The 72,089-nt window shown below is 41.1% G+C and overlaps 3 protein-coding genes across 4 annotated transcripts; 2 read left to right on the forward strand and 1 right to left on the reverse strand.

Moving 5' to 3' along the window:
- The first annotated feature begins 2,751 nt into the window (after nucleotides 1-2,751).
- Nucleotides 2,752-17,143, forward strand: LOC110537969 (26S proteasome non-ATPase regulatory subunit 11). Its single transcript, XM_021624458.2, has 12 exons — nucleotides 2,752-2,906; nucleotides 8,644-8,745; nucleotides 9,865-10,061; nucleotides 10,400-10,457; nucleotides 10,698-10,892; nucleotides 11,314-11,458; nucleotides 11,664-11,787; nucleotides 12,023-12,148; nucleotides 12,873-12,908; nucleotides 13,071-13,122; nucleotides 13,401-13,543; nucleotides 15,589-17,143. Exons 1-11 carry the CDS (start codon nucleotides 2,816-2,818, stop codon nucleotides 13,541-13,543), a joined length of 1,269 nt encoding a protein of 422 aa, XP_021480133.1. The 5' UTR covers nucleotides 2,752-2,815; the 3' UTR covers nucleotides 15,589-17,143.
- A 7,890-nt stretch (nucleotides 17,144-25,033) lies between these two features.
- LOC110537970 (homeobox protein Dlx3b) lies at nucleotides 25,034-33,155 on the forward strand. Of its 2 annotated transcripts, none has more exons than XM_036938037.1 (3): nucleotides 25,034-25,684; nucleotides 30,183-30,367; nucleotides 31,895-33,155. In XM_036938037.1, exons 1-3 carry the CDS (start codon nucleotides 25,507-25,509, stop codon nucleotides 32,213-32,215), a joined length of 684 nt encoding a protein of 227 aa, XP_036793932.1. In that variant the 5' UTR covers nucleotides 25,034-25,506; the 3' UTR covers nucleotides 32,216-33,155. The 2 variants fall into 2 exon arrangements, with proteins under 2 accessions (XP_036793932.1, XP_021480134.1); XM_021624459.2 differs by having other exon boundaries at nucleotides 25,038-25,834.
- Nucleotides 33,156-43,189: 10,034 nt separating this feature from the next.
- Nucleotides 43,190-57,029, reverse strand: LOC110537971 (homeobox protein Dlx4a). Its single transcript, XM_021624460.2, has 3 exons — nucleotides 56,435-57,029; nucleotides 52,346-52,542; nucleotides 43,190-43,724 (listed from the first exon to the last, which is right to left on the reverse strand). Exons 1-3 carry the CDS (start codon nucleotides 56,754-56,756, stop codon nucleotides 43,473-43,475), a joined length of 771 nt encoding a protein of 256 aa, XP_021480135.2. The 5' UTR covers nucleotides 56,757-57,029; the 3' UTR covers nucleotides 43,190-43,472.
- Nucleotides 57,030-72,089: the final 15,060 nt, after the last annotated feature.

The raw sequence follows: 72,089 nt of genomic DNA on the forward strand, positions 1-72,089 counted from the left end.
GTCTGTGTTCTTTTGCCCATCTTAATCTTTTATTTATATTGGCCAGTCTGAGATATGGTGTTTTCTATGTAACTCTGCCTAGAAGGCCAGCATCCCGGAGTCGCCTCTTCACTGTTGACATTGAGACTAACAATGTCTACACTGTATTTCTGATCAATTTGGTGTTATTTTAATCGACACAAAATGTGCTTTTCTTTCAAAAACAAGTGGCCCCAAACTTTTGAACGGTAGTGTAAACTGGGTGGTGTGAGCCTGATTGGTTGAAAGCCATGTTATATCAGACTGTGTACCATGGGAATTACCATTTTTTTCTCACTTTTTACTATTCCAATTACATTGTTAACCAGATTATGTCCAAAAGAACAGCCCTTAGCTGGGGTATGTTGGCCAAATACCACACCTCCTAGGGTCTTATTGTTCAATCATTGCAGTCAGAACAAGTTAAATCGACATCCAGTGATGGAAAATTATCTGGAGAGTTTAATAAGGGCAAATTACCTTTTCTCTTGCAACATATTACCTTTTATCTTGCAATAACTTCCAAGAATTATTATTTTGATGGAAAACCGAATTTTGCTGACTTTGATGCACATTTTAGGCTCATTCTTAGCCTACTAAACAAATAAAAGGAAGTGAAATTGACTTGTCACTTTCATATTATATTAATTGGCCTTCATTTAAGAGTTATGTTTTTAATAAATCAATACAATTCAATTTTTAACTATTTAAAAGTTTAAAATTATTATAAACGTTTTAATTAAATCCATTCATTATTTAATCCCAGTCCCCATCCCTGCAGGAGGCCTTTTGTCTTTTGGTAGGCCATCATTGTAAATAATAATTTGTTCTTAACTGACTTGCCTAGTTAAATAAAGGTTAAATAAAACAATTATAAATAAAATATTAATTTCAATTACATTTTATTCAATCCAGTATCCACACAGAGGTGCCAGCTCTCATCTCTTCTAGAGTTTTCCCATCTGATCTATGATTTTAGATGGCAACCATTAGTTTCCTGGCCTCTCCAACTTCTAGTACCATGGTGAGTACACCCGAATGGTTGTCGGATTTGGAGATCGAGTCAGGGGAACCCATAGAGGTCAGTAAGAAGGTGGGCATGGAAAAGAGAAGAAAGTGGAACATAAATATGGAGTAGTGCAGAAGGAAATTGAACATGATGAGAGTGAGGATGAATTAAATGTGGTGGCAGATGTGGTGAAGACTGCCGAGTTTGAGCCTTGTCCTGATGGTGATAAAGATTTTTGGAGAGAATGAAACCTTGCCTTCTGGATGATATGTGGTGTCAGAAGAGGTTGGAGAATGTTGGGTCAGTGGAAGTTTCTGCCGTCCAGTGGGAGCATGTGCGCCGCATTACGCGACTGGGGACAAGAACTGTGACTTGCTTTCCTCTCCGGAGCAGGGCACTGTTGAAAGGAGTGATAGCTGGAGTGGCATTAAGTGTTGAAGAGGATCAACTGAAGTCTGTGACACCCGCTGTTTGGTGAGATGCAGACCCAGTGGAGAGCGTGGTAAAACAGAGAAGACACTGTCTGTATTATTGAGTTTTGATGAGTCTTTACCAGATAAGGTCAAGTTAGGATGTGTCAGTTATCCCGTGAGAGCTTTTATCCCGAATCCATTAGGGTGTTATATGTGTCATGCTTATGGTCATGTGGCAGCAGTATGTAGTAGGGATATACCTAAATGTGAGAAGTGTGCAGGAGGACATGAGACAAAGGAATGTGTAGTATCGGTAGAAAGATGTTGTGTGTAAAATGTAGGGTACCCATGGTGCTGGAGATCAGAAGTGTCCGGTGAGGGAAAGGCAGGTTGAGGTTGCCAGGATCAGAGTAGTGCAGAAGGTGTCGTATGCTGAGGCAGTTTAGAGAGTAGTAGAGGAAGATGGGTTGAGGTATCCTAAGAGGATCCCTGTGAATGGGCTGAGACCAATAGTGATAACTTGCTTCAGTAAGGTTGTTTTTTGGGGCATTTATGGCCATGGTTGTGGATTGTACCGTAGGAATGGAATGTAAATCACAGAGGATAGATGTTGTGGTGGCAGCAGCAGAGAAGTACTTGGGTGTACACGATTTTACAGCAGAAGAGTTACAAGATGTTTTGAACAATAGTGTCCCGTCCTCCCCGGCTGCTGGCCTGGAGTAGGATCAAATGGGGACACAGTAGTGGAATAATGGTGATGTTTTAATGGGTGCAGGGTTAGTTGGTAGGGCAATTTTTGTAATGAATTCATACTACAGAATAGCAGGCTGATACCCAGCCAAAATAGTAGGTGGCAGCATGCATCTATAACATTTTGTTTGCAGACTGCTATAATACCAAAGAAGAAGAAGAAACATGAACTTGGCCATGATTCATACAATGGATACAAATACATGTAATATTTGAGACCACTCTCTCACCAATTACTTGTGAGAGTAAAAAAAATTCAGATGTAAACCTCTCAACCAAAATTCTCATTAAAAGAAATCTCACTAAGGGTCCACTGGGAAACGGGCGATTCCTATCCTTTACACATACAGGGAGATGTCCATAGCCCAGACCAATGAGAACCTGTGTTAGGAGGTTTACGTTTAGTTTTTTTTATTTTAGGGCGATAACTAGCCTCGTGAAACCAGTCTGCTAGCCTAGGAGACAACATCAGTGGGTACTAGGCAAGGGTCCTTCACTTTTCTGTGATACATAGGATACATATTCCAGTCCAGTAGGTGGCGGCAACCGCCATTTAACTTCAAAGGAAAAGAAGAGACACGTTGATTGACAGACCGGAAACAAGCTGTCATTGAGAGGAGGCAAGATGGCAGCCGCGGCAGTGGCTGAGTTTCAAAGAGCCCAGTCTCTTCTCAGTTCAGACCGGAATGCATCTATCGATATTTTACATTCAATAGGTAAGTATATAGCTGCAACGTAACTTGTAGTATCCAAGTGTCTCGGACGTGTAGATTGTCGCTTAAACAGTTCCTGTCTAATTTAGCTAGTAGTAGCTTGCTAGCTACCGTACTCTAGCTCAATGACCGTACCGGGCTATCGGCCTATCCCCATTGGTCACAGTGAGTCAGCAGCAGGGAGACCGGTAGCTAGTATGCTATGTGCAATTAGCTAGGTAACGTTAGTTAGCTACCCTTTTGCTTGCGCATTGCTCTAATAACTAGCTAGCTAGCTAAATGGTAGAATATTCGGACACAGGCAGAAGTTATTCCAACCTTATACCCATCGACACAACATCGCGGGACTTTCGGGAACGCTTCCGAAGCAGACTCGACAGACCAGACCGGGATTTGGGGTGTGAGAATAGGGACTGCTACACTGTCCCGTGTGGACTATAGTAGTGGTCAACAACCTTTTCTGAGTCAAAATTCAAGCCGAGATCTACCGCTTAGGTTCTTTTGTTACATGACTTTAAAAAAAGGTAGCCTATGCTAAATTTACCAATGAATTTTAACCTATTAAATATGTATTTTATAAATATACACATCTTCCCAATGTTTTTTGTTTTTAACTATTTGCAGTAGGCTATAGGACCTAAACATTATCACGGCATTTGGCTTTACTTGAATTGCCCTGCCAATACACTGTTCTTCTCAGACCAGTTATTTAAAAATATATTTAAAAAATCGAGAGGCTATATGATCACACTGGTAATATATCAGTTGTATTACTCCTGAAGCACAGCTGAGTGAGCATACATTTAAAGAATTACCTTTTCTATTTTACTGGGCTGATGGTGCCTGTTTCTGATGGTCAGTCTCAGGAGTGAGAAGGCAACAGAGTGAGGGTCTGCCTCAACATCCCTCCGCTCTCCCCTGTCACTGACCAAAAAGGGTCACTGTCTTCCTGCTGATGGCTAAACTTGAGTCGCACCGCACACATTCATGTTGTTACTCCTATGACCAGAGAAAGTGAAATGTTCCTTGATATTAAAAAAATACTTAAGCCCCTAATAATAATGCAATCCTATCGATACACTTTCCTACTCATTCATTGCAACTGCAGTGCTGGTTGTAGTGTGAATGGAAGTAGGGAGAATGCACATTTTATTGCTTCTAAAAGTGTTGAATAGAAAGTGTTAGTCAACTTTTAAACATGAACTCAATCTTTGTTCTATTTGTTGAGTCGCTCTAGTCATGGTTTTGAAATCTCAAAGTATCAACTTTGTTGTAGCTTTATTTTACGCATGCTAAGTTACTGCAAACACGGTAATCTGAGCCATCCGATTGGCCAGTGGTAGGCCTATAGGGCACTTGATTTGCTCCCACCCGACCTGCCAAGAAGGCAGTTTTTACCTATGGACAGGAGAACGACTGATATACAGAGTTTTTGGGGTCAATGAGGCCAATATTCCCAGAGACAGCCATGCACAGTGTATTCAGACCCCTTTTTCCACATTTTGTTACGTTAAAGCCATATTATAAAATGGATTAAATCAATGTACCCACAATACATTAAATTAATATACACAATACCCCATAATCACAAAAAGAAAACAGTTTTTTTTTGCAAATTTATAGCAAATTAAAAAATTAATAAACTTATTTACATAAGTATTCAGACCCATTGCTATGAGACTCGAAATTGAGCTTAGGTGCATCCTGTTTCCATTGATCATCCATGATGTTTCTACAACTTGATTGGAGTCCACCTGTGGTAAATTCAACCACAGTTGACAGTGCATGTCAGCAAAAACCAAGCCTTGAGGTCGAAGGAATTGTCCGCAGAGCTCCAAGACAGGATTGTGTCGAGGCACAGATATGGGGAAGGGTACCAAAAAATGTCTGCAGCATTGGATGTCCCCAAGAACATAGTGGCCTCCGTCATTCTTAAATGGAATAAGTTTGGAACGACAGACTTCCTAGAGCTGGCCACCCGGCCAAACTGAGCAATCGGGGGAGAAGGGCCTTGGTCAGGGAGGTGACCAAGAATACAATGACAGAGCTCCATAGTTCTTCTGTGGAGATGGGAGAAGCTTCCAGAGGGACAACAGAGCCCGGACTTGAACCCGATCGAACATCTCTGGAGAGACCTGGAGATGGCTGTGCAGCGATGCGCCCCATCCAACTTCTTTTTTTTAACCTTTATTTAACTAGGCAAATCAGTTAAGAACAAATTATTATTAACAATAACTGCTTTCCCTGGCCAAACCCTAACCCGGACGACGCTGGGCCAATTGTTTGCCGCCCTATGGGACTCCCAATCACTGCCGGTTGTGATACAGCCTGGAATTGAACCAGGGTCTGTAGTGACACCTCTAGCACTGACATTTAGTGCCTTAGACCTCAGCACCACTCGGGAGCCCATGGGAGAAACTCCCCAAATACAGTTGTGCCAAGCTTGTAGTGTCATACATGAGGCTCTAATCGCTGCCAAAGATGCTTCTTTACTGAGTAAACGGTCTGAATACTTAGGTAAATGTAATATTTCTTTTTTGTTTTTTCAGACATTTCTAAAAACCTATTTTTGCTTTGTCATGGGGTATTGTGTGTAGACTGAGGGCGGGGGGGGGGGGGGGTAATTTAATCAATTTTAGAATAAGGCTGTAATGTAGCAAAATGTGGAAAGTCAAGGTCTCCAATCAGTCTTATTTACTAAAATTCTAAACTTATGGAAATGCACCAGCGGAGAACATAAGCCATATTCTTTATCATTGAGTCAGTGCCATTTTTGTTTGTTTTCGGACAGTAATTTTCTCCAAGTTGGGTGGACGTCATATTGCAAATTTTGGCTAATGGCTAATAAACTCAGGGTTGGTTCTTTTTTTGCTGTCTTTCAAAGATTATTCGTAAAAATCCAAATAACTTCACAGATCATCATTGTAAAGGGTTTAAACACGGTTTCCCATGCATGGTCAATGAACCATAAACAATTAATGAGCATGCACCTGTGGAACGGTCGTTAAGACCCTAACAGCTTACAGACGGTAGGCAATTTAAGGTCACTGTTATGAAAACTTAGGGTGCTAAAGAGGCCTTTCTACTGACTCTGAAACACCAAAAGAAAGATACCCAGGGTCCCTGCTCATCTGCGTGAATGTGCCTTAGGCATGCTGCAAGGAGGCATGAGGACAGCAGATGTGGCCAGGGCAATAAATTGCATTGTCAATACTGTGAGACGCCTAAGACAGCGCTACAGGGAGACAGGACGGACAACTGATTGTCCTCGCAGTGGCAGACCACGTCTAACACCACCTGCACAGGATCGGTACATCCGAACACAACACCTGCAGGACAGGTACAGGATGGCGGCAACAACAACTGCCCGAGTTACACCAGGAACGCACAATCCCTTCAGTGCTCAGACTGTCCTCAATAGGCTGAAAGAGGCTGGACTGAGGGCTTGTAGGCCTGTTGTAAGGCAGGTACTCTCCAGACATAACCGGCAACAACGTTGCCTATGGGCACAAACCCACCGTCACTGGACCAGACAGGACTCGCAAAAAGTGCTCTTCACTGATGAGTCGTGGTTTTGTTTCACCAGGGGTGATGGTCGGATTCGCATTTATAGTCAAAGGAATGAGCGGTACACCGAGGCCTGTACTCTGGAGCAGGATCAATTTGGAGGTGGAGGGTCCGTCATGGTCTGGGGCGGTGTGTCACAGCATCATCGGACTTAGCTTTTTGTCAACGCTGTGCGTTACAAGGAAGACATCCTCCTCCCTCATGTGGTACCCTTCCTGCAGGCTCATCCTGACATGACCCTCCAGCATGACAATGCCACCAGACATACTGCTTGTTCTGTGTGTGATTTCCTGCAAGACAGGAATGTCAGTGTTCTGCTATGGCCAGCGAAGAGCCCGGATCTCAGTGTCATTGAGCACGTCTGGGACCTGTTGGATTGCAGGGTGAGGGCTAGGGCCAACCCCCCCCCCCCCCCCCCCCCCCCCAGAAATGTCTGGGAACTTGTTCAGTTTATGCCTGTTGAATCTTGTTATGTTCATACAGATATTTTCACATGTTAAGTTTGCTGAAAATAAACCAGTCGACAGTGAGAATACGTTTCTTTTTTTGCTGAGTTCATGACTAGGAGGGTGTCTTTGGCAGTGGTGAAAAAAAATACGCAGTTGTACTATCTATAGGAAGGAAGTTTAGTGAAAGTTAAATGCCCCACAAAACTACTTAAGTAGTACTTTAAAGTATTTTTACATAAGTACTTTATACCACTGGCCTTTGGCTACTGGACAAGGATTTGATTTGAAAACCAATAGAACATAAAAGAAAAGGGCTATGGAAGTCTTTTTATAAAATGATTGCCTGCACATTTGGTTGGATTTTGGCTAGGCTACTTTGAAGCAAGGTAAGACATGCCTCATGTCGTGAAACGTTCTGGTTTCAAACAATTAAGTATGCTTTCGAAATGCGTACTGCCTCCAGCTCATTGCAAAGTGGTGTGTGCTGCACTGAAGCCTGCCTAGTTACCATGCTTCAATTACCAGTTGAGAGAAAAAAAATGAGAAAAAAACGTTTAATCGTGGCCATTTTTTATTTTTTTACGTCCTTTAAATTATTTATATATAATTTATTTGACGCAAATTGTCTTTAGAATTGTTGCAAATTGATTGGGCTTATTAAAGCTGATTGAGCGGTATCAGAAGCTCTCGTACATTGACTTGTATTTAAATTAAAGAATAGGCTAAAATGCATTATTTCGTGGCTACTGTTAGTTAGCATGAGGACAAAAACGTCAGTTTACTTCAAATTAGCAGTCGTTAAGTCTTATCTAGTAGTTGGGACAATTCTGAGTACAATGCCATTTATATCCCTAGATTGAGGTACGTTTTCCAAGCCATATCTCACGCCGGCTCAGCTGTGTTAATCTAAGTAAAAGGCATTGTCAACCTTTTACTCTAGCGGGAATGTATAAAATTTGAATCATCTAGCTAGCTAAATGTTTGTTTTTCTTAAGTTTCTTTTGATTTACACATGTTTTTAAAAATGTAATCTAGTTTCGTTGGAGTTTTAAACACTTGATCGATGTATATATCATAGTGTAATTGTCTTTAGGACAGCTGTTTTTAGTCAAGACTTTCGTGTTTTTAATGTGAAATGTTTTTGTTGTACTGTGTGTGTTTATGGTTTTGTTTAATGTAGGTACGTTGTTTTGTCTGAAACGTTGTTCCCCCTGCTGCTATTGGACCAGGTCTCTCTTGGAAAATAGATATTATCTCAATGAGGAAAAACCTGTATAAATAATGGTAAAATAAAAACATCTAGCTAAATGTTAGCGAATGTGATGGCTATCTGACATGCCTTTTTCTAACCTTATTATAGCTAGCTGAAGTTAGCCAGATGGTTAGTAATTTCAGTAATGTTCGCTAGCTAACTACACATTTCTGTTGGTAAATAGAGCCAGCTAAATCAGATTGACAGCAGAAGCTCAACAGATAGTGGCTGAGCCTTTTGTTACATTGACTGCTAGCGAACTAGGTCCAATATTGGACCCAGGGATGATTTCCCCAGCTAGCTGTCAACTGAAAGCAGTGACTTATAGATTAGCATCCCCACTGTGATTTGACAACTGATTCATTTTTGTCTCACATATAGCCTAGATGTTGACATCTATGAAGCTAGGTCTACGTGTAAAAGGTTGTGTTGACAATGTCAACAAGTTTTCTTCCATTTTTTTTTGTTCCAGTAAAGCGGGACATCCAGGAGAGCGATGAGGAGGCAGTGCGTGTCAAAGAGCAGAGCATCCTGGAGCTGGGTGGTCTGCTGGCTAAGACGGGCCAGGCTGCAGGTGACACATCCTTCCTCCGATTTCAGCTGGATAAGTGCACATTTCAGAGTAGACGCATCACCTCTACTAGAGAATGCATAAAGTGCATATTGCACTTTTACTTTCTTCTCCAACACTTTGTTTTTGCTTTATTTAAACCAAATTGAGCATGTTTCATTATTTATTTGAGGCTAAATTGATTTTTATTGAAATATTAAGTTAAAATAAGTGTTCATTCAGTATTGTTGTAATTGTCATTATAACAAATGTTTTAAAAATTAAATTGGCCGATTTTAATCGGTATCGGCTGTTTTTGGTCCTCCAATAATCGGTATCGGCGTTGAAAAATCATAGTCGGTCGACCTCTAGAAAACACTGCATGAAACCTCTACTCTTCAGTTAACACTGACACACACAATCCTTCCCTTCATCACACACTGTCTCCCTCACTCACAAGCACACACAAACACTACTCCCAACTTTTAAAACATTAGGTACCAAACTGATTTTTAGGAGCACCAAAAATAAATAGATTTGTGATATAGTTTAGGCTTACATTAGGCCTATATGTGTCCTACCTTTTTGGCGCACATTTCATGAGTGGCAGACCCTTTTTCTTCCTGTGACAATCCAATTTGCCTAAACCTACTGTCAATTTACCAGGTTGTTAGCTATCTAGGTAACATTACTGAACGTTGTTTATCAAATCAATAATTTGCGACCTGAGATTAGATTAGAAAGGCCCGTGACATGGTTTGAAATTATATAAAATCCCTGCAAATCCCGTTAGAAAAGAAAAAAGGCATCTCCAGTAAAATGGGTCGTATTTTTTTGAACTGTTTAGGCTAGAGACAAGCCTTTTCTTTGCTGCAAGCATGCCTGTCGCACGAATCGGACTAAATTGCTGACAAATGCTGTGGCAATTAACTTATTCTATAATGTTGGTGAGTGACAAGTCTTTCCTTGACTGTGCGCAAGTTTGCGATTGATTGCATCGCATGCGGACTGCCCAGAATTACTGATCTACAAATCGCCTTGCGTCCCAAATACCTAGTCGTTGTGATCAACATTAGGTTTTCTGCTCCTCACCTTGGCCTGCTTAAACTGATCCCCCTCCAACCTGCTGTCTGTGTCCCTCAGAGCTGGGCGGTCTCCTGAAGTATGTACGGCCGTTCCTGAATTCCATCAGCAAGGCCAAGGCGGCGCGGCTGGTGCGCTCGCTGCTGGACCTGTTTCTGGACATGGAGGCAGCTACAGGCCAGGAGGTGGAGCTGTGTCTGGAGTGCATCGAGTGGGCCAAGGCTGAGAAGAGAACATTCCTCAGACAGGCCCTGGAGGTGAGGAGTGGGAGAGGGGATCCCTACTGGAAGGGAGCTGAGCGGGAGCACTGACGAGGGGTTTGGTTTGCCTCACTAGATGGTTTACAGTGGATGGAGATCAAGCCCGTCTTAGGGTTCTTGAGTCTATTTCGCTGTATGTAGCGCTGCAGCCTTTGCTGCAAGGGCCATTGGTGGATCTTGATGATGCATTTCAATTCGGGAATTAAGTTGAAATTCCAATTGAACAATTTTGATATTTTTCTTAGTCATCACCACTAGAGGTCCATTTTATGTTAAAGATGGTTCCAGAGGTGGTGGTATCCTTGACTTTGTCTTCTCTCTCTCTCTCTCTCCAGGCTCGTCTCATCTCTCTGTATTTTGACACAAAGCGGTATCAGGAGGCGCTTCATCTAGGTGCGTTGAGTTTCTTGTTTGAAAAGAAACTGGAAATATTAATCACAGCAGAAAGAGCTGAATATGATTACAGTTGGCATTCCTAATAAGTGCACATCAGATACATGTTAACTCCGTTTTATACACTTCAGTTGACTAGTCCCAATTAAAGTACTTAAAACATTCCCTGCATATCTGCCAACTCTGGCTTGGTGTACTCATTCATGTCTCCCTTCCTCCATCCATCCCTCTCTCCCACAGGCACCCAGCTACTCCAGGAGCTGAAGAAGATGGATGACAAGGCTCTACTGGTGGAGGTGCAGCTGCTGGAGAGTAAGACGTACCACGGCCTCAGCAACCTGCCCAAGGCCCGTGCCGCCCTCACCTCTGCACGCACCACCGCCAACGGCATCTACTGCCCGCCGAAGCTACAGGCCGCCCTGGACATGCAGTCAGGTCTGCTACCCTCCATCCTCTTCCCCTACAACACCCACCACTAGTTCAGTCTTATGTCCACAGTGTAGGCGTGACCTCTGCCGTTTTTCAATTTTTGAACATTTTATCTGTCATTTTAAAGCATTTTACAGTGGGAGGGCATCATCAGCCAGCTCTTCCACATCCAGCAAGCATAAAGGCCTGGATCCTAACTCGACGTAGTTGTAGGTTGGGATTTTCTGGTCGCTCAGAGGTGGCCATGCTGTGTTGAGCTATTAAGTCCAGTTGTACATCTGATTTTCATTTTGACATCATTGTACTCATCTGGTGCCCTGGGTCTAAATCAGTCCCTGATTAGAGAGCAAGAATGACAATCAGCATTGCAACAGGATTTGAGGTCCAGGTTTGAGTATCCCTGGTTGATAACCTCAACCTCCTACAGGGATCATCCACGCAGCAGAGGAGAAGGACTGGAAGACGGCCTACTCTTACTTCTACGAGGCCTTCGAAGGCTACGACTCCATCGACCACCCCAGAGCGATCACCGCTCTCAAATACATGCTGCTCTGCAAAATCATGCTCAACCTGTAAGCAGCTGAGTGCTCAACTCTACATGTTGTGTGTTATCGTGATCGATGTGTAATCACTATATTATACTTGCGCGATATATAACTTTGGAATTTGAGTAAATATGCAGCCCCACAGTTAGTTATGGAGTTGGTTATGTGTAGATGACAAGAGCTTTAGAGGAAAGGTGATGTCTTGGATGAGTAACCTGTTGTCTTGTTGTAGTCCTGAGGAGGTCCAAGGTCTTGTCAGTGGAAAGCTAGCCCTGCGGCACGCCGGGAGACAGACGGACTCTCTGAAATGCGTGGCACAAGCCAGCAAGAACCGGTCGCTGGAGGATTTTGAAAAGGTAAGGACATGTTGAGTGAACTGAATAGCACGGAATAACATCGATGAACAGATGCATTTTTTAGTTTGCTGTTTTTATCCCTTGCGTTGTCTATCCCCTATTGTAGGTTCCTCAACACCTGTTTTACTCTTCCTCTATTTATATCCCCCTCTTTTGCTAAATCTTTACTTTCTCCCCTCCCATCTATATCCTTCTATTTGACCCATTTCTCACCTCTACCTCCCCCTCTCTCCAGGCCCTGACCGAGTACAGAGGTGAGTTGAGAGATGACCCCATCATAAGCACACACTTGACCACGCTCTATGACAACCTGCTTGAACAGAACCTCATCCGTGTCATCGAGCCTTTCTCCAGGGTACAGGTGAGCTTACAGCTGAGCGTTTTGTGGCGGGTGGGGGCATGCTATTCAGTCCAGGTCTAGGCTTTTGTTCTTGTAAAATTCCTTAAGAATTCGTGAAGTCTATAAAAACCCGAATTTCGGTGTTTTTAAAAGTAGCATGAATCCAATACATTAGCACAGCAAGAACACTGGTAAGGACTGTATAAATATAAAGGACTGTATAGGTCAAGGCCAAGTAAGCAAACAATTATCATTAACTTACCACCAAGAGTAAATAGTAAACACACACGCGTTACAACAATAACAACAACTCGGTTCTGCTCGCACTCCATCCCACAAGTCCACTCAAAGGAGTGAACAGACACTGGCCTGTACAGCCAGAGGAGCCGTCAGGTGTCCTGCCCCCTAACAATGTACCCCTTAGCAACCCAGGTCACGTGTTTGACAGGCCAGTTTATTCTACTCCTAGGGTTGGGGAGTGGAGTGTGCAGCTTGAAAGGGATGTGAGATGCTGATAAGTCACTGGCTGGGAATTCATAACAAGGCTATTTGTAAAAAGCTAGTATTTGTTTGGCTTTGTTCAGCTTGGATTTTTCTTCTTGTAAAATTCTTTACAAATCCTTCAAGTCTGAAGTTCAAATGGCTCTGTTTCTAAAAGTAATATTTTTTTATAATTGTCTATTCGTTTTGCATTGTTGAGCTTGTGTTCCAGAACACTGACAAGTGTGGTTCTGTCTCCCCACAGATAGAACACATTTCCACCCTCATAAAACTCTCCAAGGTAAGTCATCGCTTATTACATGTTTCTTAAAATGTTGCTCTGTTGACTGAAGCAGTAATGTAGAAGAAAAGATATATAAATCAAGCATTGGTGTTCTTTTTACTCCATTCACGGGGTGTGTGTTTATCTGTGTGTCGATTTGGTTTCTTCACTTCTACACAGGGAGATGTTGAGAGGAAGTTGTCACAGATGATTCTGGACACAAAATTTCACGGTAGGGGTCTGATAGTGTATGTGTTCACATTTTTCACAATGTAGTTATTTGGACAGTGAAGCTTAACTTGCCGACCAAACTAAAAGTTTTAGCTTTACTTTTCAAATGAATACATGGGGAGTTTAAATCCAGATTTCCTCCTCCCGTCATATTAGTCCCATAGTAGTTGGTAAAATGTAATAATTAACTTCAAGTTAAAGACAACATTTTTTAGGTCTTTTTTTTGTATGCCTTTTATGTACCTACTTGAAACCATCCATCCCTCCACCTCTCTCTAGGTATTTTGGACCAAGGCGAGGGTGTGCTGATCATCTTCGATGAGCCTGCAGTAGACACAACGTATGAGGCGGCCCTGGAGACCATTCAGAACATGAGCAAAGTGGTGGACTCACTCTACAACAAAGCCAAGAAGCTCACATAGGTCAGTCCGTCCGTCCCGTGAGCCCGCTAGCAGAATTGGAGTGATATAGAATTAATGTACAGTACTAGTACAAGACACCTACTCATTCAAGGGTTTTTCTTGATTTTGACTTTTTTCTACATTGTAGAATAATGGTGAAGACATCAACATTGTTAAATAACACATATGGAATCGTGTAGTAACCAAAAAAGTGATAAACAAATCAAAATATATTTTGTTTCTTCAAAGTAGCCACCCTTTGCCTTGATGACAGCTTTGGACACTCTTGGCATTCTCTCAACCAGCTTCACCAGGAATGTTTTTCCATCCGTCTTGAAGGAGTTCCCACAAATGCTGAGCACTTGTTGGCTGATTTTCCTTCACTCTGCGGTCCAACTCATCCCAAACCATCTCAATTGAGTTGAGGTCGGGCGATTGTGAAGGCCAGGTCATCTGATGCAGCACTCCATCACTCTCCTTGGTCAAATAGCACTTACACAGCCTGGAGGTGTGTTGGGTCATTGTCCTGTTGAAAAACAAATGATAGTCCCACTAAGCGCAAACCAGATGGGATAGTGTATCGTTACAGAATACTGTGTTAGCCATGCTGGTTAAGTGTGCCTTGAATTCTAAATACATCACAGACAGTGTCACCAGCAAAGCACCTTCACACCTCCATGCTTCACGGTGGGAACCACACATGCAGACATCATCCATTCACGTACTCTGCGTCTCACAAAGGCACGGCGGTTGGAACCAAAAATCTGAAATTTGGACAGATTTCCACCGGTTTAGTGTCCCTCTTCTTATTGGTGTCCTTTAGTAGTGGTTTCTTTGCAGTAATTTGACCATGAAGGCCTGATTCACTCAGTCTCCTCTGAACAGTTGTTGTTACTCAAACTTTGTGAAGCATTTATTTGGGCTGTAATTTCAGAGGCTGATAACTCTAATGAACTTATCTGCTGCAGAGATGGTAACTCTGGGTCTTCCCTTCCTGTGGTGGTCCTCACGAGAGCCAGTTTCCGCATAGTGCTTGATGGTTTTTGCGACTGCACTTGAAGAAACTTTCAAAGTGCTTGACATGTTCCGCAATAACTGACCTTCATGTCTTAAAGTAATGATGGACTGTCATTTCTCTTTGCTTACTCTGGGCTCGTACTGCCCAGGCTCTTGTCGTAACCGGCCGCGACCGGGAGGTCCGTGGGGCGACGCACAATTGGCCTAGCGTCGTCCAGGTTAGGTAGGGCTTGGCCGGTAGGGATGTCCTTGTCTCATCGCGCACCAGCGACTCCTGTGGCGGGCCGGGTGTGTGCGGGACGCACCAGCGACTCCTGTGGCGGGCCGGGTGTGTGCGGGCCGCACCAGCGACTCCTGTGGCGGGCCGCAGTGCGTGCTAACCAAGGTTGCCAGGTGCACAGTGTTTCCTCCAACACATTGGTGCGGCTGGCTTCCCGGGTTGAATGCGCGCTGTGTTAAGAAGCAGTGCAGCTTGGTTGGGTTGTGTATCGGAGGACGCATGACATTCAACCTTCGTCTCTCCCGAGCCCGTACGGGAGTTGTAGCAATGAGACAAGATAGTAGCTACTAAAACAATTTGATACCATGAAAAAGGGGTAAAAATAAAAATATATATTTTTAAAAAGCATTAAGAAGGAAAGAAATCGCACATTAAGCTGGTTGCGAGAAAGCAAACTAGTGTGCAAAGCTGTCGAGACAAAGGGTGGCTACTTTGAAGAATCTAAAATATATTTTGATTTAACACTTTTTACTTCATGGTTCCATGTGTATTAGTTCATAGTTTGTCTTCACTATTCCACAATGTAGAAATGGAACAACAAATAAAGTTGAACCTAGGAATGAGTAGGTGTCCAAACTTTTGACTTGGTACTGTATGTTGAATATGTGTACTTGTTATGTATGACAGCCCTGGGACGGTTTCCCGAACAAAGATGAACCGCTTTAATATTGAGTGCTATTTAGTCCATCACTAGCTTGATCTGTGTCCCTAAATCTGCTGCTCCAGCTAGCCAGCCAGTTAATCACATTTCCATTTTCTCTTTCCGCAGAGGAGACCACCTGTAACCCAGCACAGAGCGTGTCCAGACAGTTTGTGAAGCACTCCGGGATGGGGGGGGTCGGACTCAAATAAACCAACTGACCAACCCACAAACTGACATGGCTAGGCTGTCTCCCACCCCTCTTCAATTCAGACTGGGTACATTTTTTTAAACTGTCCCCCCCCCCCCAAACGAACATTACAACTACTGGCATCTCCATCACAGGTTTCTATGTTCCTCGGCATCCCCCTCCTTGCTGACCATCGGAATCTTGTAAATAAACATCTACATAACATGTATGATACATATAGGTCTCTGAAAGAGTGTAATTGGTGGGCTCACACTACCTAAAGGTTCAGTTCTATTGCCAAACAACCTCTGTGTTCTTGCCTTCATCCCCCCCCCCCAACACACACACAGACAGCAATCTGAGTCTGCTGGCTTTGGGCCAGAGTGGACAGAGAACGGACTACTGTCCCTGCGAACACGCCACAGGAAAAGGACACCGTCATCGCCACACCGTTTCATAGTTCCCAGAGCTAGGTCAATATATTGTTTGTTTTTATCCTGCCTGGGGTACCATGAGGTTGTGGTTTTCCCTTTTGGGACTTTTCTATTGGTTCCAGCTCAATCGAGAACAGATTAAGTACCTGATATGATCTCTTATACTATTTGAATCCAGGTCTAATTGTTTCCCTCCCTGCCTCTAATTCCAGTTTGTACATAATGTTGCCAGGTGTCTCTGTCATACCTGTCATGCTAACACTTCGCCCACCCCCTTTAAAAAAAATATATATATATAACACTAAATGAGAATAAATTAAGCCCCCAGTGTGCTTTTGTGAGAGGTGGTGGAAATGATTGACCTGGTTGTATGGATTGTGACTGGCAGGGAAAGTGCGTTGGTTGTTTATTCCTCATGTATTCAAACAACTGTGGATCATTTGCTGAAAAATATAAAAGCTGTAAGGTGTGGGGACTACTTTTTGCAAGGACTACTAGTCTACCATTTCCCATATGATATAGATAAAAGACAAGTGCTAATAAATGTTGAATGTCACAGCTTAATTTTCTGTTTGGAGGAACTTAACTATTATTATCTTGACCCTCTGTTTTTGCTCATTGCCTATTACAATAATCAAGAAATACCTGGATTTTTCTTCAAATCTATCAGGTCTCTGTATATATATTTTTATCTTGCATATGTCATCAGATTCAGCATATTTGCTGCATTTATCAGGGTAAATGCATTGTTCCAGTTTAGACAACTCGAACATAAGCAAAAGGTGTTTGGACAGTCTGCGCTACATCGAGTCTGGGGTCTGTTCACCAAACCATTTTTACCCAGCTAGGGCATCTTGACATAGCCCAATGGGGTCTCACATGGCACATTTCTAATGAATGTCATGATGTACCTACACTTATCAGACACCAGGGAGCACTATTGGATTGTGATTTTCACAAGTGAAATTGTTTTGGTTGGTCACATGGGGGGGAATAACCTCTTTAGGTTGACTAATTTGTTCAAATATGTCTGTTGATAAATCCTTCACGCTTTGCTTGAGCCATGTTTGTATTTTAATTGATGCACCTACTGTCTGACAAAAGTACTATGGAATAATAGGCTACATGCTAATTCAAGGAACATTTCCCTCAAATCAAAGTTTGTCAGATGTTTTCAGACTTCAAAAGTGGTTTAACCTAATAAATAAGACTGCATTTCATATCTCACCTAATTAACATTTATGGAGCCACTTAGGGGTCATGGTGGAGAAAAATGAGCCGGCAGGCTAATCCATATGTTTTATTAGTTCCCTCCCTCCATAGTGTTTTCATATGCCTCTGAATCATAAGGGCAAATGATAGTAATGGGCATGCAAAATCATTAAAGGTGCAAATAGGGTAAAATTACACGCTCTCATCCCCAGGCAGGAATTCCGCCTGGCTCTGCTTCATGACCTTAAATGTTATAGATCTGTACTTCGGAGGAAATCTTTAGCTACATTCGTGGCCAAAAGTTTTGAGAATTACACAAATATTAATTTTCACAAAGTCTGCTGCCTCAGTTTGTATGATGGCAATTTGCATATACTCCAAAATGTTATGAAGAGTGATCAGATGGATTGCAATTAATTGCAAAGTCCCTCTTTGCCATGCAAATGAATTGAATCCCCCCCCCCCCCCCCCCCCCAAAAAAAAAAAATCCACTGCATTTCAGCCCTGCCATAAAAGTACCAGCTGACATCATGTCAGTGATTCTCTCGTTAACACAGGTGTGAGTGTTGACAAGGCTGGAGATCACTCTGTCATGCTGATTGAGTTCGAATAACAGACTGGAAGCTTCAAAAGGAGGGTGGTGCTTGGAATCATTGTTTTTCCTCTGTCAATCATGGCTACATGCAAAGAAACACGTGCCGTCATCATTGCTTTGCACAAGAAGGGCTTCACAGGCAAGGATATTATTGCCAGTAAGATTGCAACTAAATCAACCATTTATCGGATCATCAAGAACTTTAAGGAGAGAGGTTCAATTGTTGTGAGAAGGCTTCATGGCACCCAAGAAAGTCCAGCAAGCACCAGGACCGTCTCCTAAAGTTGATTCAGCTGCGGGATCGGGGCACCACCAGTACAGAGCTTGCTCAGGAATGGCAATAGGCAGGTGTGAGTGTATCGGCACGCACAGTGAGGTGAAGACTTTTGGAGGATGGTCTGGTGTCAAGAAGGGCAGCAAAGAAGCCACTTCTCTCCAGGGAAAACATCAGGGACAGACTGATATTTTGCAAAAGGTACAGGGATTGGACTGCTGAGGACTGGGGTAATGTCATTTTCTCTGATGAATCCCCTTTCCGATTGTTTGGGGCATCCGGGAAAAAAAGCTTGTCTGGAGAAGACAAGGTGAGCGCTACCATCAGTCCTGTGTCATGCCAACAGTAAAGCATCCTGAGACCATTCATGTGTGGGGTTGCTTCTCAGCCAATGGAGTGGGCTCACTCACAATCTTGCCTAAGAACACAGCCATGAATAAAGAATGGTACTAACACATCCTCCGAGAGCAACTTCTCCCAACCATCCAGGAACAGTTTAGTGACGAACAATGCCTTTTCCAGCATGATGGAGCACCTTGCCATAAGGCAAAAGTGATAACTAAGTGGCTCAAGGGAACACAACATCGATATGTTGGGTCCATGGCCAGGAAACTCCCCAGACCTTAATCCCATTGAGAATTTGTGGGCAATCCTCAAAAGGCAGGTGGACAAACAAAACCCACAAATTTTGATTAACACTTTTAAACAACACAATGTAACTCCAAGTCAATCACACTTCTGTGAAATCAAACTCCACTTAGGAAGCAACACTGATTGACAAATTTCACATGCTGTTGTGCAAATGGAATAGACAACAGGTGGAAATTATAGGCATTTAGCAAGACACCCCCAATAAAGGAGTGGTTCTGCAGGTGGTGACCAGACCACTTCTCAGTTCCTATGCTTCCTGGCTGATGTTTTGGTCACTTTTGAATGCTGGCGGTGCTTTCACTCTAGTGGTAGCATGAGACAGAGTCTACAACCCACACAAGTGGCTCAGGTAGTGCAGCTCATCCAGGATGGCACATCAATGCGAGCTGTGGCAAGAAGGTTTGCTGTGTCTGTCAGCGTAGTGTCCAGAGCATGGAGGCGCTACCAGGAGACAGGCCGGTACATCAGGAGACGTGGAGGAGGCCGTAGGAGGGCAACAACCCAGCAGCAGGACCGCTACCTCCGCCTTTGTGCAAGAAGGAGCAGGAGGAGCACTGCCAGAGCCCTGCAAAATGACCTCCAGCAGGCCAGAAATGTGCATGTGTCTGCTCAAACGGTCAGAAACAGACTCCATGAGGGTGGTATGAGGGCCCGACGTCCACAGGTGGGGGTTTGTGCTTACAGCCCAACACCGTGCAGGACGTTTGGCATTTGCTAGAGAACACCAAGATTTCGCCACTGGCGCCCTGTGCTCTTCACAGATGAAAGCAGGTTCACACTGAGCACATGTGACAGACGTGACAGAGTCTGGAGACGCCGTGGAGAACATTCTGCTGCCTGCAACATCCTCCAGCATGACCGGTTTGGTGGTGGGTCAGTCATGGTGTGGGGTGGCATTTCTTTGGGGGGCCGCACAGCCCTCCATGTGCTCGCCAGAGCTAGCCTGACTGCCATTAGGTACCAAGATGAGATCCTCAGACCCCTTGTGAGACCATATGCTGGTGCGGTTGGCCCTGGGTTCCTCCTAATGCAAGACCTCATGTGGCTGGAGTGTGTCAGCAGTTCCTGCAAGAGGAAGGCATTGATGCTATGGACTGGCCTGCCCGTTCCCCAGACCTGAATCCAATTGAGCACATCTGGGACATCATGTCTCGCTCCATCCACCAACGCCACGTTAGACCACAGACTGTCCAGGAGTTGGCGGATGCTTTAGTCCAGGTCTGGGAGGAGATCCCTCAGGAGACCATCCGCCACCTCATTAGGAGCATGCCCAGGCGTTGTGGGAGGTCATACAGGCACGTGGAGGCCACACACACTACTGAGCCTCATTTTGACTTGTTTTAAGGACATTACATCAAAGTTGGATCAGCCTGTAGTGTGGTTTTCCACTTTAATTTTGAGTGTGACTCCAAATTCAGACCTCCATGGGTTGATCAATTTGATTTCCATTGATCATTTTTGTGTGATTTTGTTGTCAGCACATTCAACTATGTAAAGAAAAAAGTATTTAAGAATATTTAATTCATTCAGATCTAGGATGTGTTATTTTAGTGTTCCCTTTATTTTTTGAGCAGTGTACTTCAGTATTCCATAGTAACATCTGACAAAAATATTTAAAGACACTGAAGCAACAAACTTTGTGGAAATTAATATTTGCGTCATTCTCAAAACCTTTGGCCACGACTGTACGTACAGTGCCTTGCGAAAGTATTCGGCCCCCTTGAACTTTGCGACCTTTTGCCACATTTCGGGCTTCAAATGCATCATGAAGAACAAGGAACACACCAGGCAGGTCCGAGATACTGTTGTGAAGAAGTTTAAAGCCGGATTTGGATACAAAAAGATTTCGCAAGCTTTAAACATCCCAAGGAGCACTGTGCAAGCGATAATATTGAAATGGAAGGAGTATCAGACCACTGCAAATCTACCAAGACCTGGCCGTCCCTCTAAACTTTCAGCTCATACAAGGAGAAGACTGATCAGAGATGCAGCCAAGAGGCCCATGATCACTCTGGATGAACTGCAGAGATCTACAGCTGAGGTGGGAGACTCTGTCCATAGGACAACAATCAGTCGTATATTGCACAAATCTGGCCTTTATGGAAGAGTGGCAAGAAGAAAGCCATTTCTTAAAGATATCCATAAAAAGTGTTGTTTAAAGTTTGCCACAAGCCACCTGGGAGACACACCAAACATGTGGAAGAAGGTGCTCTGGTCAGATGAAACCAAAATTGAACTTTTTGGCAACAATGCAAAACGTTATGTTTGGCGTAAAAGCAACACAGCTCATCACCCTGAACACACCATCCCCACTGTCAAACATGGTGGTGGCAGCATCATGGTTTGGGCCTGCTTTTCTTTAGCAGGGACAGGGAAGATTGTTACAATTGATGGGAAGATGGATGGAGCCAAATGCAGGACCATTCTGGAAGAAAACCTGATGGAGTCTGCAAAAGACCTGAGACTGGGACGGAGATTTGTCTTCCAACAAGACAATGATCCAAAACATAAAGCAAAATCTACAATGGAATGGTTCAAAAATAAACATATCCAGGTGTTAGAATGGCCAAGTCAAAGTCCAGACCTGAATCCAATCGAGAATCTGTGGAAAGAACTGAAAACTGCTGTTCACAAATGCTCTCCATCCAACCTCACTGAGCTCGAGCTGTTTTGCAAGGAGGAATGGGGAAAAAATTCAGTCTCTCGATGTCCAAAACTGATAGAGACATACCCCAAGCGACTTACAGCTGTAATCGCAGCAAAAGGTGGCGCTACAAAGTATTAACTTAAGGGGGCTGAATAATTTTGCACACCCAATTTTTCAGTTTTTGATTTGTGAAAAAAGTTTGAAATATCCAATAAATGTCGTTCCACTTCATGATTGTGTCCCACTTGTTGTTGATTCTTCACAAAAAATACAGTTTTATATCTTTATGTTTGAAGCCTGAAATGTGGCAAAAGGTCGCAAAGTTCAAGGGGGGCGAATACTTTCGCAAGGCACTGTATACCATAGCCTGGCAAATTTCCAGGTGAACATATTGTCATTGTAACACAGCAAATAGTTATCAGTAGCTAGGTTTCCATCCAATTGGTGACAGATTTTCATGAGTATACTCTTCAAATCTCAAAGAAAATATGCACATTTATGTTTTGTTTTTTTTGGCACAAACTGTTGCGTTAAATATAAAATGTGGCTACCCATCCTGGCACGTGCGCTCTAGCCAACAGCTGACAGATACATTGCGGTGCAGGTAGGCTGTGCGGGTAGGCTAGTCTGCATGATGAGATAATTATGGATAATAGCGAGAATATTTGTACTTGTCAAACGGCAGTCAAGCATCGATCATCATGTTACCAGAATAAGACCCTAGATATGTATTGGAAAGCGGTATCAAACTCGTCGTGCACGTTCACAACCCTGTGAACTTAATCATAATGTATTTAATATGTATCCTAAAACTGCATGGTTTCACGAGTCATCGTGGGAGGATAACACACCATATAATCGTGACTCCCAAATTTACGTCGATGTGATTGTTATAAATCTATATCAATATCTGCGCAGAAAGGCTTTTCCATCGCCATTTCGCGCATAATACATTTTACCTACACAAAAAGATCCCACCAATTAGCTGTTGGCATTTATATAATTGTACAGAAACTTCCTGTTTCCATCAAAGCTGTTTAGAAAAACATTTATAGGCTACAGTATGACTTTACTCACATAAAAACGGTGGATGTAAACAAGGTTACTAGGTAGGTTGGCGCCAGATTTTAATGCCAATTTTCTCAAATCCGCATAAAAACTATAGGACCTATGCGCATTTTACCACCAGAGATGTTTAGTTTTGCGCTTAAATTCCCATGTACCGAAAAAAAAACCCGAGTTATATGGGTTTCCATTGCAATTTACACTCTACTGTTGTATTTCTGACACAAATGTTTTGCATTAGCGATTGTTCCCACTCTAGTATTGGCACGTGTGCTCTAGCCAACACTTTGCAGATAAACTACATGAGATTAGGCTATTATAGACAATATAGCGAAATTATTTTTATTTGTCAAATGGCAGCCAAGCATCGATGATCATATCACGAGAATAAAACCCTCTACATTTATTGGAAAGGATCATCGTGCTCATCACCTTGAATTTAAATTTTACCACCCTGTGAAGTTCATAAACATGCCGGCCATTTAATCTGTAGCCTAAATAGAGCTCGCCAGTTTTTAGTCCTAAAACCCGGAAATAAATTACCTGTTGTTCGTTGAGCAATCCATCCCAATGGGAGAATGTATGGGAAAGAATAGGGATTTGGAATAAACGCAGAAAATAAGGTCTGAGGTTAAGGGGATGTTCTATTAGCCCAAAACAGCCTGGCTGTTTTAACCCCCCATCATGACCCCCAAGGGGCTCCGTAGAACCTGGTCCACTGCTAATAGACAAAGATTACAAACATTCAACCATGGAAGTTAAAAGAGGAAAGCGAAAGTTGATGTATCTTTTTTGACACTCCTTGAGAGGTTCACTTGGTTTCACTTGCCACTATCTATAGTCTATATGAGTTAATTACGTTTGGTTTGGCTGATAGGCCATCATTTGCTGCATATCTGATAATCAACGACAATCGAATTACACACAATTTACCTAGACTTCTCCAAACCTTGGTGCCATTAACACAGTTTTTGGGTTGGATACACTCTGAAGAGGATGTGAATGGAATGGCCACGTCTAGAGTCTCTACTAGTTACCACAGCCACAAAGTCAAAGTTGGCTACTGGCTATCGTAAAAATGTATTGAAACAAAAAGGGTTATGCATAAGGTTAGCAGTATGGTTAGGGTTGCGGTTGAGGTTAGGTTTTAAGTCAGATTTTAAGAAGATAAATTGTAGAAATAGGCGGGGTTTATGACTTTGTGATTATGGTAACTAGTGACGACCCAATTATAGGGCTGCCACTCCTACGGAAAGTCCTTAGGGCAAGTCACAAACCAACCTAAAGAGGAATTAGCCTATCAAATTGATCTAGTCCCAAACCCATGCCAATAGGCTACATTTTTTAAATGCACAACTACAGTGAAAAATGGTGGCAATCCTTGTTGCAGACAGTTAAATGCGGACTAAATATGTCTTAATTAGGTTTGAATACAACACCGAATACAACAGATGTAGACCTTACAGTGATTTGCTTACCTACAAGCCCTTAACCAACAATGCAGTTTTAAGAAAAATAAGCATTAAGAAAGTATTTACTAAAATAAACTGAAGTAATAAATAAATAAAAAATACAAATAAAAAAGAAGAAAATGGAAAAATAACAAATAATTAAAGAGCCCACAATAAAATAACACTAACGAGGCTATATACAGGGGTACCGGTACAGAGTCAATGTGCAGGGGCACAGGTTAGTCAAGGTAATTAAGGTATTTTTTACATGTAGGTAAAGTGACTATACACAGCAGCGTAAAAATGCAAATAGTCTGGGTAGCCTTTTGATTAGCTGTTCAGGAGTCTTATGGCTTGGTGGTAGAAGTTAGTAAGAGCTTTTTGGACCGAAACTTGCTCTCAACCTGCTCCACTACAGCCCCGTTGATGAGAATGGGGGTGTGCTCGGCCCTCCTTTTCCTGTAGCCCACTATCATCTCCTTTGTCTTGATCACGTTGAGGGAGAGGTTGTTATCCTGGCACCACACTGCCAGGTCTCTGACCTCCTCCCTATAGGCTGTCTCATCGTTGTCAGTGATCAGGCATACATACCACTGTTGTGTCATCGTCAAACTTAATGATGGCGTTGGAGTCGTACTTGGCCATGCAGTCATGGGTGAACAGGGAGTACAGGAGGGGACTGAGCACATACCCCTGAGGGGTCCCATGTTGAGGATCAGTGTGGCAGATATGTTTATTTTTTTTGTTTTTTTATTTCACCTTTATTTAACCAGGTAGGCTAGTTGAGAACAAGTTCTCATTTGCAACTGCGACCTGGCCAAGATAAAGCATAGCAGTGTGAACAGACAACACAGAGTTACACATGGAGTAAACGGGTTAAGGGTTACCTACCCTTAACACCTGGGGGCGGCCCGTCAGGAAGTCCAGGATCCAGGTGCAGAGGGAGGTGTTTAGTCCCAGGGTCCTTAGCTTAGTGATGAGCTTTGAGGGCTCTATGGTGTTGAAAGCTGAGCTGTAGTCAATGAACAGCATTCTCACGTAGGTGTTCCTTTGGTCCAGGTGGGAAAGGGCAGTGTGGAGTGCAATAGAGATTGCATAATCTGTGCATTTTTTCTTAACTGTATTCTTAACTGCCTAATAAACACATCCAGCAGAAAATGTCTCTTCTACTTTCAGAAATGTTGTGGGACTGTGGTTCAGGCCGGGGGAGGTTCTGGAGGTTTTCGTGGCGAGAGGAGTGTAGCCTGGCTGGCGACACAGTTTAGCCCTCAGGGTAAACTGGGAATGAAGCATTCACTCCCCTCGCTCTCTGTAATTTTGAGTTCAGTTGGGTTGGGTGCCTTCACAGTGCAGTGCAGTCTCACCGAGGGACTTTGGATACACTCTGAAGAGTTCAACGCTTCACAATAGGCCTATTGTTTTGGTTTTATTTTGGGGAGTTGTTTACTTTTCAAACTTGAATTTCAACTTACGAGTCTCCTCTATTTCTGGAGGTTTTTATTAGGGGGGTGAAGGAGGGCCGTGCAGGATGAATGGAACTACTTCTGAGAAGGCGGCATCGAGCCTGTCGTCTGATCTCCACTCCACAGTGAGCTGTCACCCAGGCGCCAATGATTTGCCGATACTGCCAAAGTCCTCTCCCATGGACATGGGGTTCTACAGCGGCCAGACGACGCACAGCCACCACGACTACTACCCCAGCCACGGTCAGTCCTGCTTGCAACCAATGAAGCCATACTCGTATCATCACCACTACAATCTCCATGGGGCCTACATTGCCAAATCGGAAAACCCGTATCCTCATACGCAATACGCTCATTATACCCGGGACATACAGTCACATCTCCAAGATACCGGTAAGATTTACGCATGAGGCACTTTGCCATTTTTGGTGAATCTCAAAGTTATGTTTATTACTATTTTGACACGTGGCCGATGTTAAATCAACTATCCAAAAGGCTTATCGACAACGAGGACCAACGTTTATGCCACAGAATTTAAATGTGCCTACTTAAAATTCAATAAATCAAATTTACATTTGGTCAGCCTAATTGGTGTTAGTAATTAATTTGGTTGTTGGATGTCTTGGGGGTTAAACGGTTTTGAAAATAGTGTAAGTTAGCGTACTTTTGATTCGGAGTAATTTATCAACTACATTTGGCCTACCTTTATGGAAAAAAAATGATTTCACATGTGGAAAATCGCATGATTTATTACACATGTAAAAATTCCACATGTCAAATCACGTGGTTTTGGAACACTTTACATGTGATGATATTTCACATGAAGTTTCTTTACACGAAGCCCTGCAATCGAAATTAGGACGTCCTCAGAAAGTCACAAACTATACACAGTGGTTTTCCACTTAGCAGATACAGTAATTTACATACATGATTACATTGTGTATGTTTATTTATACAGTAATTATTATTCAACATGTCCTCATGTGGGATTTGAACTCACAACCTTGGTTCATGGCACTCAACACTTCCTGCTATGCCACCATGTCTGTGTCAATGACTGATTTCACCATTATTCCTACACTGGACTTCAAAGTAAATCTCAGTTTTGTATAATACACCCAAGAAAAGCGATTATATTTGTCATAGTGATTCAGGAGTAACATTAAAACAGAATTTTATGCCACACTGACTTTAGACAACTATACAGAAAACCCTTAAAATGCTGAGATAAGTCCCCTAAATCAATAATGAGAGAATAGTCAGATTAACTGATAACTAAAATAGCAGTGCAAATGGGCAGCCTTTTAGACTTTGTGGCGCAGCAGAAAGAGCAGCACAACCCAAATCCAGAGGTTGTGAGTTCAAATCCCAGGTTGGGTCATGTTGAAAAGTCAGTACTAAGTGATCAAAATAACCATATTGATTAAAGATTTATGCACTTTTTTTATTACACATTTTATCTCAACAATGTTCGCCTTACATTAAAGCTAGAATCCTTAATTGAAACAATAACAAAGTGGGCATCCCGCCTTTGTTTTGGTAAAAAGCTGAGCGATGGGCCTGGAGAAATGTAACCATTCTCAAATTCATAGACAGAGCAATTGATCCATGATATGTCACAATTATAGTTTACATTATGTTTTGAGGCTATACAGTGTTTGTTTACATTTACATTGTTTACAAACATTGGAGTAAAACGAGCTTGCATTTTGGGTTCTGCTGTGGTAGGACAGTTGATCTAAGCTTGTGAGGCATTTATAAGTTGTATTATTCAAGTATCAATGGGCATATATCAATAATTGCTCATTAATTGATCATTAAAGTCCAAAATGTATGTAGCAAATAATGATTCCAGATTTAAAATTGCCATACCATTTCATTACTTCCCTTACAAAAAAGCATGTGACATTTACCGTTTCACATGTGAAATAGCTGAAATAGCTGAGGTCAGATGTTCAAATGTATTCAATTTAGAGTTCACATGTTAACACCCCCTTTATACATGTGAGGAGGATAAAGTTTTCACTTCACATATGAATTGCAGATTCAGATGTGAAACATTTTCACATGTGAAAATTGAATTAGCATTTTCACATGTGGAAAAACGTTCAAATGTTGTCACATGTAGTTTCATGGTATAAAGTGTTGAAATTTTGCATCCCCATGTTGTCACATTTATTTCATATGAGATGTTTTCATATGTGCTGAGATGATTTCACATGTGTACTTTCATGTTATCACGTGTTTCTTTTACATGTTTCACATGTTATTTTAAAAAATCCTTATGGATATACTATACAAATTGAGTAGGACTAGGCCTGTAGACAGTATGTCAAGAATATATGTTTTGCTATTCTGCATTCTAGGCTGCAAAGCCAACATGTGATATGTGACAACTTTTAATTAAAATAAAATCAGCTAAAGCCTACCCCATTTGTATTTTTGTCAAAATTCTGAGAGGTACCAAACAGTCATTCTGATTCCTATGTAAAATAGCCTTTTGAGTTAATAAAATATCACCCATAATATTCGTTTTGAATAGAAATGCTCAGAATATGAGAAACATTTTTTTTTGCGCTGGTGGCTAACCAGCAGGAAGTTTGAAAAGACAGGCTTGAGTGGGCGGGAGCTTATATTCATGACCTCGTCTTGACTGACAGCTCTTTGAAACGCCTATGTCAGTAAAATTGCAGTAAAATCCTCTCAAGCTAATTTAGTGGTTCACTAAGCAACTCAAACAACATTGAAATTGCATCAATAATGTCAAATGTTTTATACATCTCCCGTTTGGCATGTCTCTTGTGATGTGTTGATTTGACAACTGCGTCAGAGTACTGAACCCTTTTCCCCGCCTTTTGTTCCATGCTGGTTGAAGACCTAACTAACCAGTAGCCAGCTAACACCAGACACAGATGAAGACCTAGCTAACCAGTAGCCAGCTAACACCAGACACAGATGAAGACCTAACTAACCTGTAGCTAGCTAACACCAGACACAGATGAAGACCTAACTAACCCGTAGCTAGCTAACACCAGACACAGATGAAGACCTAGCTAACCAGTAGCCAACTAACACCAGACACAGATGAAGACCTAACTAACCCGTAGCTAGCTAACACCAGACACAGATGAAGACCTAACTAACCCGTAGCCAGCTAACACCAGACACAGATGAAGACCTAGCTAACCAGTAGCCAGCTAACACCAGACACAGATGAAGACCTAACTAACCCGTAGCTAGCTAACACCAGACACAGATGAGGACCTAACTAACCCGTAGCTAGCTAACACCAGACACAATTGAAGACCTAACTAACCCGTAGCTAGCTAACACCAGACACAGATGAAGACCTAACTAACCCGTAGCTAGCTAACACCAGACACAGATGAGGACCTAGGTAACTAGTAGCTAGCTAACATCAGACACAGATGAAGATCTAGCTAACCAGTAGCTAGCTAACACCAGACACAGATGAAAGTGGAAACATAAAAGTATCTTTGACATAGATGAATATGGTAAACTTGTAATTACATTTGCTGATACCCTACCGACAAATATTGACACAGTAGAGTAGCTAGCTAGCTACATAAACCATGCCCCTTTGCAAGCAAGCCTTCTCGGCTGTTGGTTACAAGATGGTATTTATTTAAATTAGGTAAGAGAAAATTAAGGTGACGATACCCTATCCCTTTAATAATCCTGCCTCCTGAATCCAAGTGTTTGACACGGGGGAGGGGACCAATAACTTTATGATAAAACTTTATCAAAGTGGAAGCAACAGTCATACATTTCATACATTGGTGATCATACTTTGATCTGGTTTCATCCAAATATCATCCAATTTCACGAAAAACATGATTTTGACTGTTCATGACCTTTAAGATGAGCTCCCAGGGAATAGTGCATTATATCATACAATTCAAATGACCCATTAGTTCTAGCCTACTTTGATCGTTTTGCAATAACACACTATGCTATTAAGCTCTTAAATAATATAAATTGTTCATATGGCCTAGAATGCAAATTAAAATGCAGCCTATTCTGTAAATGCAAAAGGTTTCCTTGTTTTATCCAAAATTGGTTTTGCAAAGCAGCTGAAACCTTCACATTTGAGAGAGAACTGCTATTGTGTTTGTGTTGTCAATGGTAATTGTAGTGTTGTTAACAATGTTTAGGGATCTAGGCCCTATAACATACCATTTATCGTTTTATCCAGAAATAATATTTATCTTCGAATTGGCCCGAAGCCAAGCGCATCAACATCAGGTGTCACATCATGCCAGTCTGGCACGCATTGCTTTTTGGCTCAATAGCCTGACTTAGAGTTTTGACTTGATCACTACATGTGAAAACACCCCAACAGCCTATATACTCGATGCATCAATCATCCTGTCTCATTAGTGGGCATATCCCATAATAATGTGAGGGGCATTGAAATCTCTTGGACAGAGACATTTTGTGCACCAAACCCTGTTTATGCTATTGAGTAGAGCATATTTCAGAACTGGTAAAAAACACAAAAAAAATGTAAGGCAGAATTATATATTTTTTAATTGATGTTTACTAATGAAATACATCATCATTCATCTTTTATCATAATAGTTTTCATTAATCTGTTATCATAATATTTTATTTCTGTAGGCATAGGCCTATAGCCTACTGTTGAAGCCCTCTGTAGGCCTAGTGTAAATGTATGAGCCTCTCCAGTCCTTTAGCCTACTAATGCTCTGTAATTTTTCAGTGAAAGAGGAACCAGAGCCTGAGGTGAGAATGGTCAACGGAAAGCCTAGAAAAATCCGAAAACCTCGCACCATATATTCTAGTTACCAGCTCGCTGCGCTCCAACATCGCTTCCAGGGAACTCAGTATTTGTCTCTTCCTGAGAGAACCGAACTAGCGGCTCAACTCGACGTGACACAAACACAGGTGAGGAAGCCAACAGGCCACACATACCACTGTTATGACACGCTGTTGAGAGATTTGTATCTCTATGATTTATGTTCATTTGTCTAATAAAACCATGAACTACACTGGCATCTTTTTGCATAACTGTAATTCTACATCTAGTGAATCATCTGAGATGTTATAGATTCTTTATCGCTTCTTACATTCACAAGTATGCGGTACATTTGCACAACTCTTAGTAGAAAACTCAAAACAGATCAACAAAAAGGCAGTTGTTTTAAAACTCTAAGCACATGTTCATTTGACTTAGTACAACACACAAAACCACACAGTCACTTTTTCACCAAACTGAATCAGTGTTTCATCTAGAGAGACATATTTCACATTGCGAAACATGTTCATGCAAAGTAATTGCCTTTCACAATGTGATACTCACAAGACTTGTTACTATTACTTCATCCGACTGTTCTTAATTGATGATCACTTAAACGTTTGGTAAACCTATAGATGGGACACGTAAACGTGTTTGTCTACAACAGATTTTGAGAATTGCATAATAAAAAAGTATGTCTGTAAAGTAGAAACATAAAAAAGATATGATATAAACTCGAATGATTTGCTATGATGATGACTATTATGATTTTACTTCACAGTAAGTAAAAAAAATACAAATCTGATCAGAGATGTTCTGTATGTAACAAATCAAAGTTAATCGGTCGCGTACACAGATGAGCAAATGTTACAGTAGGTGCAGCGAAATGCTTGTGTTTCTAGCTCCTACAGTGCAGTAATACAATACCAATACACACATAATCCAGAAAGTCCAAAACAAGAAAGAAATGCATCCCCTACACAATACACATGTATCCAAAATGAAGTTTGCCATGACAAAATGTTTTCCCCCAGGTGCATGAACAATGAGGATATTTACTGCAAATTCGATGAGAATCTATGGCCAAATACTCAAGACAGGCTTAATGCAAACTAGTGCCTGCTAAAATGTATGTTTATTTAATTTGATTACATTGCGAACGATGTCTTCAATGATAACGCCTTTGATCACACATGGGATAGAAATGATGGAAATTTGATGTTCTGTCAATTTGAATGGGTAGTGCAGGTGTATAGCCTAATGTAAAACAGTGTAATGTACTGTAATGTACAGACTGTAGCATACTACACTCAAAGGACAGTTTGGAAACATGTATCTTACAATTCACCAAATACTTGTAAAAATAGTACCAAAGCGATAAAAAAAAAAGCGTTATTGTTTATATTATATGTCAAACCACCGGGGTTATTAACCTCTTCCTGTCGTTTTCATATCTGATAATTGATAGCTTCATTAATTGATCTAAGTTTGCATCTGGATTCCAAATTTCAATGCAACATAATTAGGTATATTCTATTCTAATAAGGCCTAGGGTGTCAATATGAAATTACAACCCTTTGCTAGATAATACATTTTTAACCCATACCTTCACATTTTCTGGTACAAACATCCCGACCTTCTATTTAAACCTGTAGCTCAAATATTTTTTCTTCCAGGTCAAGATCTGGTTCCAGAATCGCCGTTCCAAATTCAAGAAGCTGTACATGAACGGGGAAGTTCTACTGGACCACAGCCCAGGAGCCAGTGACTCTATGTCCTGCAATTCACCCCTGTCCCCGGCCATTTGGGACCGTAGTGTACCCACAGACCCCGCCACTAGAGAGCAGGCTCCCCAGCCCTCCCTCGGCTCCACTCTATGTTATGTGGAGAACTACACTCATCACTGGTATCAACAGACCTCACAGTCACGCTCACAGCACTCAGGACTGGTTCATCAGCACACAACACCACCTAAGAATATGGGGGCGGTGTACTAACACAAAATGTACCGGTACAAACTGTGGGTTAACAACATGGCGGCTCATTGGAAATAAAGCCTAGAGGGCTGTGATGGGATTTGTGTGCCAATACAGAGGGCTGAACTTCACGGACAATTTGGGAAACATGCACAAGGACTTGTTGTCTCTGTTGTATACAAATTGTATACAAAAAGAACGGACAAATCCAAGACCATATTCTGTTTAGATAGAGTGATGAGACGCTAATGTTATCAGTGGCTCATTTCACTCTGTTGGAGAGATTTGATATGAGAATGGATAGAATTTGGTGGTACTTTACTTTACGGTGGCCCACTGAGGTCCTTTCAGATTCTTTGATCTACAGCTATGCAAATATATACCGTCAGTGCATTCAACACCATTTGTTTCTTCACAATATGAAACACTCACAGATACATGGAAGTAGCGTGTACCATTTTCATACATTTGTTATTTATACTTGCCATTTGTTGCATTTATATAGATGTCATCAAGGCTCAATTCAACATTTTATTTCACAATGGTTCAAAACAAAACATCTCTTGGAAGTTGCAGAGAACTATTAGGGGGAAAGAAATGTGTATTTGGTACTCTTTGCGTTTGCAATCGAGGTTATTTATAATGTAGCCTATTTTATACTCTATTGATCTGTTAGTAGAAAGTCAATGTGACAGTTTTGTGCCTGAGAAAAACACATTTTATAGGTAGTCTTTGGAGTGAATAATAAAGTTTTTGTTTTTATTAATTCTATTTACACCAATTTAAATTATGTAATATTTACGCACGCACACACACACACACACACACACGCACGCGCACACGCACACACACACAAAAGTGTAAATGACCCCTTGAGATAACGTTCAAATCTTGTTTCCATAAACTTCTTTATACAAATGATCCATTGAAACAGTTGTAAGGACAAAATGGAATAAAGTTTACTGTGAAATATAATGATTGTACATGTTTCAATATTGTCCTTCAGTACTGTACTGACATCACTTATTTTTTTACCCCCTTTTTCTCCCCAAGTAGTTACTGTCTTGTCTCATCGCTACAACTCCTGTACGGCTCGGGAGCCGAAACACAACCCAACCAAGCCGCACTGCTTCTTAACACAGCGCGCATCCAACCCGGAAGCCAGCCGCACCAATGTGTCAGAGGAAACACCTTACACCTAGCAACCTGGTCAGCATGCACTGCGCCCGGCCCGCCACAGAAGTCGCTAGTGTGAGATGAGACAAGGATATCCCTACCAGCCAAACCCTCCCTAACCCAGGCGACGCTAGGCCAATTGAGCATCTCCCCATGGACCTCCCGGTCGCGGCCGGCTGCGACAGAGCCTGGGCTCAAACCCAGAGTCTCTGGTGGCACAGTGTCTTATACCACTGTGCCACCCATGTGTGATCAAAGGTGTGATCATTGAAGACGTCTTTCACAATAAAATCTAAATAAATAAATTAAAGAAACAATTTTTAGCAGGTACTCGTTTTCAATCAAGCCTGTCTTGAGCATTTGGCCATAGGTTTTGATCGAAATGGCAGTAAATATCTTCATTGTTCATGTACCTTGGGAAAAACCTTTTGGTCTAAATAGGTCTGGATTAAAATCATTGCATGCTTCCTCCATGGCCTGAAGGAGGGTGGTACGCTCATGGGGATGGTAATCATACATCTTCCGCCTGTATGGTAATCATGTATTGTATTTTGCAGTATTGTACTTATATATTGTAGTGGTCCTGTATGTGGCTCAGTTCATAAAAGTATGGCACTAGCAACACCAGAATTGTGTGTTGGATTCTCACCAGGGTCACATACCAAAATGTGTGGACTGTGTCTGCTGCGTAAATGGCATATATTACAGTACTCGCTTATGGGAAAATGACATGATTTCACATAGAAAATCACATGATTTCACATTTTGCGCATTTTATTTCACATCTGAAATTTCACATGTGAAATAATGTGAAACCATGTGGTTTTGGAACACTGGATGTTTTTCACAGGTGATTCCCTGCAAACAAAAAAGTGTTGTTTGGATGTCGCGCAGTCGCAGTGTTTTCAACTGACATATTAGACACACATGATTACATTGTGTATATTTATTTATACAATAATTATTCAACATGTCGTGACTTGGGATTTGAACTCACAACCTCTTGGTTCACAGCATTCAGATCTTCCTGCCACGCCACCATGTCAATGACTGATTTCATCTGTATTCCTACACTGGACTTCAAAGTAAAGCTCAGCAATGTTACAAATACACACAAAAAAAGTGATTATATTTATCCTAGTTATTCAGGAGTAACATTGAAACAGAATAATATGTCTCACCAACATTAGACAACTATACAGAAAACCTTCAAATGACTGAAATAAGTCATTTAAATCAATCATGAGAGAATAGTCAGATGAACTGATGACTAAAATAGCAGTGCAGATGACACTATTTTGCTAAGTGCATGTATTATATGTCATGAATCTGTAGGTGGACTTCTGAGAATGCTACAGACTTTCTGGCACAGCAGAAAGATCAGCGTACCCTAAATCCAGAGGTTGTGAGTTTTTAAAAGTCAGTACTAAGGGATCATGTCAAATGTAATCATGTTGATTAAAGATATTTACACTGTTTTAGCTGAACAGTGTACCACTTACCTTAAAACCCCCACACCATTTCATTACTTCCCTTACAAACAAACACATGTGAAATAGCTGTTTTCACGTTGAGCTGAGAGACACACGAGGTCAATTGTTCACATGCAAAACCATATGTTCACATGTATTTAATTTAGAGTTCACACCACCTTTTCACACGTGAGGAGAATAACAGTTGTTAAAATGTACCACATACTTGTGAAAAAGGCACTATCGCGATAGAAACAACTGTAGTTCAAGTTGTTAAGGAAGGATCAACTGTATTTGGCAGCTCATGGGTTAAGTGTGTGAGGCAGACCGTTTGCCTGTCTGTCTGAGTCAGTGAGGTGAACATGCCCTGGATTTGGGAAGAGCTGCCAGCCTGCGTGTGAAGAAGCTGTGGGAGGTGACAGGCGGGCAGACACACTGGAGTCTCTGGATTTTAATAGCACACTAGTGAAAGAGAGAGAGAGAGAGAGAGAGAGAGAGAGAGAGAGAGAGAGAGAGAGAGAGAGAGAGAGAGAGAGAGAGAGAGAGAGAGAGAGAGAGACAGACACTCAGTTAAGGAATGGGAGAGAGACAGTTGGAAGGGAAAGGAGACTGTGACGAAATAACTGTCCATCTCCCAGAATCCTTGCTTGCTTCAGGCGCTCGCATACCGACCAAGAGTACCAACAGTTTACCTGGCTGGTCTGTTTGCAGAGCTATAGAGTGACATTATGTGTCATCAGGGATGGATAGAGGGACAACAGGACATCATGGGAAGGATCTTAAATTGAGCCAGTTTGCTACAGCAGGAAATGTGGATTATAATTTATAGACATTTTTGTAGCGTGGAAAAACATTTTGTTGTACTGGAAAATCAAGTCTTGACATTTCAAAGTGAAAATTACAAACTTCCGAAAACTTTTTCAACCTCAAATAGACTACAAGTTGTGTGACCAAATTAAGATCCTACATATCTATAGGTAGAGGCTGCTGTACTGGCCCGGAGGACGGAGCACAGAGCATGGAAACCCCTTCATACCCCATCTTTAACAGGTTCCTTAATAACAGCCCCTGCTGGTCTGATTTGAAACGTATTCATTTTATTTTCCTATCTTCTCCTTCTCCTCCTCTGGTCCAAAAATATATAGTGAGGAGGTGTCGTCCTATGGCAAGCACGTTTAGATATCTGGGATATTGGATTTGAAAGTAGTAGCTCAAAATATCTTTGTTAGAATTCAAAACACAAAGACAGAGACACAAAGAAACTCCTTACTCTCACTAACAAGTGGCATCATTCTACAGTAATAAACATGAAAACACAATCACGTCTTCTTTGAGTTGATGGGAAGCTATGGAAGCTTCTGTGAAGTTTATCTTATGACTCTATGGGACAAACAATATAAATGTTGTAGTTAGCAGGAGGAGTGCCCCCTTGCTCTGTGTGTGGGCCTCTGGTCTCTCATGCCTCACTCAGCAGGCTGTCTGGACGCTTTAAGCCTTAGGAGATAGGAGTTGATTATATGTCTGGTGTGTGGGCTGAGGGGGTAGCATTGAGATTTTAGCCCACCAAACAACTTTGCACATTCAACATTGTCATGGTAACTGAATCGTTAGCGAAGTTGGACATGATTGATCAGAATCAACCACACTTGAAAAACATTTGAGTTGCACCCCCTTTTTCTCTCAGAACAGCCTCAATTCGTCGGGGCGTGGACTACAAGGTGTTGAAAGCGTCACACAGGGATGCTGGCCCATGTTGACTCCAATGCTTCCCACAGTTGTGTCAAGTTGTCTGGGTGACCTTTGGGTGGTGGACCTTTCTTGATAAACATGGGAAACTGTTGAGTGTGAAAAGTCCAGCAGCGTTGCAGTTCTTGACACAAACTGGTACGCCTGGCACCTACTACCATACCCCATTCAAAGGCACTTAAATCTATTGTCTTGCCCATTCACCCTCTGAATGGCACACATACACAATCCATGTCTCAATTGTATCAAGGCTTAAAAATCATTCTTTAAACTGTCTCCTCCCCTTCATCTACACTGATTGCAGTGGATTTATTAACAAGTGACATCAATAAGGGATCATAGATTTCACCTGGATTCACCTGGGCAGTCTATATGTCATGGAAAGAGCAGGTGTCCTTAATGTTTTGTATTCTCAGTGCAGTAGGTTCAGCCACGGTCCATATCTAGTCAAACAAGAATCCATATTCCCACTCATATTCTCACAAGCAAACCTATGGATGGGGTGCGGGGGTTATCTGGAGGTGGATTGGGTGGTTGGGCGAGAACTGAGAAGCACAGCTGAGGAGGACAGCATCCCAGCTTGCAGACGTCATACTGCCTCTCAAGGCAGGGAAGGGATATGGTTTCACTCCTACCACAAACATCACTCACCACTGTCATTTTCATATGGGGGAAAAAACACAAACAAAGATGGGATGGAAGAGGCATAAGAGACAGCTGTGGGCTTTTCACTGGCCCTGGAATATTTATTCTCAGTGTTGATGTTTGCAGCAGGGACACTTTTCTGCCATTTGCTTGGGGTGCTACTAATCGTAGACAGGGATGTATTGCACCTAAGGTTGGGTTTTAATTATAGACATGGTTGAGATAAGTCATGCGGAAATGACTGTATCTGTGGTGTAGGCTTACCTGTTTAGGACGCTTTTCCCAGGTCGGAAGGTATAGGTCTATCCATAATCGTAGAAATCTCCCAAAAAATTAAGACATAATTTTTTTCACTTTGGTGCATGCCTGTCTGTGGTTCACACACCTGTATCTCTAGCGGTTAAGAACATTGGGCCAGTAACTGAAAGGTCGCTGGTTCAAATCCCCGAGCAGGCAAAGTGGAAAAGTCTGCTGTTCTGCCCTTGAGCAAGGCACTTAACCCCCAACAACTACTCCCCGGGTGCCGATGACGTTGATTGAGAGGGGTTGGGTTAAATGTGGAAGACACATTTCGGTTGAATGCATTCAGTTTTGCAGCTGACTAGGTATCCCCACCATTAGCTAATGAGCCCTGTAAAATTGGCATGTTATGCTGCCACCAATGACTGGCTGCAACAGACAGGAAGTAATGTAAGCATGTGCATGCAAAACGAGGACACAACATTAGCACCTATGTTTGATTTGGGAAGGGGGGATAAATTCTTTAAAAACTGGTTTGAATAGGTTTCTTTCTTGTGCACTGCTCGGTAAATGACGCAGAATTAATATAGGCCTTAAACTGTCTACCGATTATGGACAAAGGGTTGCTTTATGTGCTCGTGGGAAATGGTAAACTGGGAAGTGGTAGCTAAGTCCACATGAATGTGTTCACGTGCCATTGAAGTCGTAACAATTCTTCATCCAATAAGATTTGAACTTGATAAGCTAGCTAACATTGCTTATAGCAAAGTTATCTAACGTGCTTGATATTGACATAATGGTCAAACTAGCTATGTTTTCCTTATTGATAACGTTGTAATTGTCAAAAACGGATTTGTCATCTTTTGGTTGAAAAGGTAAAAGGTCAGTGGTGAAATGTCGAAACTCGGATAACAAAAAGTTTTCCACTTGTAATTTCCACTTGGTGAGTTGTTCAAGCAGTATTCATGGATGCTAAGGGAAGCAAGGCTTCCCTTAGCATCCAGGAAACCAGGAAATAAAGCAAACCAGGAAATAAAGTAAATGCATAGAAAATAATGTAACTTTCGTCTCTCTGTCTCTCTCATAATTTTCCTTCAATTCGCAAGAGGCTGAATGTAGCTTACTGGTGGAAGCATCCGAGCATGCGAAACAGTGCCCCTCTGTCTCTGTATGTGTAGGCCATCTATTTGAGGCTGACTGGTCCAAAAGAGTATGACATTGTTGCCGACCATAGCATTGAATGCAAAAAAAAGCCAGCAAGCATTTGGCCTCTTTGATTAAAAAAAAGTATAAAATAATAGCCAATCAGCGTTGAGCTAAACTGAGTGAGCTCAACTGTGAATGGTTCTGGCACACCAACAAACAAAAAAAGTCTCAAGGGAAGCAAGTTTGGATTTGGTGTCTCTCCCATCATCACATCGAGAGCATGCGTCATTGACAGAAACAACTTGAATTGTTGCATCTCATTGTGTTGTTGTCCTCCATTGGCCAGCTAGCTAAACTTGTCCCTTTCCTAAATTAGCCATGGATGGAGATAGGGATTAGGACTTGTGGTTTTACTTAATTCTCCGTACTGGCCAATCATTATAACGGTGATTCTGATTCGACCATTAATTCATACATTGTTGTGCCCCTGGCCTGAGAGGATGGAAGTTCAATATGTAGCTAGATGTAGAAGGCTAGTGTTAACTTGCTAACATTGCCCATGAAAGGAAGTTAGGCTAGCGAGCATGCATTTTAGCCAGGAAACTTAAGAAAACTAAAAACAAAAGTGTGTACTGTATGACAGAGTGATAGTCTGTTTCGTCAACATGAAAGAGAGGTGGACGGCAATGGAGTTTCTCTACAAGTAGGGTGAGTCAATATGTTTTGTCTACTTGCATGAACTTGCACGCACACACACACAGAAGTCAGAAACACGGACAGCCACATCATATTTAGCTTACGTTGGTTGATTGGACTAAATTGTTTTTGGTATCGTTTAGTTTTTAGTCACTGTATAAGACTAAGCATAGGTGATTTGATGATGTTGAAGTTGAAATTCTGCTGGAATAGTGGAGGCAGTCCTTGTTTTCTTTGTGAATTGCGGTAACTCTCCGTGGTTCTATACTGAACAAAAAAATAAATGCAACATGTAAAGTGTTGGTCCCATGTTTCATGAGCTGAAATAAAAGATCCCAGAAATGTTCCATAAGCACTAAAAGTTTATTTCTTTAAAATGTTGTGCACAAATTTGTTTACATCCCTGTTCGTGAGCATTTCTCCTTTGTCAAGATAATTCATGCACCTGACATGTGTGGCATATAAAGAAGCTGATTAAACAGCATGATTATTACACAGGTGCACCTTGTGCTGGGGAAAATAAAAGTTCACTCTAAAATGTGCAGTTTTGTCACACAACACAATGCTACAGATGTCTAAAGTTTTGAGGGAGAGTGCAGTTGGCATGCTGACTGCAGTAATGTCCACCAGAGCTGTTGCCAGATAATTGAACATTAATTTCTCTACCACAAGCCGCCTCTAATGTCATTTTAGAGAATTTGGCAGTATGTCCAACCAGCCTCACAACCACAGACTACGTGTATGGTGTCATATCAGCGTTTTGCTGATGTCAAGGTTGTGAACAGAGTGCCCCACGGTGGCAGTAGGGTTATGGTACGGGCAGGTATAAGCTAAGGACAACAAATACAATTGCATTTTATTGATGTCAATTTGAATGCTCTTGCCATTCATCTGCCGCCATCACCTCATGTTTCAGCATGATAATGCACAGCCCCATGTCGCAAGGATCTGTACACAATTCCTGGAGTTCTTCCATGACCTTCATACACATCAGACATGTCACCCATTGAGAATGTTTAGGATGCTCTGGATAAAAGTATACAACAGTGTGTTTCAGTTCCCATCAATATCCAGCAACTTCGCACAGGCCACGATCAACAGCCTGATCAACTCTATGGGAAGGAGATGTGTCTGATCCAAGCCCCTACCTTTTTTCTTAGGGTATCTGTGACCAACAGATGTATATCTGTATTCCTAGTCAAGTGAAATGCATAGATTAGGGCCTAATTAATATATTTACATTCACTGATTTCCTTATATGAACTGTAACTCAGTGAAATCTTTGAAAATGTTGCATGTTGCGTTAATCTTTTCGTTCATTGTAAATCAATAGTTGTTTAGTGGTCTGAAAATGTTGGAAACATTAACTTGCTTTACCATGCTGTAGGTCATATAACTAACTGTTCGTTACATGCAATATGCTTTATGGACTTCGCGTATTTAGACAGAGGTTGCTCTCCGGTTTTCTGATTAAATAAAGGTGTAGTTGAATTTATTCTGCCACTGTGTCTTCTTATTGTCTCGGCCTTCAGGCCTATATTTCACGGTCGTAATGCATATGAATTAACTGATAGGTTATAGAGAAAACAACGCAATTATCAAAACACATAGGTTGTAATGTGGCTTTTTCCCTGGCTTCCCAAGTGATTTTACCCACGCACCACTACTGCCTTTCAAGTGAAATTTCCCACTTGGAACTATAGATGCAAACTAAAACTCCTGTAGCATGTGAAAAAGCCTAGCCTACCTTCAGACCAAGGTAGGTCGTAGTGGTAACATTGTGGTCAACACAATATGATTTTGTTAGCATATTTAGCCCTGAGTGTCCACTTGTGGAAAATAATCCAACCGCACATTGACAATGGCCGGGATGTAGAAAAAAAGTTCCACAGCACTTTTCAATTCACACCACTTTTGATAAAATAAAATATATCGACGGAAAGCTTTATAAAGAGGGGCAAAGAGCTGTTACTTGGACCGATTTGCCACATTTGTCAATTTACGCACAATTTCTGCCCTTCGCATCCGAATGCTGACGCAGGCTCTTTGATGTTTTGACCAAATCAGATTCACGGAAATAACACGTCGCACCCGCTGGACAAAGATCAGGGCGCGCTCTTCACTTTCCTCTGGTATTTATTTAGCAAGCATGATACCGCAATACTCCCTACAGACACAAGCAAAGGCTATTACATAAATGTAGCAGCCTATACGCCTAAACATTAGCGACCTTACATGTATTGCGTGGAAGCGAGACAATATTTCAGTCTGATCAACTGTAGGCTAGCAGCTGCAAAGTCTAGCCTTCTATGCGCCCTGTCCTTCTGGCCTGAGTAAATTAAGCTGTAACGTTGTGTATGCTTATTTATAACCCATTTGTTTGTGAGAAAATCAGAATGGATCAAATTTGGTTTATAATTCAAACTTGGGCTGACTAGGCAATTAAGCTTTTTCTGTCCAAAATGATTAACTGGAATGAATCAATAAACACAATAGCTGACAGACTGTGAGTAAATGTTTTATTAGGCCTACAGTTGCATAGGGTAGGACTACACGATGCAAATCAGCATAAGGAAAGCTCCTTGTGTTTTATTGTCCAATCATGTTGCTTTCTCTGTGTACGTGTATAGGACCCCCACTAGTCCTTTAAAATACAATTCAGATATGAACACGTACAAAGTTGCTGCAGTTTGACTGGGTTTTCATCCTCCCCAAAGCCAGGACTTTTCCCTGTTTTTTTTATTCTAACCCATGTGACCTGATTAGAAAAACTCAGCCCATATTAAACATTTCCATCACTGCCCATATTAAACTTATTTTTTTTATTTTTTACAAGAGATGAATCATGTCCTACCGCATAAGGCATTGCACTATACGTGGTTAGGTTACCAGATCAAGAAAAACTACCGCCCCCATAATTGTTTTTTTCGCCACCCACTCTGGACCTGTGGTGCCACCTCTGTGCTCAATAGTTTGTCCTAAACTTTTTAAAAATCACCACAGTTGGTTTTGACTCGAGCGCTGTCATGCGTTTGCCTCTCGTTTTTCAGCTATTTGTGTCGGACTGCTGATAGGCTACAATTAGCTTACACCTGCAAGTCATTTCGGTTAATGACGATTCCGTTGCCTTGTAGAGCCGCAACAGCCGATGGATGCTCCTTGTCCTTTTCCTATTAGTTCCTTTGGACTTTCAGTTTTGGAGAGGGATATTTTGTTGCCTGCAAATTGCTGGTAATTATACTGTTGGAATGAAAGCTTTATTTAACAAGCTACGTCCCAAATTACCTTTAATTGACATGGCCATTTTATAAAATCATTGTCAATGTTAAAATAGTACCCTCTATTGCTTTTCCAGATGTTTTAGGGTAAAATACATGACCCTTTCTTATGTGAGATGTTAGTTTTATTATTGCGCCGTAGAAGTCCCTTTTTTTTTTACACTTTTGGCATATTTTGATATTAACTTTAATAATAATAATAATAGCCTACTACTACTACTACTACTACTAATAATAATAATATTAAGAATAGTAATAATTATAAACTTATGCCTAACCGAAATTATGTCTTTGCATCAAATATTTAAATCACACACACACACACATATTTAAAAAAAAAAAAATATATATATATATATATATATATATATATATATATATATATATATATATATATCATATGTGTGTGTGTGTGTGTATGTGTGGTTTAAATATTTGATGCAAAGACATAATTTCGGTTATGCATGAGTTTATAATTATTACTTATCAGGTGAAATGTAAATGTTTGAATTTAACTTAGATTGCTTCGTAACTCATGGGGACGGGATTAGGCATTTTCATGCTCAAACTCATTTCATAAAAATAGATATTATTGCAGTGCATAGTTGACCACTGAGGATTTATTTGGAACTGAACTGCATACAAAATACAGATCCACATAGGCCTCCAAGCAAAATCCATGTAGTCATTTGTCCAATAAATTGTAAGGCAAAACCTCGGATGAAATCCAAACAAAATACCTTTAAACGGCCATTTCAAAAACTGAAAAGTCTCTAATGTGATAGCTGGGGCTTGGAGCTATATTTAAAAGGGATAGGCTACGCGGTTCATGTACAAGAGGAGAGCGTACAGAATTCCATTCCATTGTCCCATATCCTATCACATCATTTGAGTTCTCGGCGTAGATTCCTGGTGATGGCTTGGGTACCAGTGTCCGAAATTGTTCATGTATCCACCGGAGTGCGCAGGCGTCCCCTTATTTGCCATGGAAACATCCCAAAGTGGCGGCATCCCCGGGGAACACGGAGACCCGGATGACCCAGCGTGCAGATGCTCTCCCTCCGGTCCGCCCGTGCCATGCTTCATGATCTTCTTGTACTTGGAGCGTTTGTTCTGGAACCATATCTTAACCTGCAACAATAAATACAATTTAGTATATTAAGCCTGCAATTAGGCTATTATTGTAATCGTTATCATCATTGATAAGCTATTATTATTACTATTAGTCTACTCAGTACTCACTATAATAATAATAATAATAATAATAATAATACATTATAATATCCATGGCCTCATTGTTGTTATTGTCAATATAATTGTTTTTGGATAATATTGTTATGCACCTTTGCCTGTTGCCAGCATGATGGCAAATTGAGCGTTAAATTATAAAAAGTATAACTGTAGGCTTGGCTATATGACTGCATTGTTAGCGCCAAGGAATAACACAAATATTTTCCATATGAGAACAATACGTTGGACTAAAAACAGAACATTCACAAGAAAGACAAAATAAAGCTGGTGGGTGGGTTCAGGTTGCCAGGAGAATTAATTGTCAACCCCACTACAGACCACTCAAGCAATACGTTTGGCATTCCTTCATTGCAGGCTTTTCCCCATTATACGAACAATACAGGGAATTTACAGAGATATTTTGATATGGAGAGAGCCTGTTGAGACGTTTATGTAACCGCAACACCCACAGCGTGGTAAAAACAGCTCTAGTAAAATCTAATTATGAATTACAATTGATTGTGGAGATGAGTGGAAAACGCGGCTCAGATAGCCCACATTTCACAAAGGCTCGTAAATGGACCAAAATAAGAGATCTGCCCAAGAGTGTCACCCCAAACACGCTGATGACAGAATTATTGTTGTTGTGATGTCTTGAATTAATTACATTTACAGTTCATTCGGAAAGTATTCAGGCCCCTTCCCTTTTCCACATGTTGTTACTTTACAGCCTTATTCTAAAATGTATTGAATTGTTTTTTTCCTCATCAATCTATACACGACACCCCATAATAATTTGGAAAGGCACACAACTGTCTATATAAGGTTCCACAGTTGACAATGCATGTCAGAGCAAAAACCAAGCCATGAGGTCGAAGTAATTGTCAGTAGAGCTCCGAGACTGGATTGTGTCAAGGCACAGATCTGGGGAAGGGTACAAGAAAATGTCTGCAGCATTGAAAGTCTCCAGAACACAGTGGCCTCCATCAATGTTAAATGGAAGTTTGGAACCACCAAGACTCTTCCTAGAGCTGGCCGCATGGCCACACTGAGCAATCTGGGGAGAAGGGCCTTGGTCAGGGAGGTGACCAAGAACCCGACGGTCACTCTGACAGAGCTCCAGAATTCCTCTGTGGAGATAGGAGAACCTTCCAGAAGGACAACCATCTCTGCAGCACTCCACCAATCAGCCCTTTATGGTAGAGTGTCCAGACGGAAGCAATTCCTTAGTAAAACACATATGACAGCCTGCTTGGAATTTGTCAAAAGACACCTAAAGAACTCTCAGACCATGAGAAACAAGATTCTCTGGTCTGATTAAACCAATATTAAACTATTTGGCCTGAATGCCAAGCGTCACATCTGGAGAAAACCTGGCACCACCACCAGCATGGAGGTAGCAGCATCATGTGGCAGGGACTGGGAGACTAGTCAGGATCAAGGGAAACATGAACGGAGCAAAGTACAGAGAGATCCCAGATGAAAACCTGTTCCAGAGCATTCAGGACCTCAGACTGGGACGGTGGTTCACCTTCCAACAGGACAATGACCGTAAGCACACAGCCAAGACAACGCAGGAGTGGCTTCGGGGCAAGTCTCTGAATGTCTTTGAGTGGTCCAGCCAGAGCCCGGATTGAACCTGATCGAAAATCTCTGGAGAGACCTGAAAATAGCTGTGCAGTGACGCTCCCCATCCAACCTGACAGATATTGAGAGGATCTGCATAGAAGAATGGGAGAAAATGGCCAAATACAGGTGTGCCAAGCTTGTAGTGTATACACAAGAATACTCAAGGCTGTAATCTCTGCCAAAGGTGCTTCAACAAAGTACTGAGTAAAGGGTCTGAATACTTAGGAAAATGTGATATTTGGAATACATTTGCAAAATTTCTAAAAACCTGTTTTTGCTTTGTCATTATGGGGTACTGTGTGTAGATTCATGAGAGGTGAAAAAGAATTGAATCCATTTTAGAATAAGGCTGTAACGTAACAAAATGTGGAAAAAGTCAAGGGATCTGGATACTTTCCAAATGCACTATTATTAAGGGGGACCTGCAGGTTTTTACTAACTTTCAGAGATGGGACCAAGTCACTACTATACGAGTCACAAGCAAGTCTCAAGTCAAGTCCCAAGTAGAATGTGGTCAAGACTCGAGTCCAAGTCGTGCATTCTAAGACCAAAACAAGTCGAGATGAGTCACAAGTTTTAAAGTCAAGTAAAAAATATATATGCATGCAACAACCTGTTCAACTACAAATCTTTGTCTATTTATTGAGGCTACCAGACAGCTTTTTTCATTATTTTGTCTACAACATATTTTTATTAGCATATGTATTTGTAAAATATGGACCTTGTAGCTGTGGTAAGGGCATGAAATCAGCTGATGGCAAGGCAGGTTGATGTGCTCAGAGTGTAGATTTATTAGGTCTTAGTGATCCAATGGTGAAAGTGCCATATCGTATAAAATATACAAGTAGATTTCCCAAATATACACAGGCAACAGCCCAAAAGAAATAGCCTCTGTATCATGCTTAACCTGTCCTATCTGAATAGAAACCCCTTGAGAAACAAATCAAATCTGTCTAACAAGAGTTCAAACAGGTAGGCCTACCTAATATAAACACTTAGCCCCCAGGACCATACAATTAGCCTACCCAATTGGCAAGAAGCTGAATGTATCTCGAGGGGGAAAGCATCCGAGCGAGCGAAACAGCACCCCTCTGTCTCTCTTACATGTAGGCCATCTATCTGATGCTGTCTGGTCCAAACGCGTATGACATTGTTGCCGCCCGCAGCATTGAAGGCAAGGGAAGCCAGTGAGCATCTGGCCAATCAGCGGTGAGCTAAACTGAGCGAGTTCAACTGTGAATGGTCCTGGCGCACCAAAAGAAAGTGTCAAGGGAAGCCAGCTATCAAATCCCATTGAGAGCATATGTCAGTGACAGAAAAACTTGAATTGTTGTGTTGTTGTCCTTCGGTGGCCGGCTAGCTAAAATTGTCCCTTTCCTAAATTAGCTATGGATGGAGATATGGATTTGGACTTGTGGTTTTACTTAATTCTCCATACTGGCCAATCATTATAATGGTCGGTTCTGATCCGACCATTAATTCATACATTGTTGTGCCCCTGGCCTGAGAGGATGAAAGTTCAATATGTAGCTAGATGTAGAAGGCTAATGTTAACTAGCTAACGATGCCCATGAATGGATGTTAGGCTAGCGAGCATGCATTTTAGCCAGGTAGCCTAGGACAATAGACCGTTCCCTCAACATGAAAGAGAGGAGGATGGCATTGGCGTTTCTTTACAAGTAGGGTGAGTCAACATGTTTTTCAAGTTGGGGGGGTTGGCTTCCCCAGTGATTGCTGGGGTTCCCTACTGCCTGCTGGCCTGATTTCAATCCTCTCTTCCTACAATTTCACGTTTGCACTGCACCCGATCCTATAGCTGTACATCAAATCATCAATCTGTTCGCTTGCACACCTTGCCTGTGTTGATTGACAGTTTTCTGGTCCAATCAGAGTGCCGAGTGTGCATTTCACTAGCCAATCTTTTGCAGTTTTTTTTTGCAAGGGTGATGCTGCGGCTATTTTCTCTGGCTACATGTAGCGTAATCCACGTAGAATCTGTGCCACAAAATTAGTGGCAAAACATTACAAAACCTGTCCAGATAATTTCAAGTCATCAGTCTCAAGTTAAAGTCTAGCCCCGAGTCTTGAGGCTCCAAGTCCAAGTCAAGTCTCAAGTTATTTAATTTTCTTTCAAGTCAAGTCTCAAGCCATCAAATTTGTGACTCAAGTCAGACTCGACTCCAAGTTATGTGACTCGAGTAGTCCAAGTCATGTGACTCGAGTAGTCCAAGTCATGTAACTGAAGTCCACAACTCTGCTAACTTTTACATTGTTTTCTCTGCCTTTAGCCTACACATGCTCAGTTCTGATGAACATGAAAAAAAAGAGTAGGGCCATGGTGAATAACCAACATATTTCACTCCCATAAACTCCCATAGGCCTAAACATAATAATGTGGGCACACCTAGAAGTGTTCAAATGGGTATATTAATAATAATTGTGTGTCACATTCAATGCCAGCAAGGGAATTAACAGTTCATGCAGATGTCACAAAAACCAAGTCTCACATAAATCATTTTCAATGACAGAATGCAAATATTGTCTTTCAAGTCTTAATGTTACATGCACAAGTACAGTGAAACGCCTCACTTGCAAACTCAAAACCCAACAATGGAATAATCAATAATAATGTAATAACAGAAGAAGAAAAAAAACACAAGAAATAAGAAGACATATGAAATACGTCCTCGTAACTTTTCAGGTTGGGGGGGGGGGGGGGGGGGGGGGGGGGGATCTACAACTACATCTAAGACCTCCAAAAACACTGATTTTCAAAAGGGGGACATCCTTAAATTAGCTGTTGAAACTATAACAAAGTGATTTCCCCACCCGTTTTGTTAAAAAGCTGAAGGATGGGTCTGGAGAAATGCAACCACTATCAAATTCATAGACAGTGCAATAGGCGCAAGGATTGACCAACCATGATATCAACATTTGAACCATGTTCTGAGGCTAAATAGTGTTAGTTACATTTACTTTGTTTCCAACCATTGGAATAAAACAAGCTTATACTTTGGGTTCTTATGGGGTACGACTGTTTAACTAAGTTAATGAAGCATTTATGAGTTATATTCTTCAAGAATCAATAGGTACATCTCATGAATTTATAAATCCAAAAGTGATCTAGCGATTGCTGATTACCCCTTTAATGCCGAATTGGATTGAACTTTAAGTATGAATGAATTTCACCCTAACGTCAATCAACAGCATGCTAATGTAAGTAGCTGTTCCTATGATAATTGGAAGTATTGGTTTTCGATTTACACTGCAGCACTCAGCTGACAAGGGCTTTCAGTCTGAAATGTTTGGTAACTAGGTAGCTCAAGAAATCACGCCAGAAAATCCTGTCCCACATATCTAACTAAATCTCAGTGTATGTACCGTACAACTTGGGGAAACCACTCTCCTTAGTTAAATGTGTGGTGACTGGCGAGTGGTGGTCAGTGTTTCTGGTGCAAAAAGGTCTATGCATAATCTGCTAGGTGGTTGCTGCTCATAGAAGGCCGGAAGACACGAGTGATTCCAATAAAGCAATGTTCGATCCCAATTTTCTATACTTAGCTCCCTTATCAATATGACCCGTATCAATATGAGCCTTATCAATATGACCCTTATCAATATGACCCTTATCAATATAACCCTCATCAATATGACCTTATCAATAGCTCCCTAATCAATAATTCCTGCTTCCGCCCAGGTAACATAATATCAGAGAGGTTCCGAGAAGTGCTTCTTCATATTTAGCATATACATACACTGAGTATACCAAACATTAAGAACACCTTCCTAATATTGAGTTGCCCTCCTTTTGCCCTCAGAACAGCCTCAATTCGTCGGGGCATGGACTCTACAAGGTGTCGAAAGCATTCGACAGGGACGTTGGCCTATGTGGACACCAATACTTTCCTCAGTGTCAAATTTGTCCTTTGGGTGGTGGACCATTAGATACACAGAGCAGGTTTTCTTAATGTTTTGTATACTCAGTGTATAAAGATGTCCTTTATATACTAGAAATATCATGTCTCTAAAGTCCCAATTGATGCAACATTCAGATGCATGTATACACAATAATCTCTCCAACTAGATTTGGAAAAGTATTGTTTTTAAGAAAAAAAGTCCTGGCTTGATGTGATCTATATGTCTTTGAAACCGTAAAGTCAAGTGTCTGTGAATGGGAGGGTCACAATACTGTAGTTCTATATGTCTTTGAAACCGTAAAGTCAAGTGTCTGTGAATGGGAGGGTCACAATACTGTAGTTCTATATGTCTTTGAAACCGTAAAGTCAAGTGTCTGTGAATGGGAGGGTCACAATACTGTAGTTCTATATGTCTTTGAAACCGTAAAGTCAAGTGTCTGTGAATGGGAGGGTCACAATACTGTAGTTCTATATGTCTTTGAAACCGTAAAGTCAAGTGTCTGTGAATGGGAGGGTCACAATACTGTAGTTCTATATGTCTTTGAAACCGTAAAGTCAAGTGTCTGTGAATGGGAGGGTCACAATACTGTAGTTCTATATGTCTTTGAAACCGTAAAGTCAAGTGTCTGTGAATGGGAGGGTCACAATACTGTAGTTCTATATGTCTTTGAAACCGTAAAGTCAAGTGTCTGTGAATGGGAGGGTCACAATACTGTAGTTCTATATGTCTTTGAAACCGTAAAGTCAAGTGTCTGTGAATGGGAGGGTCACAATACTGTAGTTCTATATGTCAGTAAGCTCTATAGTTGAGGGTGATTTCATCCATTTAAGGATTGCACATTAAACCAATTAATGTAATAGCACATCTGGCATAACCCAGCAGAAATTAGCTCCACAAAAACAAAAAGCCACAGTGTAATGCCATCCACTTGAAAAGGCTCTGGAGGACATTAGTTATCTGACACCCTCAGTTACAAAGATGTCGGCTGCTGATGTCATATGTATAAAGGGCTCATCTTGCAGAAAGTCCCCTGTTGACGCTTTCTCAGATATCTGTCGTGTAGCACTTACATAGGATTACTAAGGCCCTCCTCTCTTAGCAGCGCATCACGGCCACTACAGGTTCAGAATGGTCTCTTGCCACAGAGGATCAATGAATGCATTTCATATCCGTCCATACGCCAAAAACTATACTCCAATTGATGTATAGCAGAATTCAGAGTACATATTCCCTTTTGGATTCGCCAGTATGTATTTTTTTAAGTCCCCAGGCAAACGTAGTGAGGGAGATCTCTAGATTTAAAGAAATATAGAATGATTACCTGGCTGAAAGCAATAAGCTCTCCCAAATAAAAAATGATGTAGTCCTACCAAAGTCTGTACTTTCTCTGCTGTTATTTTTCTCTCGTTTTGGGAACCCCAAAACTTCATGGGACTAACAATATTTATATAAAACGTGACGCGATAACTCGCTAAGCTCTCTTCCTCTATTCCTACTGACAGACAAAATGGCCGCGGTCGTTCCACCCCTCTCCCTTCTTCTTCCCTTGCCAGACAGAGATTGGTGAGAAGCAAGGAGTTAGTTGCAAAAGGAACCCATTGGCTGAGAGACTGAGGCCTTAACACTGAAGCAAGAGCTATATAGGCTAAAGGAGACCACTGAGCTCAGGGCCCGTATTCATTAAGCGTCTCAGAGTACAGGAGTGCTGATCTAGAATTAGGTCCCCCCCCCCCCTGTCCATAATCGTATTTATTATGATCTAAAAGGCTAAATGTATCCTAGATCAGCACTCCTACTCTGAGACTCGGGCCAGTCAGCCTAGACCTGGACTAAAAAGCATGCTCAATTGAGAATCACCATTGAAACTATTATTTTTTTTAGTCCAGGACAACGCTTAACATGTGTCCAGGAAACCGGCCCATAGTGAATACAGGCCCAGATGAGTAAGTAAGTAATAGTAGGAGATGGATAACACAGTAGTAAGACAAGTAATACAGGACGGTGATACACCCATGCTCTTCTGCTGCCTCGCCTCCCTGCCAACAGGGAACTGCCATGCCAGCTGAAGCCAAGGGCATTCATGCTGCATTCAAATATTCATGAAAGTGTGTGTGCCACACACTGATGAGGGGAAACAATATCAGTTACAGGCCGTTAGAGTCGACTAACACCTCCATGAACATGGCAGGACATCACACTAAAGCAAGTTAATACCCCCCGCACATTGACACATTGACTCTGTACCGGTACCCCCTGTATTTAGCCCTGCTATAGTTATTTACTGCTGCTCTTTCATTATTTGTTATTCTTATCTCTTACTTTTTTTTGTAATGGGATCTTCTTAAAACTGCATTGTTGGTTAAGGGCTTGTAAGTAAGTATTTCACTGTAAGGTCTACTACACCTGTTGTATTCAAGCGCATGTGACAAATAAAAATGGATTTGATTTGACCTGGGAACCTAATGTTCCAGCGTTTTCTCCACTTTGCTAAATAATAAAGCATCGAAAGGGTCAACACTTCAACTACTTTGAGTGGGAATTCTCAAAGCCTTAAAGGTACATACCTCCATAACATTAGGCTCCAGTCTCATTTTTGACGAGACATTTGGCCTTTATTAACAGTATCTAACATGGCACTTATGCATATAGTGTTGTAGCCCAGATGCAAAGAATAGGTGTGCCTTGGAGAATGGGTACGCACAGCATTTTGACTAAACTTCTCACCACCTTGTGAGATGAGACGCTTACAAAAGAGGGACATGTTGCCCGACTCAAGTAAACAATAGGCTATAGGAATTGTTCACTTTGTGAACCCTTTGCGTAATGCGTGCACATGTATTCCAGTCGAAAATACGTCCACCAAAATCGTTGTGTGTTGAAGAGTCTCTTGTAATAAACACCTTATTGAACAGTTATATCAGTAAAAATAACTGAAATAGACTATTAAAATGGGCCCAAAATAGAGAAATGTGTACCTGTGTTTGAGTTAGTCCCAATTTTGCCGCCAAATCGGCACGCTCAGGGAGCGCGAGGTATTGGGTTTGCTGGAATCTCTGGTTGAGCGCCTGCAGTTGTAAGCTTGAGTAGATGGTCCGAGGTTTTCGGATCTTCTTCCCTTTTCCGTTCAGTCGAATTTCTCCATTCTCGATCACCGTGGTCGGCTTCTCAAGCTCTTCAAAGGGATGAAGAAGAAAAAGTTGTATTTTATTTCACCGGGAAGTCCAATTGAGGTCAGAAATGTTGGAATAATAATAACAATATTAACAACAACACCATCAATAATAATAATAATGATCATCATAATAATCATACATTTACTGAATAATACATGTTTAATTTAAGCCATTTAATTTGCCCTCAAAGGGCAAGAGCTCAACTTTTCTTTTCTACCTCATGTTGCAAAAGAGGTCATTGAGCATGAGGAATATAATGACTGCATAGTGCTCCCCATTATCCCCATTGTTATGAAGATTGCACATACTAACTAGTGCTTAGGGAAACAGCTGCGTTAGGCCCCACAAGGCGTTCATAGTAACATGACACTGTATGAATCCATCCTTATAATACAACCAGTGTAATAGCGTTAGGAGATTGATCTTTCATCTACTTCACTTTTTGTTTTACAGGGGCATAAGATTTAGATTTGATTTGCTAAGTTGAACAATATTTGCAGAGAATTTCGGTAGGTGGTAGGTAGTCCAGCGGCTAAGGGAGTTGGACCTGTGGCCGAAAGACGGCCGGTTTGAATCCCGGGCCAGGCGTTGGAAAAATGTATCTGGCAAGTGGAGTGCTGCTGGGTTCACATCCTTAAGACATTCCCCTATTGTTGGGTGGCTTGGGCCCTTGAACAAGGCCCTTAACCCCACAACATACAGGGGTGACCCGGTGCTCGTCTCAACTGTATGTGTGATTTGTCCGGTGCTCGTCTCAACTGTATGTGTGATTTGTCCGGTGCTCGTCTCAACTGTATGTGTGATTTGTCCAGGTGCTTGTCTCAACTGTATGTGTGATTTGTCCGGTGCTCGTCTCAACTGTATGTGTGATTTGTCCGGTGCTTGTCTCAACTGTATGTGTGATTTGTCCGGTGCTCGTCTCAACTGTATGTGTGATTTGTCCGGTGCTCGTCTCAACTGTATGTGTGATTTGTGCTGTCTGGGGCAGTTGAGAATGAGCAGAAGACATATTTCTGCTGTTTGCTGCAACTAATGGGAAATAAAGTTGTATTGTATTGTTGAGTTAAATAAGTTGCATTGGAAATGTTGAATCTTGATTGTCCCTTTTCTTTTCTAAGCCTGCCATTCAAATAGCGAATAATAAACAAACTCATAGGCCTTACATCATATGCTACTGCACAGCCAAGTCTCCAGTGTTAAATCAACACTGGTCTAGTGTCTATACAGGCCCACACTTTTCAGTGTTAAATTAACAACTGTATTTGTTAGTGACAGAGACATGGTTGTTGTTGCAGTCTTTTTGTTTTTGTTCTGTGGCCCTCACCAAAGAAGATCCGAAGCGAATATGATTCAAATGTCATTCTTCAACTAAATACAAGTATTTAATAAGGACTTATTTTGGGGGCTTAATTTTGCCTTATTACAGTGGCCTGAAACTCGTGGTTTGCAGGCCTGCGAGTCACTTTATGATGGCTTGCAAATTGATGTGCACATTGACACATTGACTCTGTACCGGTACCCCCTGTATATAGCCCTGCTATAGTTATTTACTGCTGCTCTTTAATTATTTGTTATTCTTATCTCTTACTTTTTGAATTTTTATTAACCCGCAACCTGCATTTAGAATGATGACTGCTAGGTCAGGTAGAAGAAGATATAATACTACCTAAACCATATAAACTGGAGCAACCATTTCAGTAACCAGTGAAAAAAGTCCAAGTAACAGATTTGATTAGTTTAGGAATGTTGTATTTATATTTCAGTAGCATAAGATTAATTAATCAATCAATGTACATGCAAAAACATAGATATTAAAACAAACTATTCTAAAAAAAATCTACCTGCAATACAGCATGCTGGGAAATATGATACTGATGGGTGTGGTTTTGGTTTAACACTGGTTATTAACTCCAACACTTTTACACCAATGAGTGTTGATTTAACACCTGAATCAACACTAGAAATGTTATACTGAAAAATCAACACTATAGGTAACACTGGCCAATTTGCTGTGTGACTGTGCAGAAACTGTTATTTTGTTTTGGTCTACCAGTTTCAAACAGCTGTAAAACTGTATTTTTTTGTTATTGAAAATATATTTCAGTTTGACAACAGATGCCACTCCAGGTGAGAAATCAATAGGTGAATATCACAGACAATCACAACATAAGTAATGCTGTGAAACACTGTTATTCCACTATTGGCGACAGATATATTATGGAAATTTTCTGAAATTACAATGCGAAAATAAATAAAAAATAGCACCTTTAAACCACTAAAACTAATATTGGCCTGCTAATAGCGTTCCAAAAATAATTGCAACATACAAATGGTCATCATTGATGATATAACATTTGTTGCTATTGTTTCCGTTATTATTATTAGGCCATTATCTTGTTATTGGTAGGAATTAAACTCATAATTGCATGGTTATATTATCATAATAATAATAATAATAATACATTGTTCAGAACTAAGACGGGTTTTTAATGAGAACTAAGAATAACATAATGAATCTGTTAATGCTCAAGAGGACTGCAATGTTTATATTATCTGGGGCCTTAAATACTTCTTGACTTTCCAACATGCCCATCACACGAAATGCCTGTAAGATAGCCACACAAACCCTTTCCTAATACGCGGGTGAAAAGTTGTACTTTTCATTGTCTGGAGAGAGTTGATAAACATGGCAATTGCCAACCGTGCAGTGGAGATATCACAGTCAGTCAACGATAGATGGATGACATCCCTGCCGATTATCAGGTATTTAATGAAGTAATATATAAGATATAAATATAAATAGACTGCTAAACCCCAAAGCGAACTCACTCATCATAATTGCATTTTTTTGGAGAGGAGTAGGCCTATTGGTTGATATTCCTATCTGAATGTTTTCGAGCTTTTAGTCCCAAACAGATTCACACTCCAAATAGGTCTAGCCATTATAAATAATATGATTTTAAGTAAAAACCTAGAGACCGGGTTATTTTGATCATTGACAGTAGGCTACGTGGCATTAATGCTGTATGCATTTTGTTTTACGTTTTAATCAAAATTACGAGGTATAACGATGTGGCTCTTTCGTGTAGTCCTATGCGGGTATCTGTACGCTAAAATATCAATGAAGTAATGTAGGATCACAAAAGCAATAACGTCATCAAAGACAAATGGTTTTCAGATTACATGTTTTGTCTGGACCCTGTGCTTTGTGGGAGACCACAGGACAAAATGTAAAGTGGCTCGGTTTTTTTCCTCCCATGTCGGCTGCATGTGTATCATCATCGAGAGTAGGCTAGGCTAATTACTGTGCTAATCAACCGACCTGTCTTGCGGCCCAATAATATAAATGCAAATTGACCAGTAGTAAGTAGTCTAGCCTTAGGTCTAATCATCCGTCCTAATATCGGATTAGACTAATAATTGCAATGGTGAAATAGGCTACATATAGCCCTAGGTATAGTGAAATCGTATGAAAATAGATTTTCATATCAATTTGAGACGAGAACAGTACCTTGCTTTATCCGTGCATACATCTCGAGGTCCAGTAGCCTGTCAACTATTGACCGTTAAAAATATGTATTATATTCAATCGTGCTCAGGTGTTATAGACTACATATGTGACATGGGAACATCCTATTTATTGATAACACCTTTAGGTCCGAGCACTGTTTGCGTAATGCTGCTTGCTATATGTTAGGAATTCCCTATATTTCATTAGTGGTTTATTTGCAGGTTTATGATTGGGTTTATGTAGGCTATATAAGTGCCCGATTCTAATTTTAGAAGTCAATCGCGTTCGTATAGCCTTCGCCACTGTAACCACATTTTGAAAATGGCAACAAACATTGAACTAACTCCAAAATGTCAACACGGATGTTTTTAAAAACGTACCTGTTTCCTCTATTCTCGTGTGTCCCAGACCGTTGTTGTGGCTACTGTGCTGGTATGGCAGGTAGGCACTTGGGTGGTGTGCGCTTACGGTGCTGTGGTAAGGATAGGCTAGCGGGCGGCCATAAGATGACGCACTGGAAGAAAAGGGGCTATCGTGCTGCGAGGGTCCGACGGGATGCAAGCCGTGCACTGGATAGTGGTTGTGAGACAAGCCGGGGGAGTGCTGCTGGTGGCCGGGATAGCCGTGTCCGAACTCCAGAAATGCCGATTTGGAGGGATCAGAAGCAACCAGACTGTCCGACAATGAACTCATAGTCATCATTTAGCGGGGGTCCATAAACTCGAGGCGCAGTTAAGGGCACCATAGAGTGCTACAGATGGGACCGATGCATATCCACTGAGTAGGCAAGTTATGCTACCTAAAAAAACAAAACCAATACTAATAGCACGAAGCGACGAGGTTATTTCCTAAATCCTTCCGTTTGTCTCCAAATTCTAAATTACGCAGTCCCTTTATTTTGTCGTCTCTAAAAAGAGAACAGGAAAACCTGCACTGTTTCTCAGAACACTTTGTGCATATGGTTTAGACTTGTTGCTACCTCGCTTGGCATACACAAGCGCGCCTGCTCATTGGTTGCGGTGGCTAATCATGTCATCCTGCCTCGAGGCCAAACCATATTTAACTTGATTAATACAAGCTACATGAAGTCGGTCTTCCAGTTTGGGCAGCAGTGACATGTCAATGCAGCAGAATTTGGAAACAATTTATGCTAAATGAGAAGATAGGCCTACTGTAACAGATATTAACTAGGCTAATTTAATGTGAAGCATGTTTAGATTTTGTTATGTAGCCTTTTAGCGTTTGCAAAGATGGTCAACAAACTTGACAACTTGCCAGTGATGTTTTTACGTGAGGACAAATCTTTTGCGCACAAGTTATGCCATAGGATAATCAAGTATTATATATGTACACAGGCCTAATTAATACGCGATACACATAGCTACTTTACAAGACTATACATTAAATTTCCATCTGGCGCAAATGCGTGATTTAGCCTACGCATGACTAGACTCAAGCGAGGGCACAGAAGCCCAACATAGTCGCTATTATACTGTTGTAAATTTGACTTTATCAAAACGCTCAGATGCATCAAGATAAAACAGAACACGCACGTCCCCCCCCCCCCCCCCCCCCCCCCCCCTCCACACACACACACTCTCCCAGCACCTGTATAACACACAACACACACTAATCATGTTTTTCTTTAAACAAAAATGCAACACATGGGAAACTCTTCTTTAGGACTTTGTACTTGGTGAGAGGACGAGTTGTAATTACTGATAGTTTATGGAGGAGGGGAGGCTGCCCCTAGCTATCAATCTTGTCCGTGATGAAAGAAGACGTTCACATTCGACTGCAAACCATTACATAGTCGGTCATGTGTAATCTATGTCTGTAGGTTGCAGACAGATGGGTGACAATAAATATCAACTTGAATGCACGCCGGCCCGGGCCCAGCGCATGACAGATGTGGCGCCGAAGACGCTCGAAATCATTAGGCCTAAATGGCACATTTAGAGTCGTCACTTTATGTAATTCAGTCACAAGTCTAAATGTCACAGGTTGCTGTTAACCTGTAGGCATAGAGCCTATGCCAGAGCTCTAGCCGATGCCACTTTGGTAACCATTGAGCAACGCGCGGAAGATAACGTTTCAGGACTGAGACCCCCTGAATAATTATGATAGCCTAACTATTAGGTCTACACACTAGCCTACACAGTAATACTAAAACAAAAATAATACTGTTGTCGTTATGGTGAAACATTCATCCTCATATGGGGCGGCCTAGTGGTTAGTGCGTTGGACTAGTAACCGGACGGTTGCAAGTTCAAACCCCCGAGCTGACAAGGTACAAATCTGTCGTTTTGCCCCTGAACAGGCCGTCATTGAAAATAAGAATTTGACTTGCCTAGTTAAATAAAGGTAAAATAAAAAATATATAGTAGGCTATGTAATCATGTTCCAACGCCTGCTATTGGGTGGAATTAAATTGGCTTATCCCATAATAATGGCTTATATTTATTTCAAATAATATTGAAAACATTTATTCTATAACGAATTGTATTTCATTTTTTGTTTTTAATTAAACAATTATTAACTAGGCAAGTCAGTTAATTAAGAACAAATTCTAATTTACAAAAGGCCTCCTGTGAGGACAGGGCTGGTATTAAGAAAACACATTTAAAAAGTTATATAGGACAAACACACATCACGACAAGAGAGACAACACAACACTACATAAAGATAGACCGACGACAACATAGCATGGCAGCAACACATGACAACACAGCATGGAAGCAACTTAACATGACAACAACTTGGTAGCAACACAACATGGTAGCAGCACAAAACATGGTACAAACATTATTGGGCACAGACAACAGTACAAAGGGCAAGAAGGTAGAGACAACAATACTTCACGCAAAGCAGCCTCAACTGTCAGTAAGAGTGTCCGTGATTGAGTCTTTGAATGAAGAGATTGAGATAAAACTGTCCAGTTTGAGCGTTTGTTGCAGCTCGTCCCAGTCGCTAGCTGCAGCGAACTCAAAAAGACCAGCGACCCAGGGATGTGTGTGCTTTGGGGACAATTAACAGAATGTGACTGGGTGTTGTATGTGGAATATGAGGGCTGCGGTAGATATCTCAGATAGGGGGGAGTGAGGCCTGAGGGTTAAATAAGCATCAACCAGTGGGTCTTGCGACGGGTATATAGAGATTACCAGTTTACAGAGGAGTATAGAGTGCAGTGATGTGTCCTGGTGGCACATTGGTGCATTGGCGCATTGGTGACATATCTGATGGCCGAATGGTAAAGAACATCTAGCCAAATGTTGGCATATTACTTGGTTCACCATATTCATATTTGTGTAACACAATCATCAAGTTTTTTTCAATTACATGAAAATGCAAAAAGGCAACAACAGTATTGTATGATAACACGTCAGGTTGTTGTTTTAGGAGGATACAAATGCAGTGTAGGCTTAAGGTGCGTGATGGCAAAATAATTACAGAGGTTAAGTTAAGTCACACAACAGGAAAAAAAAGCAACGAACTAAAACACTTTGAAGTGAAAACAAATCCCAATATCCACTTGGCTGGCAAGGGGCCAACAATGCAACCACGTTACCATGCAATGAGCCAACACGTTTGCACATTTAGTTTCACCAAATGTCCATTTGTAGCCTATATTAGAATTGGAACCCAAGGGAAAGCATAACTCGATAGGCTACATACAGTTTTACAATCCCCAAACGTGTCAATTTAGTCCAAATAAAGAAAAAATATGAACAACAAGGGTATTTTATTATTTGCCGGCGGCAATTCGCCCTACCCTGTTGTTAATCTTGCTCTTTGAACGCCTGTCGCTGTCTTTTGAAGGGAGCCACAGCGCCAACTCGATCTTGGAATATTCAGCAAGAATGCACTGTGCAGTCAGTCCCCAGGTAGAATTTAGACCTGTAGAGTGCATGTCTTGTTGTAACTTTAAATCGACAAAATCCCTTCCATTATCAGTAGAATATTTAAACAGCTTTCATGAAGTTTTAGACCTTAAAGTACTGTCCTTTACTTGGATTACTGCACAAATCAAGAATATGTTTGGTCTATAGACAAGATGTCCTGTTGTAAATTGCATAGGCCACATTTAGGCTAATTGGTTCTATCAGTTGGGATGCAGTCTTTGTATAGGCTATTGTAAAAAAAAAAAGCTAGGTCTATATAGCCTACTGAAAATAATTACAGTCTGAACATACATATTTATCTTCTGAAGGTAAGACGTAACAGGTTCCATTGAGACATTCACACTGTACTTTTATCCCTGTGCTGAGTGCCAAGAAAAAACACAGTATTGTCTCTCTCGACTTTAGAAGTACGTGTTTGTTGTCTTCTGCCGAATGACCCTTCTTATTACGCCAAAAGAATGACGTGTCGAGAATGATAGATTCCTGCGCTTTCATCTCGCGCCAACATTCTTCGGCGCTCTGATTTCACCTCTGTAATCGTCGGGAACGCCCTCCCCCTCGCATGAACCATGTCATTTTACCTCTATGTTGCCAGCTCTTGGGTTCTTATCCAAGACGGGCCGGAAGGTTAATTGAACTACACTGGGACCATGCTCACTGTGCCAATAGCGTTGAAAAAATACGTAGTAATTCTTGTCACATTTATAATACAATGTTTGGCTGTAAAATGTCATTTTGGGGGGTTCAATGTGTTGATGTGTATGTCACCCCTAAACCTTGAACCCCCCTTAGTAACATGTCCATCACCACATCATGCTAATCTTGAAGTCTAGCATGGATAGATGCACAATGTAAAATAGAAATGTCATGAGTCATGATATATTAGTCTCCTATGAGTTTGAGTTGAAATCATGGGTTCACACATTGTGACACATCTTGTGTGTCAGTCTGTTCATCAGCCTCAAACTTAAGGCCATTGGGGATAGACTGAATCTACACTGACATTTTGTCACAAAGCTGTCTTCATATCTACTCATTAAAACAGTATTCTTATTTTGTTTGGCAGGGCCTCCACAGATTCTGTAAAGCCATGGCTCTGAATTAGCATACCACCACACTCGTCTCCGTGTGGCACAGTATACCTCAACCACAGGTCAATCACCATGCACAAACTCAATAATTTAACAGCATATGCTATTCGCTGGCATTGTGAAAGTTAGAATGTAATTTGCCACAGGGTAACAAACTAAATGTATTAAAGGTGATTTGTCTTGTACACCCTAAGAGCATGGAATAGATATCACTCTTTGGTTGACAGGCAAACCACTGACTTGTAAGTAGAGTTCAGGTTGTAGATGTGTCCCACAGCGTTCAGTTCTAGGCCTATTTTCTGTTTAGCTGTTCCCCCAGGGTCATGTCATTAGCTGGTATATAATATCTCTATTCTAATGTTGCTGATGATGCACACATCTCCTTGACTCAGGGATGAAAGACACTACCAATGTTTCTCAATTCAACAGTATGAAAACTGTTCTTTCTTATATAGATTTACATTTCAGTCATTTAGCAGACGCTCTAATCCAGAACGATTTGCAGTTAGTTCAAATACTTAACAGAGGTAGTGATGAGGATTGGAGGAATTGATGAGAGTGAGATTAAATTGAGAGTACCAGTCAAAAGTAGTTTGGACACACCTACTCAATCAAGTTTTTACTATTTTCTACATTGTAGAAAAATAGTGAAGACATCAACACTATGAAATTACACATATGGAATCATGTAGTAACCAAAAAAGTGTTAAACAAATTAAAATAAATGTTATATTTTGGGTTCTTCAAAGTAGCCACCCTTTGTCTTGATGACAGCTTTGGACACCCTTGGCATTCTCTCAACCAGCTTCACCTTTAATGCCTTTCCAACAATCTTGTAGGAGTTCCCACATATGCTGAGCACCTGTTGGCTGCTTTTCCTTCACTATGCGGTGCAAATCATCCCAAACCATCTCAATTGGGTTGAGGTTGGGTGATTGTGGCGGCCATCTGGTACACCACTCCATCACTCTCCTTGGTCAAATAGCCCTTACACAACCTGGAGGTGTGTAAGGGCAAACCAGATGGGATGGCATATCAATGCAGAATGTTGTAGTAGCCATGCTGGTTAAATAGTTCCTTTAATTCTAATTAAATCACTGGTAATGTCAACAGTAAAGCACATGCACACTATCACACCTCCACATCCATGCTTCACGGTGGGAACCACACATGCAAAGATAATCTGTTCACCTACTCTGCGTCTCACAAAAACATGCTGGCTGGAACCAAAAATCTCAAATTTGGACTCATCAGACCAAAGGACAGATTTCCACCGGTCTAATGTCCTTTGCCCGTTTCTTGGCCCAAGTAAGTCTCTTCTTATTATTGATATCCTTTCGTAGTGGTTTCTTTGCAGCAATTCAACCATGAAGTCCTGATTCACGTAGTCTCCTCTGAACAGTTGATGTTGAAATATCTCTGTTACTTGAACTCTGTGAAGCATTTATTTGGGCTGCAATTTCTGAAGCTGGTAACTCTAATGAACTTATCCTCTGCAGCAGAAGTAACTCTGGGTCTTCCCTTCTTGTGACAGTCCTCAAGAGAGACAGTTTCTTCATAGGGCTTGGTGGTTTTTGCGACTGCACTTAAAGAAACTTTCAAAGTTCTTGAAATGTTCCCAGATTGACTGACCTTCATGACTTAAAGTAATGATGGACTGTTGTTTCTATTTGCTTATTTGAGCGGTTCTTGCCATAATATGGATTTGGTCTTTTACCAAATAAAGCTGTCCTCTGTATACTACCCCTACCTTGTCACAACACAACTGATTGGCTCAAAAACATAAAGAAGTAAAGCAATTCCTCAAATTAACTTTTAACAAGGCACACCTGTTAATTGAAATGCATTCCACGTGACCACCTAATGCATCTGGTTGAGAGAATGCCAAGTGTGTGCAAAGCTGTCATCAAGGCAACAGGTGGCAACTTTGAAGAATGTCAAATATATTTTTATTTGTTTAACACTTTTTTGGTTACTACATGTTTCCATGTGTGTTATTTCATAGTTTTGATGTCTTCACTATTATTATACAATGTAGAAAATAGTAAAAACAAAGAAAATCCCTTGACTGGTACTGTATGTCCAATGAAAGGCTACAGATTGAGGGATGAAAAGGAAAACTGTTCTAATGATGGAGGGATGGACGTTGCTGGGAATCCAGTGATAGCAGGGTTACCAAACTGGTGACATGGCACCAAGCAATTGTTTTGGGGTATGCATAGGTAGCTAGGTGGAGTTGTGGACGCTTGTCATAGCTGTGCAAGGTGAGGGACAGATGAGAGAGAGCGAGCAAGGGAGGCTCAGCCTCTCTTTAAGACTGTAATTATGTGTGCATTATGGAGGAGAACAAAGCCAGGCCCTGCAGCCATGGAGCAGGGATGTGCCCTTACTGTGGCTTTTATTCACACTGGGGGAAAAAAGTTAATAACAATACTTCTCAACTCAGCCCAGACTGCTTGGCGTCTCCCCTCCCACGTGTGAGTGTGTGTGTGTGTGTGTGTGTGTGTGTGTCCGGAGCACATATGTTGCAAAGAAAGAGCTACACTTAACAGTATACAGTCTTCATACACAATTGGAGTCAGTCTGAGAGAAAGAGGTTGGATTACATTGCATTATACATTTCGACCTGGATATCATTTCCGTTCGGTTTAAGGTTTTGACCCAATCTCAGGTCTATTCTGGGATGGAATTAATCGCTGTTTTAAAATGTGTGATCTCCAACATGGTTTAGCCACAAGTGGCCAATTATAAGCTTTGTTTGACGCAATTGATAATGAAGTTGAATAAAATAGATGAAACATTGGAGCTCCTCGGGGCTCCTCTCTACCAAGGCAAATGTAACATGAGACTAATACTTGTGCCATATAGAGTAATCAGCCACAGCCTGGCCATGACCACAATGGTGTTACAGAATGAGGCCCCCTGGGACAGATTATGTCTTATTATGGCTACACCTGTAGGGACCACAAATATACATTTTTTTTTTTGTCATGCAGTTTCTACTCTGCATAAACATTTTTTTGTTGTGTGTGTTTTTTAAACCTCATGCCGACAGATCATGTGGGCAAAATAAGAACATCAAAAGTGTGTGTGCATCAGTGAGAGTGACTGAGGAGCATGCATCACACCACAGGCACCAACAGTTAGTCTTCAATAATCTATGGATTTTCCTATTTAAGCCATGCTTTTGGTGTGCTGTCTGTCCATCTCATTCATTGTGGACTTTATTCATTGGGATACAGCACCCATACTTATTGAGGAATAATCTGAGAGTGAGCACATTAGCCTACCCACTGTGCACACACTGGTTGAATCAGAGTTGTTACCACCTCATTTCAATGAAATGATGTTGAACCAACGTGGAATAGACGTTGAATTGAAGTATGTGGACAGTGGGTAGGCTACCTTTTAGTATTTTCTCAGATCAGATTTTGATCAAATGAAATCATTGCAGGTCGCTGTAAAGTAGTATATAGGTTGCCCACATTTGAAGTATGCCTACAGAGGAAAATCAAAAGATAGCCCATGTGTTCTGTAAATAATGATGGTTTTTATTTAGTTTAGGCATTGTATTGTATAGGCTTATGCAAATTACAAATTTTGCACATATTAATCAACATTTAATATCTGTAAATACAAGTATAAATGTCCAGTAAACATTTTTGTAAAATAGTGGACAAGAAATTAGACGTTGCTCATTCTGATTATTAATAACAGACGCATTCACGATTTCGCGTAGCTATAAACTTTTCCTCAACATGGTCAAACTACCTATTTGCCTCAACAAACAGAAACATTCTGACACGAATATCAAATTAAATTGTAGGTCCATGTTTAGAATTTACGGATATTATAAAAACAAAATCGTTGTTTAAAATGACATTTTTGGGTCGTTTCCTAAATGAAGTGCATGCAGCTGAATCGAAAAGACAAGTTAATTGTTCTTATGTGGCCTGTAGAAATAGTGCCATTTCATCAAACTTGGCAATGCCGACCATATAATTTCGAAGTGGTCAATAGGATAATATATTAATTCAGCAGTATGCTATTTATGCAAGACTATTGATTTGATTATTTCTAAGATGTAGGCAATTCGCACGAATTGTCATGTGTAGTCTGTTGTATTATGACATATTTTGTCTTATTTTAGGTTGATGGATTGCGGATGACGTTCGTTGTTACCCTTCTGAATATATATTAGAAAGGCTTTTAACGAAATAAATTATTTTATTGGTTGAGTCAGGGTGACTGTTAGGACTACACAACAAGATATTTAAAGAACAATAGTTTTTATGACGATAAAATATTATCCTATCTAGCCTTGGCTGAACAGTTTTCTCGATATTGTTCATTTTATTAGGCAAAAAGACAAGGCTTTCGCTATCAGAATAGAATATATTGAAAGGACAATGAAATTCACTATTGTTAATTTATGTTTATCTCCGCTCTCCTCCCCATAACCTTGACCATTGTCTGAACTTAAACCTAAAGCTTCACAGAAGACATCAGTGGTGGAAAAAGTACTAAATTGTCATACTTGAGTAAAAGTAAAGATACGTTAATAGAAAATGACTCGAGTAAAAGTGAACGTCACACAGTGAAATGCTACTTGAGTAAAAGTCTAATACTCTTAAGTATCAAAAGTACGAATAATTAAAAATTCCTTGTATTAAGCATACCAGACGGTACAATTTTTATTTAATTTTTTAGTTTATGTATGGCCAGGGTCACACTCCAACACTCAGACATCATTTACAAACAAAGCATTTGTGTTTAGTGAGTCCACCAGATCAGAGGCAGTAGATTACCAGGGATGTTCTCTTGATAAGTGTGCGAATTGGACCATTTTCTGTCCTGCTAAGCATTCAAAATGTAACGAGTACTTTTGGGTGTCAGGGAAAATGTATGGAGTAAAAAGTACATACGTTTCTTTAAGAATTTAGTGAAGTAAATATAAAAGTTGTCAAAAATATAAATAGTAAAGTACACATACTCCAAAAACTGCTCAAGTAGTACTTTAAAGTATTTTTTACGTAAGTACTTTACTCCACCAGATATACAGTTACCATCTGTCATTACAGAGGACTCATGCACCGCCTCCCGACCCAATACTTTTTTATCCGTTAACTGCATAGGAAATGTATGTATTTATTGAACCTTTATTTATAATTGTGAAAAATTCTAAATGGTTGAAAAATGTCTGTTTGTCTGTCTGAGTGTTGGTTACAACAACACTGAAATATACAAGGCCAGATGCAATACTTCAGCAACAGTTATATGTTAGGCTATTCAGGATAGTTCCATTAGGAAGCTACAGAAATGGGGAGACATTACTTTCACCAAAACAGCAGAAGCCTGAATGAAGGCATCAGTAGCATAGGATTTTCCCACAGCAGAAACCAGCTGCTTATAAGAGTTTTAAGAGTTCCAGAATGAGAGAGTCCTTCATTAGGCTAGACAAGTGGCCAATCCTCAAAAAGAAAGAGATACTAGCAGAGGTATAACAAAGCATATCTCTAAGGTCTCTCAGATATGAAATGGATGGTTGTGTAAAAATATTTTATCGTAAAAGTGGTTAAATGTATAGATATGGTGACACACAACCTAAACTCAAAAGGTGCAGAATAATGCATGGCGAGAGCCAAAAAAATGGCATACATGTCATCACATCTAAACAGCAATACCAACCGGCTTTTTATCATACTATCAAAAAAAAGCTACAAAAGTGCAGAGTAATGCCTGGCTGGAGGGGGGTGGGCCACATCTAACCCAAAATTCAAGCTCAGATATTGCTAAAAATGTGGAATACACGTAGTCGGTTATCTGCCCTACATACACAAACAAACAGCATTGGGACATATGAATGCATCTTGGAAATGTAGACCTGTAAACACACAGATACAATATGCTGAGAAAATCAACAATTAAAATGTATGATGAATGTGAACTTCACTTTTTGGTAGCTGTTCAATAGACAACCGTTCAAGTCAAATTTGCTCTCGTTCAGTGCTGTATGGTCCTGCCTGACAAAATGCATACAATTAGGCCTGCACATGTTTTTGGATGTTGTGGCTATTGTAATTGCCTCTAAGGCAAGTAGGCTGAGACTGAAAAAACTGTCATTCTTTCCAGCCAAAAGTTCCTCTGTGAATGTTATATGTTCAGCCCCTATTCTTGCAATTACATTAGGGGGCCCCCCTAGATTTTTCTCCAAATCCAATATAGCGTCCAAAATTAAATATGGCTGCCACCATACCGTTTAATAGTGGTTTAATCACCTGTTTATGAGCACGTTTTAATGAGAGACATTTTTAAGATTTATGTACCTGTACTGTATGACCTGTACTCAAGACAATTTTTGTGTACTTCAACTATGTTAGGAATCCAATACGCCCAGCATATACACTCAAAGACCTTCGTCTGGATTAGGAAAAGGAAGTAGGCTGTTTGTCATGGCAACACCAAGTATTCCGAGTCACAAGCCTCTCTGAGGATCAATGAGGCAACTGGGAGGCTCCAACGAGAGGAAAGAGAATCCAACCCTGGACTCTCAAATCCACTCCATATCTCTACAGCTTTTCCCCACTGTGGTATAACTGTGCCTCCGAGATTGGAATCTTATGTCACCTCCTTATCATTTAGAAGTAAGCTTTGATTCATTGCTTGTCCAATACGGCTGCTTGAATCCAACACACACTTTCGCTGGCTCACTGCATTTGTGATGCACATTGGGATGTTCTGAGCTCCTGTTCAGGTTGAGCTGGCACATTGCTTCTTACAGAGAAATCACGTCCACTATTCTGGCTGTCTGCAATGGAGTTGCCTTATATGTTGATTTGGTGACATTACGGTGTACGGGAAGGATGCAAACATACATGACAAGCGCATAAGGCTAGTATGAACCAACCCAACCTGTTGCTCATTGACAAGAAATGCCATCAATTTAGTTGGCCTTCGTCATAGGAATTGCACCTCACCAATGTCAATGCAATCCTAAATCTCCCAGAACTGTCCTCGATATGCCCACTCCACCATTAGTCCTCCCCTCGGGAAGTTACTAGAGACAGAGAAACCCTGGAACTGGACTGTCACATGTCAGAAGGCCATTCAACAGCCAAAATTCCATACCCAGAGTCAATATCAACATAATAAGGAATTCCCCTTGACCAGGCTCACAAATTGTGGTAAATAATTATTACTTTCCATCGACCCCCATTTTAAAACAGCCAACTTCATTGTCAATTTTGAGTCATAAAGAAAGAACAAAACATGTCGAAAAGCTGCTGTGTTGTTCAATGTACATGTGACTAGGTCAAAAACCCAGAGCTACGGCTCGCAATGCTCCCAAGTAGGACAATATAGCCTGCGAGAGGAGCCCTGTGGCTTCAGGCTATTCAGTGTGGGAGATGTCCAAGTAGGCTACACGTAGCTATGTATGCGGAAAACACTTAATCACAGGGTTAGTATAACTCAACTCACTACTTGTAGTGAGTACTTCTAGTCCGTTTATTTGGGTTGTTGGTCTTGGCTAGCTTAATGTTCCAGTCGGTAGCTAGCTAGCACTCACTCACGTGGCTTCTAGCACCGTCATGAAAAGGGGCATGAGGGGAAGCTCGACAATAGTATGTTTTTCTAAGTAGTGAGAATGCTCTGGAGCAGGCAATGTTGAAAAGTAATCTTTAGACATGTTGTACTTAAATGTAGTTTCGTAATTGACTAAAACAGATGGACAAAAAGAAAATTGTGTTTGAAAAAGGTAAAACTATTTGATGTTAGCCAATGGGGTAACTGAAATAACCAAAGGTTGTTTTCCCCACAGGTCCGCAGCGTTCTATCTAATACTGACTGGGACTATCTGGAAATTGCTGGCGTGAATTGCTCTAATATGCATTTATTTTACTAACAACCATGGCTGGCCAGCCCTGAAATGAAGAATGAGCTCTCATGCTGGGGTGACTCATGCATTGGTCTGGGAAACTGTGCACTAATCCCAACATCTCTATAAGACAAACAAGAGGCACCATAGAACAGTAAAACTTGCTGTAGGTGATCCTTTATGGTGGCTGGGGATTGACCGTAAGATATTGGGCTTTGTGCACCATGCTTGATCAGCTCCACCTCCTCTGCAACCCTTTCACTGTCCATCAATAGCCCAGGGATCGTCTTTAAATGTACACGTTTGTGGAGCTATGCTATGTCCCTCACAACCAACTATCACATTTTATGGAAGACCCAAATGCAGACCATGTCGAAGTAACAAAAGTTTATTACTAGAACAGAGGGCAGGCAAAACGACAGGTCAAGGGCAGGCAGAGGTCAGTAATCCAGATCAGAGTCAAAAGGTACAGAACTGCTGTAACGCTCGTCGTTGGAATGAGGTGAGGACCAAAGCGCAGCGTGGTAAGTGTTCATCATTATATTTATTAATCAGAGAACACTAAACAAAATAACAAAGGAGAACGAAACGAAACAGTTCTGTAAGGTGACATACACATAACAGAAAACAATCACCCACAAAACACAGGTCGGAAAAGGCTACCTAAGTATGATTCTCAATCAGAGACAACAAACAGCACCTGCCTCTGATTGAGAACCATACCAGGCCAAACACAAAACCACAACATAGAAAAAATAACATAGACTACCCACCCAACTCACACCCTGACCATACTAAAACAAAGACATAACAAAAGAACTAAGGTCAGAACATGACAACTGCAGGCAGTCTCAAGGTCAGGGCAGGCAGAGGTCAATAATCCAGGGCGGTGTGACAAGGTACAGAACGGCAGGCAGGCTCAGGGTCAGGGCAGGCAGTCAAAACTGAGAAAACAGGAACTATAGAAAAAAGACAGGCGCAAGGGGAAAAACACTGGTAGGCTTGACAGACAAAACAAACTGGCAACAGACAAACAGAGAACACATGTATAAATACACTGGGGATAATGGGGAAGATGGGTGACACCTGGAGGGGGGTGGAGGCAAGCACAAAGACAGGTGAAACAGATCAGGGTGTGACACCAACTCTTCTTATTCATATGACCTAGCTACACTCTAACTAACTTCTAAGTAACCTGAGGTCACCCTCACAGATTCTGTAAATCTCCTGCTGGCCTTGGCCCAGTCCTCAACAGTCCTTAATCAATGTCAAACATCCACAATTAGTGTCGGCTAAATGATAATCCTACTCGAAAGCAAACGTTCCCACAACTTTCCCTTAATAGTCTCATTAGGTCATTAACTAATGTTTTCACAGGAATATTCCTGTGAAGTACAAGGAATGTTTCCAAGAGACCATTCCTTTAATGTCAAATGTAATTTGGGTACCATGGGTACCATGTTCTCAGAACTTAAGATATTAATGTTCTAGACAGGTTTCATGGGAATGTTTGCAAAAACATTTGTCTCCAGTTTTCTGTGGGTTAGGAAAACATTGCATCAACGTCCCACACAACATACACAGAACATGGTTGCCATGTTCTCAGAACATAAAATATTAATGTTCTAGACACGTATGCTGGGAATGTGGCAAAAACATTCTTGTGTCCAGTTTTCTGTGGGGTAGGAGAATATTCCACCAATGTCCCACCAAACATACACAAAACAAAATGTTGGTGGAATAGTAACCTGTTTTAATGATACTCCTGAATCACTATGATCAATAAAATATTTTCTTGAGTGTACTTCTAACAGAGCTGAGATGTACAGTACTATAGAGTGCGTTCATCCTATTGCCTACACCTATCACGTTTCAGATCTACACAAGTGCCTAGGGAGGAGGGGTTAGGGTTTCTTCTGTACAGGGCCTAACTATACTGGCCCAATAAGCACATGCCTTAGAGATATCCCTTATTGGCACAGTGGTTAGGGTGTTTGTCATTGGTTCTAGTGGCCTGGGTTTGAGACCTGCTAGAAGAGTCACCCTACTGCCACATTTTTAACAATCTGTTAATGTCATTGTTTGGCAACAGTTACAACACCAGTGGAGGCTCCTCAGAGGAGGAAGGGTAGGACCATCCCCCTCAGTTAATTTAAGAAAAAACTAGACCAAATATATTAATGTCACCAAATTATTGATTAAAACATACGGTTTTGCAATGAAGATCTACACTAGCCTTAGCAGAACTCTGTAGGTTAGCACCATGGTGTAGCTGTAAGACAGCTAGCTTCTGTCCTCCTATGGGTACATTGACTTCAAAACATAACCTAGGCGGCTCATGGTTCTCACCCCCATCCATGTTGTCCACCAATTAAAGGTTCAGAGAATGAATCTAGTACTGAAAGAATACGCTACAAGAATACGCTACAATACGCTACAGCTAGCTAGCACTGCAGTGCATAACATGTGGTGAGTAGTTGACTCAAAGAGCGAGAAAGACAATAGTTGAAAAGTTATTAACAAATTAATTTCTTCCTAAATTAAGGAGACGCAAGAGAGAGAGAGAGAGAGAGAGAGAGCTAGCTATATTTCCTAGTATATTCTTTTTCACTTTCACTTACTTAGTTAGCTTCAAATGCAGCTAGCTAGTGAAGCCTACAGTCGTGGCCAAAAGTTTTGAGAATGACACAAAGTTTGCTGCTTCAGTGTCTTTAGATATTTTTGTCAGATGTTACTATGGAATACTGAAGTATAATTACAAGCATTTCACAAGTATCAAAGGCCTTTATTGACACTTACATGAAGTTGATGCCAAGAGTCAATATTTGCAGTGTTGACCCTTCTTTTTCAAGACCTCTGCAATCCACCCTGGCATGCTGTCAATTCAATTCTGGGCCAAATCCTGACTGATGGCAGCCCATTCTTGCATAATCAATGCTTGAAGTTTGTCAGAATTAGTGGGTTTTTGTTTGTCCACCCGCCTCTTGAGAATTGACCACAATGGGACAATGGGATTCTCAATGGGATTCAGGTCTGGTGAGTTTCCTGGCCATGGACCCAAAATATTGATGTTTTGTTACCCGCGCCATTTAGTTATCACTTTTGCCTTATTGCAAGGTGCTCCATCATGCTGGAAAAGGCATTGTTCATCATTTAACTGTTCCTG

This window comes from Oncorhynchus mykiss, chromosome 12 (genome assembly GCF_013265735.2).
Source record: "Oncorhynchus mykiss isolate Arlee chromosome 12, USDA_OmykA_1.1, whole genome shotgun sequence".
In the NCBI taxonomy this organism is placed as follows: Eukaryota; Metazoa; Chordata; class Actinopteri; order Salmoniformes; family Salmonidae; genus Oncorhynchus; species Oncorhynchus mykiss.

Excerpts from the sequence above, each read along its gene's own strand:
- LOC110537969 (XM_021624458.2), top strand. The coding sequence starts at position 2,816 with ATGGCAGCCGCGGCAGTGGCTGAGTTTCAAAGAGCCCAGTCTCTTCTC. Across the intron at positions 11,459-11,663 it reads TGCAAAATCATGCTCAACCT|TCCTGAGGAGGTCCAAGGTC; the intron begins GTAAGCAGCTGA and ends GTCTTGTTGTAG. Across the intron at positions 13,123-13,400 it reads TCTGGACACAAAATTTCACG|GTATTTTGGACCAAGGCGAG; the intron begins GTAGGGGTCTGA and ends ACCTCTCTCTAG.
- LOC110537971 (XM_021624460.2), bottom strand. The coding sequence starts at position 56,756 with ATGATGACTATGAGTTCATTGTCGGACAGTCTGGTTGCTTCTGATCCC. Across the intron at positions 52,543-56,434 it reads CACGAGAATAGAGGAAACAG|AGCTTGAGAAGCCGACCACG; the intron begins GTACGTTTTTAA and ends ATCCCTTTGAAG. Across the intron at positions 43,725-52,345 it reads TGGGACTAACTCAAACACAG|GTTAAGATATGGTTCCAGAA; the intron begins GTACACATTTCT and ends TTATTGTTGCAG.
- LOC110537970 (XM_021624459.2), top strand. The coding sequence starts at position 25,507 with ATGAATGGAACTACTTCTGAGAAGGCGGCATCGAGCCTGTCGTCTGAT. Across the intron at positions 25,835-30,182 it reads GTCACATCTCCAAGATACCG|TGAAAGAGGAACCAGAGCCT; the intron begins GTAAGATTTACG and ends GTAATTTTTCAG. Across the intron at positions 30,368-31,894 it reads TCGACGTGACACAAACACAG|GTCAAGATCTGGTTCCAGAA; the intron begins GTGAGGAAGCCA and ends TTTTTCTTCCAG.